The sequence below is a fragment of the Pituophis catenifer genome, unplaced genomic scaffold, assembly GCF_029215685.1.
Source record: "Pituophis catenifer annectens isolate HBS135680 unplaced genomic scaffold, rPitCat1.0.hap2 SCAF_2, whole genome shotgun sequence".
Lineage (NCBI taxonomy): Eukaryota > Metazoa > Chordata > Lepidosauria > Squamata > Colubridae > Pituophis > Pituophis catenifer.
The window spans coordinates 112350077-112422165 of NW_027256882.1; the positions used below are offsets into that span (position 1 = coordinate 112350077).

Sequence of the window (72089 nt, forward strand, 5' to 3'; positions counted from 1 at the left end):
AGGTGGGTTCTACTTATCTTTACTACCGGTTTGCAGTGGGGCTGCCCGCGTGTGTGAGTGAAGCAAGCATGTGCGCCGCTCTTCTGCACAAGCGAAGCGTTTTGATGATGTCGAGGTCGGTGAGTGGAGGCTCCCGCCGGTTTTACTACTGGTTCTATAGAACCGGTGAAAACCGGGGGCAACCCACCACTGACTCAAGAGCTACAAATATTCTCTTCTCTTGGTACATCACTAAATAGATAGTACAGTAATATGTGGGGGATTCCTTCACATTTGCATAAGAATTATAGAGCTCCACTGTTTAGCACAGGGGCTGATTCTCTGGCAACTTTGCTTTAGCCATGTACAAACCTTTCCCTAACACAAGAACATGACTTCCTGTAGCACATTTACATTGACAGCCTGTTAATGTAATCAACCATTTATCACAATTACACAACAGCGCTAGACTGCCCTACTGTGAACATTTTAACCCTATGGCCAGGATGGGTTCTACTTACCTTTACTACTGGTTTGCAATGGGAGCACGCTTCTGCGCATGCGCAGATCATCCATTATGATGTCCGGGTGGATGGGCAGCACCTCTCACAGCTTTTACTTCCGGTTCATAGGAACCAGATAGAACCAAGAGCAACCCACCACTGCCTATGGCCCGTATTGGAATAGAGTTAGACTAATGCTGAATGAGAGTGGAATGAAGAGACCAATCCCTGCCTGGTCCATTTATTTTCCAAGAAGAACCCAAGATGGTGGTATTTATTGGATAACAAAGGAAAGGATAGAGGGAACCCTAAATACACAAACTGTTTATTGGTCAGCTCCTTTGTGATTTTTTTCCCTTTTAACTATTTCCAGCCTGAATTACAACAGAATGGAGGAGAGGAGGAAAGGCACACAGAGAGGAACGCGAGCTTGTCCATAAGCAAGTTTAACCATAGGTTAAACAAATGGGAAAGATATCCACCAATCACATACTGCCTATGCATACTTGGACAAATAAATAGAAGGAAGAGGGAATGGCAGTGAGGAGAGCACATTTCATCCACATTCAGTTTTCTAAAGGAGAGTGTGCGTGAATTTAAGATTGCAAAGACCAGTAGTTGCTCTCCCCTACCATATTACCCTTGCAACAGTCTTAAATTAGATTCACATTACGGACTGTTCCCAATTTTCAGCAAGATTTTTAAATTTGTACCATCCCATTCTCAGTCCAAGGCTTAGGTTAGTCACATGGCCAGATAATCATAGTTTATACTTAAGTAGGAGTACACCAGATGGATTCTTTGCTCAACCTGTGTGGCCTGAATATTGCCATAACTAGGTTAAGGTTTAGCATACCATCTTCATATAGATCTGACCGCTGTTGCCAGAGGAACAAACATAAAGCAGCCCATATGTTATTTTCTAATTTTGTCTCCTGTAGTTAGTGATGGCAAATGTTGTGGGCAGGTGATATGCCATGTGTCACGCAACTCAGCAGGGTCTGTTTTGAGTTCTACAGATAGGAAAAAAAGCCAGTTGCAATATGTTTATACTTAATTGTAAATTATGGGTAATTCAATTCTCCCAATTTCCTTCAATAATTAAAAAAATTATAATATCCAGTTGAAGTACTAAACCAGATGAGGGTTTTTTTTTTTTTTTTGGTAATTCAATAAGTCATGTTGCTAATTGTTGAAATTAGCAACTTTGCTCATCAGCATGAATGAAACCACAGTCTCTTAACAATAAAACAGCAAACTTAATAAGCATCTCAAATCTTTTCTGGTCAGCATTTTATTAGACTGTTCTTGACTAATCACACTAAACATAGAAAGAAAATTGCTAGCAAATCTGGAACTTAGAAGGGGATGTACCATATTAAACAGTTTACATGTTTTCCAAACTTAATTTGTATATAGACTGAAACTGAAGGCACCCTTCAGTTCCTGTACACTTCCAATATTAAATCAACCTTTAAATTATTAAAAGAACCATCTTGAAAAATAGTTAATAAAGCAACTGAAACATTGATTTCCTTTCTTTAGAACGAGAGCTTTACGTTCAGGTTTATGACATGCCCCACATCTGTTTCTGGATTACTACTCACTGGATGGAACATAAAAGAAAATGACTGCTTATATTCATGAAATTATATACCATAGTATATTTGCAAAATTACTTCATCCATGCAGGCTACAGTTCCATCTGTCTTGCCAGCAACAGATAGTAAGATGCAATTCCTAGGACATTTTCCTTTTTACACTTTTTTTCATCACATCTAAAATATTCAGAGATACGGAAACTTGCTTCCACAGTAAAAAATTTAGACACTGGAATTTCAATTGCTGTGTTTGCAGAATATGCTATAGCTAAGTAACCATAAAATGAGCAGCCCAGTTCACCTAACATGCAAAGACAATGGCTGACTTCCTACAATATCTGAAGCCACAAATTGTCTAACCCCCTTTTAGCCTACTGTGTAAATGACAGTCCTCTGCAACAGAGATTCAAGGTATTGGGGAAATTGGGGCTTGCACTTAAGGCTCAGCAGGGGTTGGAGAGAGAACAGCTGTATTAGGAAACAGGGTAATAATACAAAATGGGGGAGGAAAAATCATTGTATCCTTTTAGAATTTTTTGAGTGGATAAAGATTTCCTACTAAGAAATTTATATCTGAGACACATAGAATGTTTTTTTATTGTGGCAAGATAAACTATAAGCCAATCCCAGTAGTTCATTAGCCATCTTCAGCCTAGTACTATTTGGTTTCATTAGGACTACAACATCCCATATTGCTATGTTAGGGAAAACTGGACTAGTTTTTCTTTTTTAACAGAAGTAAGTGTATTTTTTTTAATTTGACTTTCATCCCAACTTTATTACTTTGTAAGTACATGTAGTCCTTGACTTACAACAGTCCACTTAGGGACTGTTCAAAGTTATGACCTGAAAAAAGTGACTTACGACCATTTTTCATACTTATGACTGGTGCAGCATCCCCATGGTCATGTGGTTTACATTTGGATGCTTGACAACTGACTCACATATATGACAGTTGCAGTTTCCCAGGGTCACGAGATCCTCTTTTGCAACCTTCTGACAAGCAAAGTCAATGGGGAAACCAGATTCACTTAAACCATGACCCATAACACAGACCCCTCACATCCTGGACATAGACTGTTTCAACTCCTATCCTCAAAACAATGCTATAGAGCACTCACTGCACACTAGAACAACTAGATGCAAGAACAGTTTTTTCCCGAACACTATCACTCTGCTAAACAATTCCCTCAACACTGTCAAACTATTTACTAATTCTGCACTACTATTAATCTTCTCATCGTTCCCATCACCCATCTCCTTCCACTTATGACTTATGTCTGTAACTTTGTTGCTTGTATCATTACGATTTATATTGATATTGTTTCCTGATTGCTTATTTGTACCCTATGACTATCATTAAGTGTTGTACCTTATGATTCTTGACGAACGTATCTTTTCTTTTATGTACACTGAGAGCATATGCACCGAGACAAATTCCTTGTGTGTCCAATCACACTTGGCCAATAAAAAAAATCTATTCTATTGTGTTACTAATTAAACTACTGCAGTGATTCACTTAACAAATTTGGCAAGAAGTCGTAAAATGGGTCAAAACTTACTTAACTAATTTCTCACCTAGCAACATAAATTTTGGCCTCAATTGTGGTTATAAGTTGAGAACTATCTGTAACTCAAAGCAGCAAACATACTTGATACTCCTTGCTCCTCGTTTTCCCCATAACCACCACCCTGTGAAGCGAATTGGGCCGAGTGAGTGACTGGTCTAGTCACTCAGCTGACTTTGATGCCTAAGGTGGGACTAGAACTCAGTCTCTTGGTTTCCAGGACATCACCTTCACTACTACACCAAACCAACTGCTATGATACAGTTTATTATTTTTTTTTTTATATAATATATATATTATGACTCCTCCCTGTAAAGGTCAAATATTTATTCTTTTTAATTCATAGGTTCAAATGAACAAACAACACAAAATGTCTGACAAGCCTGAAAGTGATGATTTGAGATATCATCCCACTATGGCCATTTAACAACTTGATCTACATAGGAAAAAACCCTGACTACAAAAATATCATACATTTGAACCTATGAATTAAAAAGAATAAATATTTGACTTTTACAGGGAGGAGTCATAAAATATGGGTGTGGCTGGCCGATGAAGTCCAAAAAGACAGAAATAGTGCTATCCCAGTCTCCCATAAGTCTCAGAACAAACAACACAAAATGTCTGACAAGCCTGAAAGTGATGATTTGAGATATCATCCCACTATGGCCATTTAACAACTTGATCTACATAGGAAAAAACCCTGACTACAAAAATATCACACACACACACACACACACACACACACACACACACACACACACACATATATATATTAAAGCCGAGGTGAAGGAAAGAGGACAACCAGCAGAAAAAGGATAGATTCAATTACAGTTACACTCCTTTTGCACAACCAGATAAGTATCCTGAATGAATCTCCATCAAGCTGTTAACATTTCCTTTAGTGGGTCAATTGGGGAATACACACACACATACACATACACAAACCACCAGTTGGTAGTTGGTTCTCTACCTTGGTCACATTTGCTGTCTACTACAACCAAGCAAAATAAAAATTACAGCCAAAAAAAAAGGTGGGGAGAAAGTAGACTGTTTATATGGGGGAAGTGGCTAAGTCATCACTCAAAGAAGTCAGAAACACCCCAGAACACTACTATTGCTAGATTGAAGATGAGCATCCTGGGGTTCAGAACAGGAGTTCCATACAAGGGAAATGATTGCTCTACAAATCTAAGGAAGTGTTTTCTCTTGAGTAGAAATTGAGCTGTTTGATTTGCAGAAGTAGTTCAGTTTCTATTAGGACCTTCATGACGTTGAGAGACATGCTAGGGCAATGCCAAAGACGTATCAGCATGACTCTTGCACATGGAAGAGCTTCTCTCCAATTTTTGGAGATTCCTAGTAGCCCAACTAGTGTAATGGAGAAATAGAGTAATAAAGCATGCACTTTAGGGAATACCAGAAAAGGAAGTCAATATTCACATAATGTTGACATACTGCAAAATAAGGATTATTTCTTGGGTAAACTGGACTTGGAAAGCAGAAAAGGGTCCCAAATGCAGAAGATCCTGTTCAGTCACCAAAGTAAGATAAGATCGTTATATAAACAATCTCCCTTATGACTATTAAATTGAGAGCATGAGTTGTTTGAATTCACTATTTCTAGTGCTGTATTAAAATCTTGATATGAAATTACAGTATAAGGCTTATTGCAGAGGGACCCAGTTTAACTCTGAAAGAGCCTAGGTTTAGTGAACCCTTTCTCTTTCCACTTCCCAAGTATTAGGATGAATGCATGAAGGTGAAACAGCTGAACATTGAAAGCAGGAAAAGTTTGACATCATCTCCTCACTCCCCAAGTTATTCATTACTCTGTTGACTAGTTTCTAGGCAACCCTGAGAAAGGGATACTGAGCTCCATTTTTTATAAGCTGGCCAGCTGCTGAATCCCATTCTCCCGTTAAAGATTTAATGGGCAGTATATTCTGGAGCCAGCTAATGCAGATTTCCTGTCATTTATTTGGTAACAGATACGTCCGTCCCCCCCTTAACTTCTTTAAAAAGAATGATGGAAGGAGGCCAGCAAGAGTAGACATCTTCATCGTTGCTTTGAAATATAAGCTTGTTCATGTGACTTTAAAAATGCATAGCCACACCTCACCTTTGCTGCTGAGACCTAATGAAATGCCAAATCTAACCATAATTTAGGAGAAAGTAATAGAATGCTATTTATGTTTTAAATTCTGGGTTGTTTATAAAGTGAAGGCAGAAATTCCAGTCTAGAAGCACGCTTTGCAGCTTCTCACATCTAGTACCTAGATGAGAAAAGGAGTCACTCAGAGCTTTATCTTCAACACAAGAACTTTTGCAGAATTTTAGGAGAAGCATGGTCACTCTTAAATTCTGTGCAGGAAATCTGTGGAAAAAAGATATCAAAGTTGGGAGTGAAATTTTATAAGGTCACCCTTATAGGTTTGATGTAAGTTGGTGGCTACATAAAGTTCGTAGCTGAAACCACATTTGGAATTAGGAATTTATGGTCTACAATTGGGTTTGCTTATAATTCTCATGAGAATTAAACTCAAGTTTCCTGTAATGCAGAGAGGGACAAACCCTTACTAATAATTCAAGATTACTATACACAGGAGAGCACAATCTGTGGTCCTATAGTCAAATATCCCTTGCTAGAAGTTTTCTGATAAATATTAACCATACCAAAACCTGTTCAATACAAAGACATTAGAAAACATTTCTTAAAAGCCATATGCTTTTGAGAGCCATAGCTTTCTCAGAAACATAGGATGAGGTTTAACTCAAGAATGCTTACAGTGTTTGATTTTTGTCTGAAAATCACTTGACTCATTGTTTTGTTATTAACATGATTCTCCTCTTATAATGTCCACTTCTATAAGTCTATAGGGGTTTTTTTCTACTTAGGTGAAGAGAGAATATACCCATTGCATGCAGAAGATCTTAGTCAACTCTTGGCACCTAGGATGACTTGATAAAACTGCATGAAACCTGGGAGATACTGTTACTTGAATTTCACATTATGGACAGCAAGGCCCAAAGTCTAGCCTAGTAGGTAACACTAAAGGAAAAGGACATTTTTAAAGATTGGAATATGGAATCCAATATGGAATCCAATGAAGGTATTCCAGAACAATTTATTGCAGCAAAACAATGTATTATGCTTACATACTGAATCAGATAATAGATTTGGGTTAGAGCCTTGCAGCAATTATATCTATCCTATGTAGATTCATTTTGAAAGTCCTAAATTGTCTGGAACAGATTTAGTCAAAAGCAGTACTGATCTCAATTGCTCTGCCCAAATGTCTTTCCTGGAAGGAGACAATTTCCTAACTAGTTATCATGTTAGTAAAGTGCTCAACTCCTGGTAATTGCACAGAGAAACTCAGTTTGAGAAGGGTGCTTAGTTCTTTTTTTATTCATTTAGCTGTTTGTATGGTGCTTTAATCTTGGAATCACTTATCAATGTAAAGTTGTTGGATAATCAGCCAGAGAAGCATTTTAGAACTTGTAAATGCCTTTCTGGAATTTTAAGGAAAAAGCTTTCTTAAGGATGATTATGTTAGAATTGGCACATAAATCTCCATGCTATAAAAGCAACCCCGTGAAGAGTAATACATTATCCAATTTATTGGGACTTTATCCAGTCTGGGACCTGTTAGTTCCGAGAAAGTAATAAAGCTCAGTGAAAAAGCATGTTCTTAATTCAAAGGGATTTATGTAGAACATCTCTGGGCAGGGCTAGAGAATCACTGTCAACACAAATATTTTGCTAATGGGCCTACCGATAATAGCCCGACTTCTTAGCATCCTTTTCCTATATAAAAGGCGTGTTTTTTTATTAGAAAACATACCATACTCCATACCTTGACTCTATCTTCTAAAGTACAGGAATCTATATTTATTTTATAAAATGCAGATTAGCCATTAGCAGCAGCTGCCTTGGAGACTAGACTTCAGTATACAGGCAGTTCCCAAATTAAGAACATCCAATTTAAGGACAATCCCTAAATACAAATGGGCTGCCTATAACTAAAAGTTCAACCACTGAGACTGTGCAATTCTTTTAGGAATTGCTGAAGCCATGTTTTTAATGTACAGATGGTTTTCAGTGGTTCCTGAAAACATTGTGTGGCTTCAGTAGTAAGTCAGCTCAATAACACCATTGGCCATTTTTAGTAATATGCAGTCTGTCTGTGAGCTATGAGTTCCAACTTACATGCAAAATTGAGTTAAAGATATAATTAGCAACTGAATTATTTCTTAACTAGGGGATGCTTGCTTTCTATTAACCTTTATAATGCCATCCCTGTTCTGACCTAGGCTTCCTGAGTCACGATTAGTCCCCAAAACCTCTTTTATTGCAATAGCTGTGAAGAACAGATGAGTCCCAAATAGTTGTAAATAGTCCTTCGGGATAAGGCTGATAATCACCCACCTTTATTTCCCTTGATACGCTGCCAAAGACCTAATTGGCAAAGCCACATGGAGTCCAGAATCAAACAGAGCTTCAGACTTTAAACTGAACAGAATTAACAACATTGATTCCTGCAAAGGCCCAAGTGCCTTTGCTCCTCTTTTAAGTCTTATGGGAGAGGCCAATCATCTCCAAGCTCTACTCCTGAGTCGTCCCTTTTGTTTTAACTGTTCTTGCCTTCTGGCAGGTCTGCGCACGTACACACTGGGAACAGGCTTCCTCTGTTCCTCTGCTTCGCTGAGGTCCGACTCTGGAGGCAGCATGTACCTCCCAGATAGCCCTATCTCTGTCTCCGACGCAGAGCCCTCGTCCGAGCCTTCTCCAGACTCCAGGATTGGCCCATGTTCCTCCCCAACCTCCTCACTGTCCAACTGCTGACAGCTCCGCAGGCCGCAGGCAGACCACAATCCCTGCATCCAACATGCATTACCACTCAAGACTGAATTTGTCGATTGCACACAAATAAAAAAAAATACAGAAGAAGTGAACTTCAAGGATAAAGTTTTGAGTTCCAGGACTTCCTTTTCTCTCCAAATCTTTTCAGAGAGATTCAACAAAACTAAACATGGTGAATGTATGATTCCAGGCTTCTACTGAAAATCAGAAGCCTATTAATGTAAAATGAAAGGCACATAATCACAGTCAATGCACTTTTTAAGAAATTATCTCAGCTTTTTTCCTAAAATCCAGCAACATTACTTGCTCTAAGTTTGAAAATGCCCGTAATGCTGGAATGCAAGTTAGCTAGAATTAAAATAACCAATTATTTTAAAAGTAGATATTTTAGCTAACTATGAACAAATAAATCTATCAATTTTTGCATAAAATATGTTTGATACAGATTTAAACTAATTGTTTTAATAAGATGTTACTTATTTTTTGAAAGTAGTAGAATAAACCATGTTCTATAATCATCTGTACAAACTGGCAAAACAAACAGAACACAGCAACCCAGGTTCTTCAAAGAACATCTAGAGCAGGGCTGTCAAACTCCCGGCCCAAGGGCTGGATGCGTCACACACTGGCCACACCCACGCCCAGTTTAGTGGAGAAAAAAGTTCCGATACATCACGTGACACCGCCGTGACGTGAGTTGGACACCCCTGATCTAGAGATACCACCTTTTTGCTAAAACCTTTTACAATCCTGTAATATAAGCAATCTTTCACCACCCTGATTTTAGTGAACATATAAGTATGAAACCCTTCCAAGTAGTATTATACAGTCTATACAAACACATTTTCCCCAAATATACTTACTTTAAATCTCTCTGTGATGACTGGCAATTATTTATTTATTTATTGGTTCGATTTATACGCCGCCCTTCTCTGGAGATTCAGGGCGGCTTACAATGCGTTAAGCAATAGCCTTCATACTTTTGTATATACCTGCTTAGTAGGGCTTTCGCCCCCCCCTAAGCGGTTTTCTTTTTTATATAGTCAGCTTATTGCCCCCACAATCGGGGTCCTCATTTTACCTACCTCGAAAGGATGGAAGGCTGAGTCAACCTTGAGCCTGGTGAGATTTGAACTTGCAGTAATTGCAGGCAGCTGGTGCTACTTAACAGCACTTTAGTCTGCTGCGCCACCAAGGCTCTTCCAATTAAGAACCATTATGTTATTATTTTGTTAATATTTATTTTTAGGTGCTACTGCTTCTCTTATCTCTAATCCTTAACAATACCAAAGAAACATACTTAAAATCTGCAATACCATTGTACATCCCGGGAGCAGGTAAATTTACAAATCAAACACACAAGGATAGTAACTGATTAATAACATTTTACTGAGACCTGTGATTTCTACATTATTTTCACTTGGGATATTATACATTGATTATCATATGCCTGCTTTTAAAACAGTTTTCTACAGAAATATGATAGAAAGCTCATTACTTCAGTGTATTTGAACAAAAATAATCTAAACCCATACAATAGTACTGTCTCAAGAATGAAAACAATATATTATTTCTGGCGAGGAATTATATTAAGTGTGCAGTTCTAAACAAATCCTTCCAAAGTAATTTGTGCAGCTGTTCTGCAAGCAACTTCTTGCTATGGCATTGCTACTTACCTTTTCAAGAGTCAACTTCCTCAGCAGTGGATGTTGAAATTTCAAGCACTACTGCAAAGAAATCAGAGTCCAACATTTTGTAACATTGGTCAAATGTAGCTTTGCTACAATCCACTAAAGGTTAAACATTCTTATGATTTTTACTAGAATGATACATTAGTAAATAAGTAGTAGTAGTAGTAGTAGTAGTAGTACAGTAACAGTAGTGAATCTGGGATGTGAGGTTTTTATTTAAAACTTTCTCTCCAATTTCAGCAAAAGCAGTTATAGAATGGGTTGTGTGTAACACTTCTTTCAGATAGAATGGTAGTCATTTTCACCTTTTAAAAAAGCCTGAATGAATTATAATAGTTTTACTCTCCCACTTTCAATGATTCTCCAGACCAATAATTATTTTGCATGCATGTTACATTCAAGTCAAATTTTGCTCTTTGTAAAGAGATAGTTATATCTTTGTAATCATAATTTTGGAAATTATGATTTTTAGCTGCCCAGAATTACCGAGTGGTAACATGAGTGGGTAATAAATTTTATAAATAAATAAATAAATAAATAATCCTCAACCCCCCCCCCCACAAAAACATGAAACTTCCATGAGAAGTTGATCGACAGATAGTCAATTAAGAGAGTTATACAAAAGAAAGAAAAATAAGTTTTCTGTTGATACTCTTTTTTTTTCTCTTGACATGTATGTGCTGCACAATCTCTTGTGTTTTGAGAGTCTTGAAACTGGACATTTCACTTATCTGATACTTTAATCCAGGATTTATATCCAATATTGGGATTCTCACAAGGATTTTAGTTTCCTTGTCCTATGATTATTTTTCACTATGTTCTATGGCCCAAGGCCTAATCCAACTCATTGGAGTTCTAGTAATAGTTCTTGACATGAGAAATATGAGTTAATCTTGCATTGACCAAACATACCCCTCTAAATTCAATCTGGAATACTAATACATTTTTCTAGAGACCAGGGGATCCCATGAGATGCAGGGGAGAGCAAAGAGAAATTCTGCTGCATGAAAAATGTACTCTGTCCATTTGTAGTATGTAATCTGTAACTAAAACCCAACCATTATTTTGAATGTTAATCTGTACATTCAGTATTTACCGGTCATGATTAAAGACAACTACTGTAGCCACTTGATAACAATTAGAGAACCAGCATTAGCTCTCTGAATCAAGTTTTATTAGCACATTTAACTGTTCAGTATATTCAGTAAAAGGAAAAAAAGCAAAGCTACATTGAGCCAATTAAATCAGCCGTCCCTTTCAAATATTAACTTTTAATTAACTATTATCATCAGTCTAGTTATTAATCCTGATATTGAGAAGGAATGACTAAGAAATAGCCTGCCAAAAAATCAGCACTTTTTTTCAGCTAGATAACTCTTTGCCCCTCCTCCTCATTCTTTTGCAACGATTGTTTTGGTCAATATAAAAGTTCCTTAATATCAAACTACTAATCCATCTGATCATTTTCAAGTTAGGAATTCATCAGTGCAAAATCCACAAGCAGGAAGCATTTTGTCTAGTTTTGTGTGCATTTTGCTATTTCATACTGTATTGACAATGAAATGTTTATACAGCATCTTAATAAACTAAGTATATTCTCCCTGAAAGGAACTTAGCTACTATAAAAATGTGAAGTTCTGCTTTTATATAGCTGGATATATTTACATGTACCTCATCTTCCATTAGCAGGATTGAACTACATATATAAGCAACGTATTATTTCCATCCTTCGCCATCATTTCAATTGTTAAAGAAAATGAAACTTACATTCATAAGAATTATAAAACCTGAATGATTTTGGGGAAATTTCTAACTTTGTTTTCAAGAAAAAAAAAACCCACCTGAGCAAAACTGCACAAAGCATATCCAAAAATTTGCACACTCTATATCTTAATGATGTCCTCCAAGTATCCATGCTCAAATGACAATAGTATAAAATATAAGTATTCACTTTGTGGAAAAGGAGTTGTTTAAGGGAGCTTCAATGTCTCATATTGAAATATGAACTGGGACATTATCTGATAAACACAGAAGAGGTGTGCAAGTCATAAAAAAACCATGTACACAATAGGCATCTGGCAGCATTTTCAGACAACTTTTAAAATTTATTCTGACATGCTATAAAGGAATAAGTTACACTGTTATATGAATCACCAGCAGTAAGAATATTTTTCAGCTGGGTTGGAGTGAAAAGATAGCCTAAGGCAGTAACCAGTAACCAATGTGAGAGGCTGCCTGAGACCAAGAGTAAACCTGTCATATTTGTGTCACAAGAACTTGAAAGAAAGTTCTTCCTTTTTAATACCCTTCATACCCTTTCATTTTAAATCTGCAAAAAATAAACAGTCTAGCCAATGCAGAGTTATGGCAGGATTTTTAAGCTGTTGCAATGGGTCTGAAAAGATTCCTTTATTTTCATCTGATCTCTTGTTACAGCAGACTGGGTATCAATGCAACAGATTATAAAAATGCAAGAGTGCCCCTCCCCATCAGGAAAACAAATACAAAATTTATTTAAAAACAAAAGTGAGGAAGTGTTACAACACTAGATCTAAAATGATTTAAGAAACAGGACTGTTGCTTTAACAAACGGTATTGTAACTGCCATTTTAAAAAAAGGTGGTGTCTAATTTAGTTTGCAAATTATCAAGGCAAATTAAAAAAAGATTCCTAATAGGAACAGTTTAGTTTTTAATGAACTTGTAAACAAAAATGCTCCCATTTCAAAATAAAAACAAAATCCCAGATCTTCTAGATGTTTACAGTGATTACATTTATCTAAGCAACTTTTACATAGTTTCAATTGGAGGATGTTAACTAAATTTGTGACAAATATGCTGTTTCTCCTTTTATACCAATAACATTATAGAGTTAATGCAAAGTCCTAAAGATAATCTAGTAGTCGCTAAATTTCTCTTAAGTCTTCACTTTAGATGCTGTTATTTCTATGCACAGGTAAGCAGGCAGAGTCTTTCATATGCTTAAAACTGGAATCTTTGGTTACTACCACAATAGCTGGCTTGTTACATCACTCAAGTTACCAGCAATTTTATGAATGTTTTAAGTGTACAACTTTCAGAACCAGGGAGGAATACCCAGAAGGAGTGCACAATTGTGAGCATTTACAATTATCGCAACTGTTCTGAAGACTTGTTCATGCCATTCTTCCAAAATAATGAGATCTCATAAGCAGTGTAGTTCAAAGTAAAAAGGTTACAAAAATTGGCATATGCACAATTCTCTCCACCACTTGTGTGTCAACCACTCGGTTAATTTTTCCACTTGAAAAAATGCAATAGAAAACTGGACACCATGTTCAACTATCTCAGTAATATTCACAATTACAGCTGCTACAACTCGAGATGCAGCATCAATGGTGCTGCCCAGAGCCAGTTTATACTGAAAGCAAGTTCTTTACATCAAGTAGATGGTTGCCCACAACCACTGGTATGTGTATTTATGAACTAAGATTTCTAGGATTTGGGAGGTGATACATCCTGCTCCATTCAGCTCTGCCTCATCTGTTCTCTTCTTCATGCTCAAAAACCTGGAAAACAAACAAAACACTTTGATATTTGGAAAGAGCCAACCAACCGAGTGGAAAATCTTAAAAGAGATTATGATTTCAATAGGAAAGAAATCTATTCCATTCGAAATTAGACTGACCTTCCACTTGATAAATGCTTTATTCAGTTACTGACATCAGTGCCCCAAGGTTGAGTGTCCCATTTATGCACCAAGAGAAAAACATGCAAGAACCCTACTTTTCAGAGAAAACCGCACCCAGCCACCAGCTTTTTTGACAGGTCAACAATTTTAATTTGGCAGCCGTATCAAATTCCATGGAAGATCAATTATGCTTAGGCTGCCAATCATTAATTATTTTTAGTTGAGGATCCTTTTGAATTAATTAAGTATACTTAAACAATTTTGCATATTGCCAGTTTCAAATACTGAATCACAAGTTGATCAAGTCATGGTTTAAATATTTAAAAACAGACTTTTCACATGTCTTCTATGTGTACAGAAGAGAATCATACTCCTAATATATTTAACTAAAGGGGATATCTTTTTATAAACTACTTCAGATACACTATATAGATAATGTACAGCAGAAAAGTGATAAACTAAACCAGTTTACACTGCATATTAGTTCATCTGAAGTTGCCCTCATGAAATTAACATTTACAGTCCAAAATCAAATATATGTAAGTTGATAGTATAAGACAGGCACTAAGATTCACAGATAACAGTACAAAGTTGCCCCATAGGGTGTTTGTTTGTATGTATGTTTATTTTCAATATACAGTCTGTACATGGAAATACATCTTCTATATATCCGAAATTGTAAAAGCATAGATCTTGTCATTCCAAAATGGCACATATAGGAGATCTACAGCATTATCCAGCTATTCCTAGAAAGAAGATTGATAAGCATGACAATTTTGTTACTTACAGAAGTTCTAGCCTGTTCGAATAACAACCCATTTTACTGGAACACAATTCTTCATCTAGTACATGATCCAATTACATTTCAAGTTATATATAACTGAGATGAGTTACTTCACCTGCTTAATTAGTTCCAAAATAACAGCCTTAAAAATAATTGAAACAAATCCTATTGCCATTTAATGCTGTTGCTTAAAAATTACAAGAAAGTTACTGTTACATGGTTCAAGTTACTGTATCAAACAAATGAACCTAAAATTAACCAAATGTATAATTGTTTCAAATTTCTAAAAAAGAATGTAGTCATTCAAAAAATCTATTCTGTTAAGACTGCCAAGAGTAATATGTAGATGAAAACTGCCTAAAAACAGTTGACATCTAGTAACTACATTCTCTGCAAGTGTACAGTTTGTTACTTTCCACCCAAAAGCCTCCAATCAACACTGAACTGCACTGCTGTGATATTACAGGAAATCTTTCATTTCTACTATTGAGGGAGAAATCTTAAAAGCATGAATAATGCAAGAAAGAAATGGAAAGCTAGGATAAATTAAGAAAATTACATGGAAAAAATGGTTACTTTTGCTTCCAGAGTATGGTGTAAAATGCTTGTACTATCTTTTGTTAAAGAGCTGCAATCTCAATGGCTAAAGTACCAGACAGGATGAAAATATCTTCTGACCATTCACTGGAATTATAGGAGCAAGTCATTATATCTATATCTTCCACTCTACAATGCTGTCTTGGACGAATGTATCTGGAAAATACATTACAACTTTTTCCATCTATTCAAAACTGTAGAGTTATCCTTTTCTATGTAACACTAACATTCAATTAAAAATGACATATCTTCTTTGCTATGTCTGTTAAACTGAATATTGACCTGCCTAGCAGAAAGTGTTTAATAAAGAAATGTTAGATGATACTTTTAAGAATGATTCTAAAGAATGTTCTGCTTTATGATACATATCAACACTGTGAAGGCTTTGAAAAAGAAAAGAAGTGAGCTCATTTTTCCCCCAAACTCATGCAGAAATAAGATACTTGACTGTCTTTTTCCATTGAGTCTAGGTCTCTAAAAATGGTATTTTTATCAGTAGAATAAAAGTAGAATCCTCTTTATAATTGGAGGATTTTTTACCTGTACAATTTATAGGTAGACTCTGGGGGTCTCATACCTTAAAAAAGTAGGGAAAGTATGAAAAAAAGAAATAAAAAATCACAAGTGGCCTCAGAGCAAATTTTTAAACACTTCACCCATCCAACCACATTGAATGAGAAGTATTTGAACTAGAGACTTCATACCAGTCCAGGATTCTCAACCCATAAACACATTTAAGGGCAGTTCGAACATGCTGCAACAATACTGACTCACTTTCCACTCTTGATCGTACTTGTAAAATACAATTCAAATGTAGGTTACATCCTTTATTAAATTCTATCTTTTCCAGATTTGAGTTAGACGCTCTCCAATAACTTAAGCTGGTTATCACCGATAGAAAAAAATAAACATAAGCACTGTATCTAGGATACCAATGTCCTAGCAAAAAAATAAAATAAAAAATAATTTGTTTGGAAAATCAGGTATGGATGTTTCCATGACCATCTTGCCCACTCAGACAGTTACATTGTCTGAGCCAAAATAAATACTAGAACAATAAAAAATCAACTACATCCTCCTCCAAAATTATACATGAGGCTGCATCTAGTACATTCAGTACCCATTGCACTGGTATTTTAGAGAAAATAATACTGTGGTCAGAACAATTATTAAGGTTCAATAAAGGGTGATGAAACCATTCCTTATAGCAAATAAATAGTCCAGGTGTTTAAAGCAAAGTTGCAAAGCAGTACAGAATGCACAAGTCTGGAAAGGTATACACAATCATAATGCTACGACTCATGCCTTACAAAATATTCAAATCAGAATAAACTTAACATTTTGATTATTCTAGCTACTATGTGCATATCAATTTCCATCTGAGTGCAGTCCTGTAAAAAAGAGTGACGTTTTGCAGACTGGCAACTAAAATTAACTTGCTTTGAAGTAGTTATCAGAATTCAGCCTTTGGAGTTTTTCTGGATATGTTGTTTATTTAATAGGTAAATCTGCATCCAATCAAGTACAGGTAGTCCTCGACTTACAACAATTCATTCAGTGACTGAAGTTACAACCACTGAAAAAAGTGGCTTCTGACCGTTTTTCACACTTACAGCCGTTATAGCATTTCCACGGTCACATGATCAAAATTCAGATGCTTGGCAACTGACTCATGATGGCTGTAGTTTCCTGATATCATGTTATCACTTTTTGTGACCTTCTGAAAAGCAAAGTCAAGAGGGAAGCCAGATTCACTTAACAACTATGTTACTAACTTAACAACTATGGGTTGTTAACTGTTGCAAGAAAGGTCGTAAAATGGGGCAAAATTCACTTAACAATTGTCTCGGTTAGCAACAGAAATTTTGGGCTCAGTTGTGGTCCTAACTTGAGGACTACCTGTACCATACCATATGAAGAGATACTGTAAAGAAAATTAAGGCTTTTAAATTAGGGCCTGGTGGCTCAGTAGAGTGATAGTATTATGATTAACACCAGCTGTCTGCAATTACTGTAAGTTCGAATCTCACCAGGCTCAAGGTTGACTCAGCCTTCCATCGTTTCTAAGGTAGGTAAATTGAGGACCCAGTTTGTGGGGGAAATAAGCTGACTTTGTATAAATATACAAAAGTATGAAGGCTATTGCTTAACGCATTGTAAGCCGCCCTGAGTCTCCGGAGAAGGGCGGCATATAAATCAAATTAAAAAAAAAAAGAAAACGATTTCAAGTGGATTATAGTATTAGTGTTGTTCCAACATTTTTAGTTAGCAATTCTTATTCATATAGTGTACAAACAGCCTTTTTCATCTCCCATCTGATTTCTCATGCTTGGATGAACAATTTCTAAATGAGCAAAAAGTCTGACTTACCCACTGAAGTAGCAATTGTAAATTAATGTTTTGTATTTAAAAAGCGTTTAATATAACTCTTATTATTCCCATTATCAGAATTCCTTTATATTGTCGTATTAATCTGCCCTAATTCAAAATTCCAATGGGGTTTTTCTATAGTCTTCGTGCCTCTTCCATAACAGAAGTCTAACTGTATGCATAACATTATAGAATAAGAAATATAATTTGTCTTTTCTTTTAACATATAGATATCAAGCAAGATGATCTACTGGAGCACCATATTTTCTGGTGTATTACTGACATTCTGTTCACTAAAACAAAAAGCCAACCAACCAACCAAAAACCCCAATGAAACATCTGAAAAGTGGACCCAGAAGTGGTGGTACAGGGAGAAGGGTCCGCATTCTGCTGGGCCTAGCCGATTGATGCTTCTAGTCTTGTGGCAAGTTTCTGCATGCAGGGGGAACTGGGCTTCCTGCATGCTGAGGCAGAACCGCAATGACAAGAGCTCAGAGCAAGGCAAACACATGGGTGCCTTGCTTAAATGACTGCAGCGATTTATGACCGAAATTCCAAGCTCAATTGTGGCTGTAAGTCAAGGACTACATGCACTTTTACCCTTTCTACCATCACCTCCTTCCCCAAGATATAAATATTGTACTATTTGTTTTATGTAACATTTTCTCCTGCCTAATACAATCTCAATTAAGTCTCCAACTCCAGCCCTTTTCCTTCTTCTCCAATATAATCCTTCCATTTGCAACTCCACTGGTGGAAATACCTTTCTTCCTTCTCTTCACCTCTATCCAATTAAGCCCTCTCGTTCCCTATTCCTACAAGATAGATGTTTCTTTCAAATTTGTGCCATTTGAGAGGATTTTTTGGCATAGTTACTAGGAAAATATCTACTACCACTACTATTTACAATTTAGGTGATATTAACTTGTTTTAGCCTGATTTTCAATAAATTCAGACATTATTTAAGTAACGTATCTCTGAACAGTTAATTATACACATAAAATGCTGCTTTAAACAAGTAGAACAGGAATTTCAACCAAGTGAAAATACTCTGATTCGTAAACTGGAAAAAAAAACAATTTCCTCTTTTCAAATCCCAAATTACTTCTGAATTTAAAATGAATGCAAAGAAAGAAAAGACTTTTCTTTAAAAGTTCAGAGAAAGAGGATACTGTTGTTAGATAACTGGATTATCATTTCAGTAGTCTGAAATCGAATGCAGGAGTATTGCTTTTAAATTTTTTAAAGAAAAAATGTTTCTTAAATAGATCTGACTAGGTATGAAATTAATTATAATTGGTATATTTTAGCAATAGCAATAGCACTTAGACTTATATACCGCTTCAGTGCTTTACAGCCATTTTGATGGGTTATTGCTGGCTATCCCTGTCATAAACAATTCTTTGTTAAAAATATTTCTCCTATATTGAATACTGAAAATAATGACAAGAAAATGAGCTGGAAATACGTCATGTCAATGTCTGCATTTAACTCTGCCTTTGGAAAATTTAATTTAAAATCTTTGTCAATTCCTTTCACACTTCGACAAAACAGCCAAAATGAAACAATAATTTCCTTGCACTTAGTTCAAAGAGCTATGGGAATAGGCCCAAGGGAGACTGCATATGTTTGTAGGTTTGCTTTAGCCCCATCTTTTTAAAAAACTGGATACAATTTTTCAATCTCTACTTTTGTATACTTCAATATTTACTAATTAGAATTACTGAACGGCTTGTGGTAGAATCAAGTCCTCTTGCTTTCAGAATAGCTGTTGCCAGATTGTAATTGTATAGCAGATGTTTTGCAGATTTCAGCATTATTATCCTTACTTCTGGAACAGTTGAAGGATATTCCAAAAAGCAGCTTGAAGGATATTCCACAAAGTGGTATTTTATTGGTTTTGGTCTTCTTGATTTCTTTATCTCTTCTCATCCTGATATCTTCGTATCATTATGACAAAAATGCATATTAACCTTTTAATAAAAACATTTTTACAGTTTGGAATTCTTGCTAGCATCCAATAATATATACATTTATGCCTCAATAATTTAAGTAAGGAAACAATCCTCTTTTTCTGTTGATTCAAAAACATACACAACTGGATTATTGTGAATATGGTCACATAGTTCAACCAATAGTGGTTCCTTCTAGATTTGCACTTTTCTATTTTCTTCTTATACGTTTTATCCAATAATTTCCTTATGATCTTTGTTTTGCTCTAATGGGCTGCATCCTGGCAGAGACTATATTGTATCAACGATGTGTTCTCATCCGTACTTTGCTGCATAAAGAGACACTGTTTTCATCAATTACCTCTTGCTGTAATCTGTTATCATAAATTTATCTCTGCCTATTTGTGGATAGCAGAATTTTATTCTTCTTTTTCCAGCTTTTCTTTTTTCAAATATTTTTTCTGACATATTTGATGTAATTGAAACATTTTTAATCAGGTAATTCTAAAATGGTAGGCACTGATGTTATGATTGAAAATGGTATGTGCAGTCAGTTATCAGAGTCCTGTATAGATTCTCCTAAATAAAAAAAAAAGCATCATTAGTACTGTGGTCTTTTAAATCATATTCTTTGTTATATGCACTAATAATGTGTACTTACTGTATAAAAGGAATGTGCATATTTTTATTTCAATTAAATAAAAATGGAAGTACTGATTGGTTTTATTTATACACAATTCAAAAATTTAAACCAACCTCAAAACAGAGAAAAGTAAACAGTCCCAATTTTGAAAAATTACGACAACAGTATTTACTGACCTGAAGATCTTGCATATGCAGACTTGACTCGTTTTGCTTTCCAGTTATCTTCAAAGAGAACCAAGCCTCGTGGCGTTTCATTTGGATACTCAGGGCTTGCATTTCTTTGTTACACTGTTTGCATTTTGTGTGCGTGCCCATCTTATTTACAGATATAGAAACATAATTAACATATTCCCAAATGTGATCCATTTACTGCCTGCTGCTATAGAAAGTTGCTTCTTTTATTATTTTGTCAATAAATCTCAAATAAATCTATAATTAAAATTAGAAACAGATCCCCCAGGAACCTAGAAGTAATTTCAGTTGAATTTGTTTACTTTGTTTCTCTTCCCTATCCCTTATATATACATATATATTTGATAGATTCTGCCTAAATTCAACCCACCCTCCGAAATCCTCTGATCACTGCCTTTCTTGTCTTTTACTGAGGGAGAGGGGTGAGAAAGATTTGATATGTTTGTGCATGAACATGGGAATTCGTCTCCCTGTAGCATTGTTAGCTATGCTATTCAGAGAATATAGAGTATCATCATGCTGAAGCTATCTATGTCCTAATTTTTTTTAAAAAAAGTACCCTAATTTTACTTATTTATATAATAATGTACATGCTGCCTCCTAAGATTGTCTGTAGTAAAATTGATGTCATTTACCGGGGTGGGGAGGAGGAATATATTCAAAGAAAACGTTTACTTCTTGGGTTTTTTTCCCTCCAAAGAAACCCATACCAAAGCCACATCTATACCGGCCCAATACAAAAAGTAATAGAACATTTCTTCCTTAAAATGTTAGGTCCAGGATTTTGGTTCATACTATGTTCCCAACACCAAGCCAGCTTATTTTGAAGAGGGGTTAATGAGGGAGTAGAAGATGCAGTGGTTAAAATGACCCAACATACCCAAAGAAATGATATGAAAACAAGGACACTTGGTTTAAAGTTAGTAGTCAAATTTTCCAAGGACGTCCGTTTTTTAAATACTAAATAGCCAAATAAGTGTTTTTAATGACCTCCTTGAGCTAACCCGTATTACCAACAGGATCCAAATTAGTGTTTATCATTTTTGGTCTGTAACGTCACTTGGTTCTTGGCTACTAACCTTTCATGTTATTCTTGGATTTGTCAGTTTGCTTGCCTGTGGGGGTTTGGGTTTGCTGCCCCTGCCCACTGGAAGAGGCTGCCTGCTGTGCGGCTTTCTGCTTTAACATTGTCCAGTCAAATGTGTAGTCGTATTGATGATTCAGGGTCCTACAGAGGGTACAATTTAAAAAGTAAGAAAACCATCACAGAGATATAATACTTGAATTGCTGTTGCATAAGCAGGTTTAACTGGCATTCAAAATGTAGCATTTTGTAAAACAATGAACATGAGGCAGGGTGGTGGTTAATAATTAAAATCTGCTTGCAGCAACTTTCAAGGTCCTCTGTACTTCTAAAAAAGTACAGCTTTGGCTCAAGTGGAAAGAGTCCCATGCATAAAGTCTATAAAGCCCTTCCAACTGGTTAATAGGGGAAAGGGAAATACCAATCGTCATCCCCATTTCTCTTTTTTTGAGTTGAACCCTGCACTAAGTCCACGGATAAACTTCTGCAATTCTGCAAATGACCACGTATGACTATTGCGATCTTAATCAGTCACTTTAACCTCCTCTGCAGTCAACATTAATTTTGAGCAAATTCAGCACTGCAAAAAAAAAAATAGATTCACTAACAGTTACAGCACAGTACTAATTTCAAGTGTAGTTTATGTTGAATTGACTAAATTATGATATAACCAACCTTTGTAGACCAAAGAAAATACTTCCTAAAAATGGTTGTTGCAGAGTATAGCTTGCTTAGTTCCAAAATGGCTGACATATACCAATATAGCCAATCATGAAACAGACATCACAGCAGAATAAGAGGTAGGCTATCCAGACAGAAAATCATTTTGATACAGTATCAGGAAAGGATCTCTTCCCAATGAAGTCTATTTCTAGTATATCCAAATTTCTTTTACGTATTTTTATATTTTCAGCCAAACTTCTAGAATGATAAGAATGTTATCTAGCCAAGCTAACCATGTGAACAACCATTGTTGTTAAAACTGTTCTATTTGAATATTCAAGAAGTATCCTACAAGACCAACCTGAAAAGGATACGGAATAGCTGCCTCAGATACATATAATCAGGAGCTTCTTCAAAGCGCAGGCCACGGCAGTAGTTCAGGTACATTGCAAATTCTGCAGGAAATCCCTGTAAACAGAAGAAATCAACGCAAGAGTTGGAGGCAGAATCCCCACAATTTTTATACTCAGAAATTCAGTTCTATATTATTATTTTTTAGAAAATGGTAAGTAACGGACAAAAGAAAAAGTGACACTAAAATTAAAGATAGATCAATTATAACTACTGTAAAGACAGTTCCACTAATACATGCAGTTAAACATCTATATAATATTAATTTTACCTTCCAAAATTATTGGCTTATTTACAAAAGAAAATATGATTCATTATCAGAGAATTAAAATTTTAAAAACAGTTTGTACCTTACACAAAACTTCAACAGGAGTAGACATCTTCTTTTCACTAATCTTTTCATATTTCTGCTTCTTTGTTGCAGCCTGCAGAAAATATGTATATATATAAATCAACTTGATTTCATTTAGGGCCGTTTCAGGGTTGTTTGACCTGGGGGGGGGAGAGTGGCCAGGGTGGGCGTGGCCAGCTCGACATCACTCATGTTGGGGGTGCCTGTGGCGGCCCAAGCGTTCTGCCAGTGAAAATGGAGCTCAGGAGGGCCACATGCGACTCTCCCAAGCTCTGTTTTTGCTGGCAGAGGGTTGCAGGAGGCTGTTGCAGCCGAAAACGGAGCTCGGGTGGACAATATGCAGTCCTCTTGAGCTCCATTTTTGCTGGCAGGCTGTCCTTCACTGTTTCCAGGGCTGCCCCACGGGCCAAATCTAAACACCCCATGGGCTGGATCCGGCCCTTGAGTTTGACATCCCTGATATAAATGGAACAATACTACCCTATTTTTTGCACCATAAAACGCACCTAGGTTTAGAGAAGGAAAACAAGAGAAAAATATATCAGGCGGAGCCTGAGAGGACACAGATAGGTGTCCTCTCATATGCCAGCTCTGCCTATTGACTCCTGCATTGCGGAAAAGAGACAGAAGAGATGGGCAATGACAAAGACAGAAGAGGCAGAGTTCAGCACTGTAAAAGGACTACCCTGTCATAGCCCACTGCTATTCACCAAAGGATCAGCAGTTTCCACCCACTTTGGGGGGAGGAGGAGTACATCTTATGGAGTGAAAAATACAGTATTTTTTTATCATCATAGATCTAAAGGAAATTACCAAGTTTCAGAATTCACTGGAAAAGGAATAAAAATCTTTTATTACATGCTTTACTCCAACTTAATTAGTTCATGATAGGATTATATGGCTGTTTCTAGTATTTTTCCTATATAGTCAGATTATGAGTAAATATAGATATCTCATAATGCTCTTGGTATTAGATTGCACCTGATAGTTTAACACTGCCAGCACAAATTGCTTACTACCATCAATATACTCAAAATCATCATATGAATTATATAATCTCTTGAGAAAGTACCAACAGATTTCTATCTCTCTCACACATACTTGTACATTATCTCAATGAATGTGTGTCTGTGCATGCATATCTCTCATTTTTTAAATCATAATACACCATCTTGAAGATGGAAAGGCTGCAGTACTTTGAGCAAGGCCTGAGGATAACCAAAGTTCTCTGGACAGGGCACACTTTTCCAGAACTTCTCCAAATCAATATTCAAACTGCACATTGCCCTTTAAGGCTATCTCACCCCTAATGTCTTTCTCTGAGCATTTTCTAAGGTATTTGTCAGAAATAAGCAAATAAAGAAGCAGCCTAGACCATACTCAGTTTATACCTATGTGTAGGGTGCCATATCATGCCAGAGATTCTATCTATTCCATAGTATCTGAATTACAAATAAACAATATTGTGCTTCTTCATCCAATATTTTAGTATGGTCTTTTACAACTCTGTATGAAGTTTTTAACATACCTTTAATCCTTGCCACGGCAGGCTGGTTCTGTTAAAGTACATCAATACATATCCTAATGACTCCATATCATCACGACGACTGAGGAAAAAAGTTTTATGTGCTTACTCATAAATTGCATAGCATCACTTCTCAGGTCGCAACAAGTAATGAAAATGAACTGTCAGTAAAATGTGCAACACACTAATATGCAACAGTAATAAATAAGATTTACCAAATTTATTTGGAGAACTGTAAAATGATGCATATCTTATTCCTTCTAATTCTTGTTTTTCTTAAAGATGGTATACCCTGTTTCCCCCAAAATAAGACATCCCCTGATAATAAGACCAATTGGGCTTTTGAGCACATGGCAATAAGGTCAAATGCTTATTTCAGGGTTCAAAAAAAATATAAGACAGGGTCTTATTTTCAGGGAAACATGGTAGCAATACACTTCAAATTTTAGCAAATTGCTTAACTATTACAGAAAACTGCATACCAGTTTTCCTGGCATATCCAATTTTCTATTTTGCTATTTTTCTCCTTATCAAATGCTAACTTCTAAATTTTGGTTTATCTTGGAGTGTTATCAACTTCCTGACTCGATCCTGCCGGATTAGGAGCAGTTAACCCTTTCCTGACCACTGTTCCCTCGCTTCCCTAGAATAAAATAATAATCAAGCAATTTTTTATAATATATATATTTTATGCAAAAATAACTATTAACTTTAGACTTCAATGATTGCTGAAATTGTTTTCCCTTATTTTCCAATCATTTTCTACTTTGGTCAACAACTGTGTGTAAAACAAGCTACAAGAGCTCCATTCAGCCCCATATCTATCTTGATAATAGTACAACAGTGAGATCATGAAAGCATGAAAATTGGGTAGGCATAATAGGAAAGCACATAACAGCAAAACTGTTATGAACAATTCTGATTCTTATTCTACATAAAATATAATTGAAAATATTCAAAAGCTAAATTTAACCATATGAATTTTGAAAATTTATGATAAAAATACTGATTCCAGAAATAATCCAATTTTTATGCTTGATGACTGACACTATAACGCCAACAAAGGCATCAGAAAACATGCTAAGTCCAAAAGTACTATGTTAGAAGAAGTTGAACACAATTTAAAAATTACAAACTATCACCAGAATGAAGGAAAAGGTATTGATTCACAAATTATGAAATGTGTATGAAAACTCTTGGTCTGTTAAAGAAAAAGTTAACTTCACCTGAAGTACTGTATTTCAGAGCTGAGAATCTTATTAGATATAAATTAATACCATATACATAAAAAATAAATTATTTTAAAAACAGCAATCTCTCCAGAGGATAAGAACAAAGAAATCTTAAATTTTAAGTCTTTTAAGAAATAATTTTAACTTTGAGAACATATGCTATTTGTGATGCAAAGTTTTTCCACTTTTATTTAACATTGGCATTTTGTAGGAACCATATAAGGATGGTTTTATGTTGGCTATCCACTCTGCTGTTAACTAGTTATATCAAATGACTTTATTTGTTAAGGCAACATGTATAAAAATGTATCTGTCATGGATATTTTGGTGTCTATAAGCTACACAATATTTGCTCTATTGTAAGAACATTTAAATTAATTTTCCTTTTTTTGTCATAAAATAAGTATTTAAGTTCCCAAATATTATGGCACTGGTAGAAAATGTGTGGTCTTCCCAAAGTTACTAAACTATAATTTCAGCCTCTTAATCTGATAATTGATAAGGGGCATTAGCAGCAATTCAGAAATTTCTGGAGTTTAACTTTTTACAGTTCCTAATCTAATTACAGAAATTGCTTGGATACTTACCTCTGTTCAATGCCAAGATGTGCATTAATGCTTGCATATCTAGCTGTACCAGTGAGATTTTTGTCTTCTCTATAAGGTATGTGTTGCCTTGTTCTGTTGTCCCGATACTTTTTGGCCAACCCAAAGTCAATAAGGAATAACTTTAAAATAGATAAAATAGATTCAAATTTCCAGATGGCATTTGGAAATATCATCAGAACTTTTAAATATATGCCTAATAGATAATTCAGACCAACAAAATTAAATTAAATTATAATTTAAAGGCAAGGGAAACAAAATCACAACTCTTACTTATTACTTGAAAAATAAAATATAAAATGGACCTATAATTTCTCATCTATTAGGAAAAAACAAATAAAATTATTCAAAGTGAGTTTTACTGCAAAAATTGTGGATTGTATTACTCTTTTATGAATGTTCTATATGTTGGCATGCCATTAAAGAGACTGTAAGGACTGGAGAGAAATAAAATATGGTAAAATAAATAATTAAATAAAGCTAGGCCACATAAATGTTAACATTTTAACATTTTCTTATTATATACAATTTTATGAAACTGTTTTCAGTTAATTTCTCAAGTAATTTTGCTTTTCTGCCACTTACTGCTATAATTTGTTTCTACTACACTGAAGCATTCTTTTATATTATCAAAAAATATCTGAATATGTGAATCCAAGACCAAAGTGTCACAGAATAATTTTATATTTTACTAATTAAAGGACTATCAAATTTAACTAAAATGTTCAATTATAAATAAACTGAAAGTTGTTAGATGTTGCAGATTAAAAGTATAAATCAGTTGTCTAATTAAAAAAAATATCTATTTTGTTCTGTAGAAAACTAAGACTAGACTAATGGAGTAAGACAATTTTTAAGAGTTCAGTCTAGTCCATTTTAGGAAGTGTACTAAAACTCCTAGTAATTCCTGTACATTTTTTGCAAAGTATCTAAAGCTAATACAGAAAAAGAGATTTTTAAAAAAGGAGAAAAAGTGTTTCCTAAAGTAAAAGCACCAAATAATTGACAAAACTAAAATTTAGAAAACAACTGAAAACAATAATTTAACAGATGTTCAGGTTACAAGTGTCTTTAAGGAACATTTTATTATAAGCTTGTTTAATAAACAAGCAAGTAAATAAAATAGTTGTTGGACCTTTATAATTTGCCATAGTGAAGAAGTTTAGACGCAATGAGAGGAAGAAAGACAGCATTTAAAGCAGGGTCAACAGGCATCATTACACACCAACATTTCTCTAATAGAACTTATTTTTAAAAATACATCTTAAAAGTTAAAAAATGATTAACATTTACTGAGTTCTCAAGCACAAAAACTGATTTGGATATCCCATGAGATTTTGCTCTTAAAAGTATTAATTTTGAAGATCAATGAGTGTTATCCTAGTGTGTCGCAGGCATAATACTGTTGACTCCTGATTTAAATTTAACTGAACTCTTGTGTTTATGTTATAGGTGAATGCGGATGGATAACACTTAACCATGATAGATGACCTGAAAACAGTACAAAACACAGAATACCTAGTTGATTCAAATAAGTAAACCTTATAAAGTTGAAATATTAGTAGGCCAATTAGTATTTTATGAGATCCTTCTCTTTATTAGCACAAAGCAGGAAAGACATTATGATTTTTAAAAAAGTATTATAAAAGAAGTTGACAATATAATTTTCAGATATCTATTTTCTCTTTCCCATCTCTGATTTGGACAAATGCAAGGTATAGAAAGACCACACTCTTATAAAGCACTGGATAGATTATGGCAAGGAAATAACTCTGCCATGTAACTTTTCCATGATAATATATTCTTACAATCTCAAGACACCAAAGCCATGCTTCATTAAAGGGAAAATAATACTAGGGAGCAAAGTTACCTAGCAACAAAGTAACACTCCCTCTTAAATTGCTTTGGTTGACAAGTGAGGATATTACTTTTGAAATTAGATATAATACTATTCCACCCAATAAACCACACTAAGGAAACCCAGTCAGAACTGGAATGATAGACAGAGAAGGGAAACTCAATGGTTCCAGTCTGAATCTGGCAAAGTGCTTCTGCTGTTTACACTGGGATAAGGGCTCTTATATGTACTATTCTATTCTCCAAGATAAAGCACATTAACACAAAAAGGATATTGTTATTTATAGTACAAAATATATCTATTTTACATTTAGCTAAATCAATTTTAGAACAAGAAGTATCACTTCCTTGTTTATTAGCATAGGACACAGTCTTCACACTGGCTCAATTATTATGTGATACTAAAACATTTCTGGCATGACCTGATCAAGCCAAATGTTTCTTAATAACTCAATGAGTCTCCATGTTTACCCTTCTGCCTTCTACCTCACCCCCATACAATAAAGAAAAGGACTTCAGCCAACTTTATTTTTTAAGGTTTTTTTTAACTTCAGGTTCAGTTTTTCAAAAAACTTTTGTTAAATACAAACTGATGAACGTGCATGTAAACCATGATTAAACAATCCAGTTTAAACAGCTGACTTGTTAATCTCTTATTCTTCTGCAAGTAGCCTATAACAATTGATATCAGTCTTCTAACATTCTCCTTCTCTGCAGAAAGATATATTATAAAATCCTAAAATCCAGCCTGGGGCTATATTGAAGTTTGAATAAGTTCCAATGTTATAAATTAGATAGGTACTTTAATTTGAGCCACAATACAGCGTAAAAGGACGCTGCATATAATGAAAACTATTCCAACTGCCACATTTCTAAATTCATGGGCCCAAAGTATCTTAATAAAATTAATGTTTAATAAACAGCTGTTTAAGGAGCTAAGAAACCACTAACTAAAATTTGGTAAAATTTTAATACGATACAATTACTTTAGTTTTTTTTATTTATTTTTGATCAAAATTTTGTTTGGGGCGACTCCCAGCCTGGCAGCACCCCAAAAACAAGTCTAGCACCTGTGGGGATTGGGGAGGGTGAGGGGCGCCGAAAGGGGCCACCCTCCAGCTCAAATCCGTGGCCACGGAGAGCTCTCCCTCGCTGCAAGCAAAATAAATCCAAACAAGCCAGAAATTGAAAAGGCAAAGAAAAAAGGAAAATAATAATAATAAAAAAACTATCCAGGATTCTAAAGCTCTGGAGCTAAGAAATTACGTCCATAGCTGAGACTGAGTTGAAAAAACTGAAGGTCACCAGGGAGGCGGACCTTCAGAAGTTTCAACTCAGTCCATAGAGCTCGATTCTCCCCATCTAAAATGCATTTTTCCCAAACATACTGATTGCATTAATGAAGAGGGAGAGAAATCTCATCAAGACCTATTAACAGACCATGCACTCACAGGCATCTCTAATTCTTCACAATACATTCTATATTCTCCTTGTCATATTTCAGAACACAGAGCTACTCTTCAAGGGTTAATACAAAGTTTGGGCCATTATCCTTAATCATATTAACATGGATAAAAGAAGATCCTTTTATCTTATGACAGTCACTTAGTAATGTTACATGTTTGCCAAGTATGTCTGAATAATGCCAACATAAGGTGCTTTTTGCAAATCTACATGTTTTCCGAAATAAAATAAAATGCATATGAGTTGGGATTGAGGTTGGAATAGAGACAGTTTCAGACCTGGTTTAATCCTGAGAAAGATGGGTCCTGAGAAGTACTAACAGTCATGCTTCTTTTCCTCTTCCCCACTGGAGATTCTAAACACTGAACAAACAATAGAGGGTGGCAGTGCATCAAACAGTATTGCTTACATTGCAACAATGGCTGGCGCAGACAGGCAACACCGAGGCGTTAGAGAAAGAATAGGGTAGCCAAATGCCATCCTTCTTCCACCAAGCACTACAGTTTTCCAAAGGAGAATCGTATGATACAGAAAAAATTTAGATGTGGCAAGATAAATTTGAGCATGCCACTTTAAAATGACACTGCCTTGAACAGGGATAGCAATGGCAATATTTGGCTTAATAAAAAGTAATTTTGGCTTTTACATATGTACTGCCCTTCCCCCAAACAACATGTGGGAAATAAATCTTCAGTAAGGAAGAGGTAGAAGGCATTTAGTCACCTTAAGTTCACTTTCGTAAGCATGCAGGGCTTATTGTAGGAGAGGCTCAAAGAAGATCATATTAGGAATAAGACAATTCCTAACACATAACATTTAAAAATAAATTTTAGAAATACAGCATTCCAAATTTATTGCCTATATTTTAGTTTATTATGAACATAATTTATTGGAACATGATTAACAAAACAGCCTCACCAACCATACCATGGTACAATGGACATGTGATACAAAATTCATCTGTATTTTTGGTAAAAGGATGAAAACCATATTAATGTTTAAAGAAACTGCTGATTTCACACTTTTAAAGCTTTAAATTCTGTGTGGATTAAACAAAGGGGGTTATAATCTTATGTATAGGATTATTTGTAACATCGAATGAGTATCTAAAATTTAATGCTTGTCACTCTTTATCTAAATGGCTGATAGGACTGAAAAATGTGGTTCTTTTTTTCATCATCCAACGTGACTCTAATAAAGTCACCTAACAAAGCACAACATTTTTTCAGACCAGATTTCCACATCAGAAGAAAACAAAGTGTTGCAATGCCAGCTCACTATAACTATCAAAGTATATGGAGAAATGGCCCAAAAAGAGAAGAAATATCAAATCAAGACTGGTTTAATTTTTTTCTAGTTATACTTCCAGTTCTTGTCAGAAAATTAAAGGACTGCATTAAAGAAACAAGAATGTGAAATTTAGAGATAAGGTTCAATAGAAATAGGACTGACAGTGTCTTTTAAATTTGACGTTTGCAATTTCTTCTCACCCCAACTCCCCAAAGTTGTTTAATGCTTCACTGAACGCCTTTAAAGCAGAATTCAACAGGTTGTTTGTTGTTGGTTTGATTTTGCTCTCAAGTAATGGCTCCAAGTTGGCATTCATACAGGCAAACAAAGGTAACATTTTGTAGCTAAAAATATTGAAAAGGTAAACGCTGATGGCTTATGAAGAACCAATCTGTATGGGAATATTGCTGCCAATATATTCAGTTCACATACATTTCCCCAAACTTCAGAATTTCTATTTAACAGCATGCTTTAAATGCATTGCCAATGCTGCCTGTCTGCTCGAGCTCAATGTAAAGTATCACAAAGTTTACTCTCGCAAGCTAGCCAAGAATATTTCCAACCAAGTTTCAAAAGAAAACATGCATTTCCAACTCAATTTCTATCATCCCCTTCTACCCCCATTTAAAATCCAATAAAATATTAAAATTCAGTAAGCAAATGTTAACTATACCTACCCATTAACTGCATTCTGAACTTACACAGGCTTGTGATTGCACAGAACGCAGTTGCATAAACAAAGCTCTGTAGTATTACAAACCAATATTTCTTTATAAGTTGATTCTACTCAATTAAAATCTAGATAACTGGAAGTCAAGAATCCACCATGCTAGTAAATACAGCAAACAATACAAAATCCCAGTTTATGGCAAGCTGTGCTACTAATTCATTAATTTTGAATAATAGGATATTTATATAGAAGGAACTTGAGTATGCAAAGAAATATAGGTTATGTAAAATACCGATTTGCTAAATTAAGGTCTGAACAAAGGCAGAGTTCATATGATTTGCGTGCAGTAATATGACTGAAAATATCATCTCTTGATGAATACTATTAACCAATAGCTAACTCAAGCAGCACAACTTTTCAATAAACTGTATTTTATGATAACTTTTTTCATGCAAAAAAAGTATTAGACTGACCTTATTACAGTGACGTCCGATACCCATTAGAAAGTTATCTGGTTTAATGTCTCTGTGTATAAAATTCTTTGTATGCACATATTCAATTCTACTGATCATCTGTAAACAAGAAGAAAATTGGTCAAATGTAAAAGCATTACAGGTATGATTTCAATAATAATCTGCCCTATAATTCAAAAATGTTTGCATCAATCCTATTACCTGAAAATAATTTAAACCAGTTAATAAACAGACTCAATGTTTTGTAAATGAATGCTTTTCAATATCAGATAATGAGAAAAGGAACACTATCTTATGGAGCTATCATTAACACCCCTAAAAGTGGCGATACAGCCTAAGTAAAGGACCAGTCCACCTCAACATCTGGCTGAGTGTCTATATGCTAGTCTAATACCTTTCTGTGGAAAACAGCCTTCCCACAAAATCAGTTACTTTCACTCTGGGCACCTTGCAAAAATCATGTCTAGTTTCATCCAGCAGATGTCTGAGCCTGATGCTACAAAGGAATATTGCTGTAGAGGAAGGTTACTTCAGTGTGAAAGTTATGTTGGAACTAGGATGGAGCAGAGCTGTTAATGTGGGTAATTAGACTGCTAGTTCTATCACCCGCTATGTGTGATTAGGCAGCAATATAATAAATGAATGAATGAATGAATATACAGGAAAAATTAAGATTGGGAAATGGCTTGGATGCATGCACACTCAAAGTAATAGGTAGTAGGAAAAGATACAGGAACAACTCCAATTTTATTACATGTATTGGACTAGAGGCTTCTTTTCAAATTATCATCTACCCAAAGATATCAAGGTGACAATGAAGACGATTCCTCTAAAGAAAATATCCAGCTCTTAAGTGTCACATATCTGTTGTTGCTTAAGCATTTATTATCCAGAACTGAATTTTATTGAAAGCACTGATTTGGCATGTATTATTGAGACTTAGCTGACAGAAAAGGTATTCATGGGATAGGACTGGTGGGCATAGTCTGTAGCAAGGATAAACAACACATGACTTTTTTGCCCTCTCTCATCATGACTGCAACTAATAGTGCAGCTTCCTACCATTTTGAAATGAAAGATTCAAGATTCCAAATTCCTCTCAAAATTTTGCCTCATGAATACAAGCAAGGTAACCCATCCATTTCATGGCCCTCAACTGTCCCAAATGTTTTGTATTATGGATTCTCTGTGGTTTGTAAATATCACAATGTAAACAAAGTATATCTAAATCTTGCCTCTCTTGGTTTAGCAGATCAATCAGGGCAGACCCTAATGCCAAATTTCAAGAGACACTTATTCTTGCCTAAAACATGGCGTTACTGGACTATCCTTTTGTAGGTTTTGGCTTTGGCAATAGTTTCTGGATTGTTTTAATTGGAAATTGAATGGAGTTCTATCATTGCTTCTTAACCATTCAACTCCAAGAACCATTCAACTTCAAGTACTCTTGAAGCACACCCAATTCCATATAATGTGGTAGATGAGAACAAGCTGGAATTAAATTAATACAAGATAGAGATAACGTTGATAAACAGGAAACACTATGATTAAAATTTAGCCTATTTAGGATGGAATTGCACTCCCACTTGAAGTCCACAATCTAAGAACTCTTCCTTGATCCTTAGTTGTCACTGGATGCAGAATTGGAGGTGAAGAGCTGTCAGTTTTTCTTTTCTTTTTTTAATTTTTTTAAATTTTCTTTTAATACAAAACATTCCATCATTCATTAAACAGTGTGATGTCTGGGTACAATTTTTTTGTGTCGTAACAGTTAAAGCTTACCACCATATTCATTATTTATATCTACTCTTAAGTTTACTATTAATTAATATATCTATTATCATAACATTTCAAATGGTCAGCTCTTCAAGGTACTTCAGACAAGAAACACAAATCAAGAGTATCAGCATCACCTTTTCTGTAAGGTTATAACAGAACCTTAAATTTGGAAAGCACTTCTCCCCTCTTATTTTTATTTCCTAGGGAGAGTCCATTCTGAGAGTGCCCTCTTTCCTTCTGTGGGGTGAGACATCTTTTCTGCTCTCTTTCCTTCTGTGGGCTGAGACATCTTTTTCATGACCATTGTTATGGCTGTGCCTTTTTCTCGTCTCTCAAGGTTATTCTCACCGACCATGACAAGAGTGCATTTACACAATTACAGTTGTTGGACTAACTGTAGTCCCTCTTGATTTTTTTTTTTATTTTTTTTTTTTTTTTGCGGATATCCATGTTACTTCCTATCATGACCGCTGATTTTTTTTCCACTATGACTATTTTTGAAAACTGCCCAGAAATTGTAATTAATACAATGCTGCAAAGTACAGGGATCACATGATGTTGGATTGAAAGATTTTATTGGTTGCTGTTTTCTTACTAAATGCAGTTTAAGCTATTATTATTAATCAGATATGTATAAAATCTAAATGGAATATTCAGGCAGCTCTGAACTCTGCTGTTCCTCTGGATCACACCAATCTCAATTTAGTCCAACAGTTTTCCTGAAGTAAAACTGATGAACTGGAAGTAGTTTATGCTGTTCTTAACAAACTAAAATTGGATTATATCTAGATCTAGTGTGATCCAAAGAAAGAGAAAAATTCCACAGTTCTCTCCAGAGATGTCTATTATTCATATTCTTGACATTAATCTTTAAAGTCCTGAAAGAGCTGATGATTATCCTGTCTTCCAATAAAATCTGCTGAACAGGCTCTTCTGAAGAAGCTCTTAAATATCTTAACTATTTGATGTGTGAAAGAGTGTCTTCTATATTGCTTCATGGCCTACATTTAAAAGATCCACTTAAACATTTTGCTAGGTTTTAACAGTTAATTTATTAATTTTCATATGTTTTAACTTTCTGGATTGCAAAATTTGTTTCTTGTTAGCATTCTTGGATATCTGCTCGAGTAGAAAAGCAGAATATAAAACAAATATATAATATTAAGAGCTATTTGTTTATTCTATAGAACTAAAACATACTGTTTCTCTCATAAAATTCTTTAATCACTTTGAGCCTTTATTATGTACAAAATGAATTCATATTATTGACCATAGAAAAACAAGTTGTTATTCATGTCAAGTCTACGTACTGCTCTATATTAAAAGAACTTAAATTTCTGTTATTAACCATGTCATGTTAAATGATCAATACCCTCCTATAGACCTATTGCAGAATTTTTAAAATAGGGGCATCTGTGGCCTGCATGCATCCTCCCATTCTCAACTCTGCAACTATACTTCCAATTCCCATCCTCAAAATAATGTAGTTAAACTTGGTAACATAGTAGCAAATTTGTCTTCCCACAGAAAATGAGTTTTTTAAAAGCAAAGTATACCTCTGATTGGAAAATTTCATTCAGAAAGAATGTAATAGTAACAGCAGAAATAAATTGCTATTCAACAGGTATTCTTCCGTAATTGCAAGCAGCAGTATCTTTGAAATGTTTGCATTATATTCTCGTAGTTGAATCTTTATACAAATATGCTTCATTGAAGGACTGAATGAAAATCGTGGTTAATTTTTCTTCTTTAACATTGCTTCAATTTACCATCTTTTATTTGGCAGTTACAATCACAAAAGCATTTTGGCACAGCATGGTATACAATATATGTTAATGGAGTTCTAACAAACCAAGTGAAATACAAAAAGGACAAAGCAAGGCTATCCCTCTCTGTTTATTTATTGCTGCCTGGAAACCACTTATATCCATTTGCACAAAGCAGGAAAAAAAATGAACTTATGATTTATGGTTTTGACATTAGAAAAAATAGACAACAGAAAAAACCAGCTTTTTTTTTGTAACCACTGAGTAAGAGGTAATTTTGTAATTGTACTTATATTTACTGTAAGGAAAATCAGAATCTACTACTTTTTCTTTTTATTCTTTTTGCATGTGTCTCTTTTTCTTTAATTTATATTAGTTTTTATTAAATTTTCTTTTTAAAACCCTTAAAGCTTTTATAAATACAAGAGATATAGCGTAGTATTATTGCAGCTATTCTTTTGAATTTAAGATTTAATACAACAAATAATGTTAAATATGAAATAATACACTCTGTATTTCATGATTTGGTCTACAAATCTTGTGCTATTCAGTAAATAATCTCCCATTCATAATATTATTTTTTCAGTCTATCTGACTCAAATGTTCATTGGCGCACAAATATTATAAAGTCAGTAAACTTTATATGTATTTGAAAACACAAAGCAAACTATATTTCAGGGAACTTCTAGTACTCCTTACCCAAGCAGAGTATTTGCACAATTTACCTACCTGGTCTGCTAACATAAGTACTGTTTTCATTGTGAACCTCCGAGAACAGAAGTTGAAGAGATCTTCAAGACTAGGTCCAAGAAGATCCATGACTAGAACATTGTAATCTTTTTCTTGACCGTACCACCTGGAAAGAGACAGAAATCATTATTAGTGTTAACCTAGATACAATTGAATAGCATTAATTTGTTAAAGGTGACTTCAATAATAAAATACAGTGTAGTTTTCTTAAAATTGTGAAGAATCTCTTTAAAACCATGCTGCTAATTTATAGTGTAGAATATGGTTCCCAATAGCATTCGGTGCAACAGACCAGCATTAACGTTCCACACTGTCTAGCATTTAATCATTAATACACAGTGTCTAATAGTTTTCCTTATTCCTTGTTTGGTTCTGCCTTTGCATTTGCCCCTATAAGCAGTGAAAAAGCCAAGAATTATGCATATGCTAAAATATATATACACAGTAGCATGACGATATTGCAACTTGCATCAATGTTATAATCTCAATCATCTGGATAATTCAATTATTTTATAGATAATCTAATTTTGAATTAGATTAAATTACTTTAAAAACAATGTCAAAATAGGCAAAAGGGTATTTTGTAGTCAGTAGGCTAATTTATTTCATTATCATGAAAAGCAACAATATATGTATAATGACTTAAATAATTCCTCATCCTGCACTGCAAATCACATACTGAATATAAAACCTGCTTATATGTCTCCAAAATCCTTTTCCATTTTATGTTTGTATTTTCAAGTTGAGAAACAATACATCTTCAAAAGTGAAGTCCATACTGCTCCACTCCGCTACAAAAAGCATAGACAATATAAGGTGCTGTATATACTGGAGGATTACAACTACAATTGTCCATTACTGTAGGACAGCAGAGGTCCCGCTACCCTACTACTTTAAAATAAATTCTGAAAAAAGGCAAATAGTAGTAGTGGTAGAATCTGCACAATAGGTATTAAGCAGTTGGTTAACGATCAAAAGTGAAATCTTTTTTAGAGGTGAAATATTTTAATTTAGTGCTGTGAAAAATAACCCCAAGCCCTTAAATGGCCTAGCAGGAAGTAAAACAAGGTTTCTTAGCTCAAGTCCATCCAGGGTGGATAAAAATCAATGATTTTTTTTAAAAAAATCAAAACAATCAGATTTTTTTGATTGAAATCGGATTTTTTTTTAATTTTTATCAAATTTATTTTAATAAAAAACTTTTGGGGTAAAAATCTATCGTAAGATAGTTTTCTATTTAAGATACATAAATAATTTAGTTTATTCAGCATGAAATGGAGCTTAGTTATGTAGCATGAGGCTGTATATTCTGCAACACTGGGACTATCGGTGAGTCAACAGTGGTTCAAAGGAGTAGCAGAGATGACAGTTGCTCTTTAAAAATTATGATTTAAATCGAGTTGATTTAAATCAAGCCTTTTTACTAGTGATTTAAATCATGATTTAAATTGTGATTTAAATCAACTCGATTTAAATTGTGATTTAAATCAACTCGATTTAAATCAAATCCACCCTGAGTCCATCATTAAATACTATACTATCAAGGTAGCATAAAAGCAATAATTGGACTGTAAGCTTTGAACATCAGAAGTTCTTTGAGGAATCCTTGGTGCTCTCTGAACCTGGTTGTTTTCTTGCAGACATTTCATTACCCAACCCATGCAACATCAGGACTCAATCCAAACTTCTTTTGCATATGAAATTATTTAGCCAAAAATGATCAGGCTCAAATCATTGTATTTTGGACATGTTATACAAAGCTTTATTGAAGTCTATAGTTCTAGGAAAAATGGAAGAGAAAAGAGCAGCCCAGCAGCAAAGTGGATGGATTTAGAGTCAGTGGCAATGGGTACATGATTGGAAGCTCTGAAGAACCAAGTTGGAGATAGATTGTCCTGGAGAGAAAAACTATTCATTGTGATGAATATAGGGATATGTATATACATATTCATCTTTAGGATAAGAAACTTGATGCAGAAAAGAGACATAATAAGTCAAATCAATCAGAGGCATGAAATAAAGCAAAATAATTAATTATACTTCTCCATACTTTTCTAGCCTTACCAATTATTCTTGCTACCATATACTCATATATCATTTCATAGAAATAAAAATAAATTCTTAAAAAAATGGCATGCTACTGCCAACCTGAATGGAATACTGGAAAAAAAATGTGATGATTAAAAAAAAAATGTGGAAAAGTTCTCCCAATGGAACTTGCCTCTAATGGGAAAAAAAAATGCAAATTTGGGGAAATATAATAAATCTTTAAAATTGAAGCTCAGACGAGCAAAGGGGCGTGCCTGAAGAAATTTAAAGACACATACACTCAGTGCTGACTGCTAGACTGTTGAATAACCCTCGCTTTGGATTCTCCAAGCAGCGCGCTGGAGAATACATTTTCTCATTTAGAATGAACTCGTTATTTTAAAGTACTACTTTATCTATTGTTTTTTCCTTCCCCAAATGTTTTCAAATAAACCATGAATAAACAGTATTAGGCAATTGCCATTTACACTGTAAAGAAATCTATATTTCTTTATATAATTATATAGATCCATTACAGAAATCTATATAAACTGTACATACTGTTGAACAGAAATGGTATCCTCAAAAAGAATGGATGCAAAATTAACCAATGGTATGAAAATGCTGAAAATGTTAAAGGTGCAATTTCTAGTATAACTTAACGCACTGTAAGCCGCCCTGAGTCTCCGGAGAAGGGCGGCATATAAATCAAATTTTAAAAAAAAATGTTATAGCATGCATGTGATTTGCTTTTAGAATAAGACCATTGCAGTTTATTCAACATACGTGCATCTACGTCTGATAAAAGAAAGAGATGTTGTTCCCATAGAAAAAGACAGACAAAAATAGAAAAGATTGAATGAGATTAGCTTATTTAGTATGCCTGGGAAAATATTTGGGCAGTATTTTAATTGAAAAGTATAAGAAAGAGTGATAAACACAACTTGTGAAATGCAGTAAGGCTTCGTCTCAGGCATATATTTGCTCTTCAGCAGATCACAAGAAATATATAAATTGAGATAGTTTATACATCTGTGGATTTAGAGAAGGAATACAGTAAAATGAATATATAATCTTTGTGCAAACATGGGATTGAAGATTGGCTTTTGAACAGTAAAAAACCGGTTCACTATGAAATGCTTAGCAAATGGTTCAACGCTGGTTGTTTAATGAAGTATTTCTCCATCTTTTTTCACCCATGACTTTGTTTTTCTCTTGTGGCTAGTCCAGTCGTATCAATGGAAAAGATTGCCACTTATACAACTGACTTTTATTATTGCCCCTGCTACATATATTTCACTTGTGATCCACTTGAAATATTCTAGCCTTCTCGCCCCCAGCTACCTATCAGAATAGAGTAACAGAATTGGAAGGGACCTTGGAGTCTTTTAATCCAACCTGCTGCTCAAGCAGGAAACCCTATACCAGGGCTCAGCAACCTTTTGGACCTCAGGGACCACTAAATTCATAATTTTAAATCCCACAGACCACTAATATGATCTGCCTAATGACCAGCTGGGTGGGCGTTGCTAGGTGGTCTTGTGACTGGGTGGGCATGGTCAACTCGATGTCACTCATGTCGAGGGATGTCTCACTGGCCTCTACTTGCCCTTCCTTTCCCAGCCACTCCTCACCTCCCCACCCAGGCTCCTTAGAGCCCCAACAGGAAGCAGTTGTTGGAGCTAAGCAGCCACCACGAGAAAGAGTTGGCAAAACAGCTCAATTCAAATTGGATTTGACCGAGAAGGAGGCTCAGCAGAAGCACCTCACTGAGGACTATGAGAATAGGCTTTCCAAGCAGAGGGAAGACCTGCGGGAGGTAGGTATGGCACCTGGAGGCTCAGCAAGCTGAGGTGGTCAGTCAGTTCCAGGCCATGATGCAGTCCCACTGGAACAAGGCCCTCTGGCTCTTCGCCACCAGCAGCACTTCCCTCTAGCCTTCACCCAAAGCTCCAGGAGGCTGAAGCAGATCCCAAGTTGTAATTTCTTACCTCCTCCAACCAACACAAGAAGACCCCAAAGGGGGAGACTCTGCAGCAACACAAACAAATGTTCATTGCATGTATCCATCCCAGGGGCCGTAGTTTGAGGACCTCTGATTTAGTGCTATATAAAAAATGCAAATACTTTTTCTACAAACAACCAAAATTTTCTTGCGGACCACCAGCAGCCCATGGCCGCTGGTGACCGCTACCCTATACCATTTCTGAGAAATGGCTGTCCAACGCCTTTTTAAAAACCTCCAAAAATGGGAGAACCCCACAACTTCTGGAAGCAAGTTGTTCCACTGATTAATTGTTCTAATTAATTGTTCTAACTGTCAGGACATGTCTCCTTAGTTCTAGGTTGGATTTCTCTTTGATTAAATTTCCATTCATTGCTTCTTGTCCCACTTTCATTATTAACAATAGCAAATAGTATCCTTCTTTAAGCAGATGAAGTGCTGAAGGCTTCCAGGAACTGCGAAAAGCACCTAAAACAGGGCTTTGAGAGTTAAAACAGATTTAGTGTGAACTGCTTGCCAAATTTTGTTCACATGATTACAGGGATGCTTTAACAGCTGGAACTTTGAAGACCAGTCCCTTTGTTCAGTGCCATCATATCTCTGAACTGTTGTTGAACAAGTAGTTGTAACTCAAGGAACATCTATACAGAAAAACTGATCACAATAACATTTTGTGTTGATGAATAAAAACTGCATGAAGGCTGTAATTTTTGATTAATTACTGCTTCTGTTGTTTGCTCTCGATTGTTTTTAAAAAATATGGCTAAGATATAAAAACACTGGGGACATATAGGTTCAACTCTATCCACAGCCACAGATACTCAGGAGAGTCAGGATGATTTCAGGCCAATTAATCTTTCAGACCAACCTATATATAAGATTACTATTATGAAGAAAAAATGGAAGAGAAAACAGGATATAAAATGACTAAATATTTAGATCAACAGGCTTAGAAATTCCCAAGATTTGCAGTAATATGAAATATTCCCAGAATGAAGATCAGTATAGTTTCCTCTTGTCACTCCAAGACGATAAAAATAAAAGAATATGCTAAATAAATAAAAAAAAAAAAAAAAAAAAAAAGAATATGCTCCAAGACGATAAAAATAAAGAATATAACAGAATAACAGAATATCTGAACAGAAATATTCTATAACCTTTTGATCAAAAGACTCAGAATTGGACTTTTTCAGCACTAGTACTTACTTAACCAAATGATCTTGTTTATTTTTATTTATTTTTATTTTATTTATTTTATTAAATTTCTATACCGCCCTACTCCCGAAGGACTCAGGGCGGTGAACAGCCACAGAATAAAACACATAAATACAAAAATTTAAAATAGAATTTTAAAGTTTATAAAAATAGAACTTAAAAATAGAATTTTAAGTTTATAAAAATACAACAACATTTTCCTGATTTAAAGAATGGGATGTAAAGTGGAGAACAAGGCTCCCATCACCTAGCCCTCTACTAGTATTTAAAAGCCTGCAAGTAGGCTCCACATTAGGGTAAAATGTGGCTCGAGCCCAGCATAAGTGAATATATATGGATATATATGGAAAAATGTTTCCTTTTTGGGAAATAAGAGTTTTTGTTTTCAGAGATTTTGAGTGCTTTTATTGTTGGCGATTTGGCACATGAAATGGACAGCCATGTATGTCTTTTAAATAATTCAGAAGTTCAAAGTTATAAATGCAATTTTATAGTTGTTATAGCTGTTATAGCTCTGTTATTGTCAGATTTTGTAAGGTCCAACTTTTCCAAGTGCATCCTAAAAATGTGACATAAATAATGGTATTTTCCAATTCATTTACTATATAATCCTCTTCCCCCAACTATGCATTATTACACATGCATCTACAAAAATGGATTAATTAAAGGGGTTTTAGAATAAAGAGATTAAATTCTGAATTCTTTAAACATACAAACTATGAGAAGTGTTCCACCTATCAGCTGTGAAAAGCAGAAGAGGCAAGCTGGATTGAAGGAGGAGATTGTTAAAAATGTGGACACAATACACTGTTATTTTGATTGGTTGAATTATATCTTATGATACTAACAGAATTTACTGCTGATTTGGTGGAATTGTTCTGGATTATCAATGAAAAATCCTGGAAAATGAATGAAATAAATCCTGTTCTACGAAGTGTGAATTTGACTCAAAAGAAAGGGGACAAAAAGGTTTGATTGTTGCAGAAAATATATTTGAGTCTTAGGAAAGTAGAAAACATGAATTAGGGCCAGTGCAGTGACTATATTGACTATTAGGTAGAGATGTGATTACTTTAGGTAGAGATATGAATTTTGTTATTTGAATTTGTATGGCTTCAATTGATTTATTGTTTTACTGTTTTATATTTTTAAAATAAAAGCCATCTGGATGTAAGCCATCCAGAGTCTTTATTGGGATGGACAGCTATGTAAATTTGATTGATAGATGATACACAGGCAATAGACAGGAAGACAGGTAGCTCTCTAGGCAAAATGAGTGGCATATAAATTTACTAAATAATAGATAAATAGATACTGTGATCCTGGTTAGATATTTCAATTGGCTTGGAAAATCAGCTCCTAACTCTTTTGGACATTGGGACAATTTCCAATTTCATCGATATTGATAAAGCAAATACACAGTAATGCCCTAGTATTTATTTAACTGTTCTGTCTTCTTCAGATTTGTCAATGAAATTTCACAGATATGTTGGCCAAGGATTTGTAGTTTGTATGGATGATATTGTTTTTTTCAGAAGACCATTCTCTACATTCTAAGTATGTCAGGCATGTGTCATAGCATCCATGCAAAACTAATGTTATATGGTACTAAATTTCAACAAACTGCTAACTCAAACTCTGAAAAAAGATTGCCAATATAAGTGGTCTATTCAAAAGCTTTGGTGAAGCGTGAAGATTTATCTTGCAACTTTTTACTTGAAACTCCTGGTTGAGTGGAACTATATTTTCAACAGAGCTACTGGCAATAAAGCAATGTTTCAATAAAGGAGACATTTCTCTGAGGCGGCTACCCATCCAGAATAGGTGCAAACAGGTCACAAGAAATTGGATCATCTACAGCAGGGGTCCCTAATCCCTGGGGCGTGGCCCACTATCAGACTATGGCCTGTTTGGAACCTGGCCATGTGATTGTGCAGCTCAACTTGCGTGAGCAGCAGGCCGGTATGCTGATCAACTTGGGAAAGGGAACTCCACAGAAGCTAAGGACAGGGTGGCAGGCAGAAGAGCTTTTGAACCAGATTCACTTACAAGATCCACTTGTCAGGTTTCAGATGTATTTCTTCTAAGCCCTACAAACTGATTCCTCTCCTTCCTCTGTGACTTAAAATTTTATAGTGCTTATTTTTATGTTCCTTTTCCCTTCAGGGAGATGTACTGCAATTTTATCATGAAAGTGAGACTACAGGATATGGTGGGAGATGGGAACTGTTCAGAAGATTACATCTTCTACTAGAAAGTTTTAGTGGCCAAGGGTGAGGGTACATTTTAAAGACATGATCACTGTGATGTCTGTTACCAGACCAAGTACACTACTGCCAAACTGACCAGTTAGTTTCAACCACTCCACTCATTTGCAGGACCACAGCCTGAATTATATTACTGGATATTCCAGAAGTGAAAAATTTGGTGGTAATGGATCTGCTTAGTAATATAAGCTTAGTAATATAGTAATATATTTTGTTCCATGTACACAGTACCAACTTCTCTAGACATTGCAAAAGACTTTCTAAACATTTTTGGTATGCAGGTAGTCCTGGCTTAACATCCCTATAATAGCAATACAAAGACAATTTTGGAAGCCTTCCAATATTCAATCAAATTTGCTTATTTCTAGTTATGGAAAAGATTGTCACTTATGATAATTTTATTTCAGCAGTTTTCAATTTAAAACTTTATTTACATCCCAAATATATAGTTATAAAAATACAGAAATAGTTATAAAATTTATTAATCTATAATGACAAATAAACAATTCTACACTACAGTATATAATGGCAACCAAAACAAAGTTAGACTTCACATTTCATTTTTATTTAGGTATAAAACATGCCATTTTGTTACAAAAGTATTAGTTACCAGGTACTGGATGGATCTCTCTTACTTTTTGCCAAAATTACCATGTTACAATCTTGTTTTTAGATTTAATTGTGATGTTTTTCTTATTAGCTTAACTCCTAATGTTGACATGTCAACTTAATCTTTTTGGCAACATGAAAATGCCAATGTCATCTTTGGGATGGGGGGTTACTTCTGTTTTAGCCTACAGCACTAGTATTTCTTTTTGCCAAAATGCTAGTCCCTGAATTAGGACATAAACAACGTTCAGGGTATCAGAATAATATTTCAAGAACAAGGTTTCAGAAAAAGTTTTCATAGATATGACTTCATGTGTTGTTTTCTGAATTCTAGTTTTTGACATACAAAATGCACAAACTATTTCTGTGCTAATTAGGGATCAGAACATTAAGCTCTGCAAAAAAAAAAAAATGTTGCATCATGGAGAGAAGTTCTATTCAGAATTCCAGCTACCCATTCCAGGATGTTCCAGTTTATATCCCATTCATTCTATTTTATATTTTCTTTGTGCCAACTCTTAACATCCTGTGGTCACCAAAAATGTTCAGTTCTCATTAACTTAAATAACAAATGTTCTGGTAGAAAATGTTGGTGCTTAAAAAGCAATGACAATGCAGTTTTATCCTGATACTATATTGCCACACAATTTCAATAACTGCAGTTTAGTGAACTCTCTTATTCACAATTCATATGTGGAAGGAATCACGTGTGGTACAATTTATTTTCAGGTTTTCACTGGAATACAGGTTTAGATAATATACTTTGCATTGCTCATAAACAAGTTTGCAATTTCCAAATTATGGTGCATAACATTCTGGAAAAACTGTTAGTGTTATAGAACAGATTCTGCTGTTTCATTTCAAGTAACTGACAATGCAAAATTATTAGCATCACTGAAGAAGCAAAGTTTTGCTATTCTATGTTAAGTATATTCTCTTCGATAACATTATCAACAACCAAAAATAAATACTTACCTATCTATATTTAATTACAGCTGATTACATAAAGCCCCCCAAATCATCTTACAAAAATGTAAACAATATATAGTCAAAACACAGAAATATCAAACAGAATTAAAAACTAACCAATAATGGTTAAAATATTTTAAGAATTTAGTATCTGTATAACAATGATTTGTGCATATTCATCCAATAATTATCTGCACAACTATGAATTATAATTATTTTTTAAGCTGTCAACACCTATAAACTGAGAATCTCTAGAAAATGTTATATAGGGTACACAAGGAAAAAAAGCACAAATTCATTGTATAAACTACAATCTTGAGTTTCCCAATGTACCAATAGTATGCTTTTGATTTATTCAACATTTAGAACATAGGCAAAATTATACAATATTCAAATTTAGTTTTGGGTAATTCAAAGCTAAGTATTTCTCTAAGCAACTGGATATTCTTCAGTTATGATATAAATATTAAGGCAAAATCTCACCTGCATTTAGCAAGGCTAGACATACTTAAGACAATATCTCATCTTTATAGATCAATTGATCTGACAAAATTAAACAAAGACTACTTTAAGAACCATACTTCATCAAAGCATCCCATATTCTATTGTGACTGTTTCAGCCACATAAAATAGAAAGGAAAAAGTCCCCAGCACCCTTTTTTTTCACGTTAGAATTGCAAAACCAGAAAAAGTAGTAGTTCTATGTCAAGTGCTACAAATAAGCCAGAAACCTCCCCCCCCCAAAAAAAAAACCCAGAGAAAGTATTTAACAGTTTTTAGAAAACTCCCATTATGGAAATATATGTTTCATCTTCCTCCTATACTGTCTACCAGTATAGGAGGAATTCAAGTACAATGCATCCTTTTTTTCTCTTTAGAAGATGCTTAAAGAAAGGATTGTAAAATAAATCATCAGATTCTCTCTTTAAAATAAAAGCGCCACAAACCTTACTCTGAGAGCCGGTATATTATGGTGGTTAAGATCTGGATTAGGCATGGAGATCCAAATTCTAGTCTTCCTTTAGGCACAAAAGCTAGTGGATGACCTTGGCCAATCACTTTCTCCTAGTCCCCAAAGAGCATCAGCTCTGTGACAAGCTGGCTTAAAAGCAAACCCTTCATCAACTCATGCACTGATGGCTTTGTTGTGGGAACATACACAAAGCATCCAAGCAGACCCAGCAATCAAGCACAACAAATGCTAAAAACCACCACCATTATCATAGACTGCAATCTCTCATATATCTCTTTTCAAATCAATTATCACCAACAAGGCAGGAGATATTTCACATGGAAATGAAGGCCATTCCAAGAACTCAAATTGGATTTGTTTCAAAGCAAACCCCTTCTTAATCTAAATTGTGTAAGCCTATATCTATTCATGCCCCAAAGTCAGCAACGTTCTTCCAAGATTCAATATTTAAAGATTTACCTACAGATTACCCCCTTTTAGTTCCTAGCACCTGGCAAGATGATAAAAGCAAAGAAGAAAAACATGCAATTTCTACCTACGTAGTAGAACATTAAAGGCAGGGAGGGAACTGTTGGTCAGAAAAGGCGCCATCCTGAGAAACACACATACAAGAAAACTGCTGTCCCTGATTGCCAGCATTTGTACCTTACAAGTAAACTGCATTTTACATCAGAAGCAATAAAATATATAAATAATCATGAAGTCATATTCACATACTTGCTGAACAAAGAATTTTTGTTTTTACACTTAAAGGGCTAAAGAGGACAGAATAACAGCAAAATGCAAAATTCACAAGTTTGAACATCCCTTTACAGCAAAATGCACTTACTAAATCAATACTATACAAAAATATAAACAGAATACACATCATGTCAGTCTGCCTAGCAAGCTAATTAGCATAGTATTTTGAATTTTAAATATATCTGAAGTCACCACAAAGACGCACAAGAGACTACTGAGTGCAATTAAGATAACAGATCAACAAGCCAATCAGAACTTCCGTTTTGCCCTTTCAAAATGATCACAAACAAAAACTATGTTTTTGAGTTTATGTTCAAACAACCAAGCAAATAAGCAGGCCAATAAAACATATATTATACTGATACTTTTTAATTTACATTTCATCTTGTTTTTCTAAGAAAGTTATACATGTAACAAACATGAACTCCAACTTCCTACAGGAATCTTTAATCAAAAGAAACCCCAAAAAACAGTGGTTCACTTTCTTGACAGTTGAGGAAATAAGTTCCTTAAAATGCTTCCTGATTTATCCCAAAACTTCACCTCCAGATTACCCTACCCAGTCTAAATCAATAGCAATAGGGGCACAACAGGTCCTTCCAGCTCTACCAGCCTAGAAAGGAAAATTCAAAGTATAACATTCCATGCTGAAAGACAAAACACTCTTCCACTCAAAACAGTCATGTTTTGTTTTGTATTTGAACCAAAATTTAGTGAAGAAATGTGTTTTATTCTGAGTCTAAAAATGTTCATTGTTTCAAAAGTAAATATTTTGTTCCATTCCAAACGTATCTATTAACAAAGACTGGCATGAAGTCTTTGTAAATAGATACATTTATCAAATCATATGTTGTATATACCTTTTAAAACTTATATAAGCATTTAAATATCAATTTCCTTAAAGTATATACCACAAAAAATTCAAGGGAACCCAATGGTTTACATGCCTCTGCAATTTTTCTTCCAAACTCTGTACTGTTAAATCCAAACTGATTTTTAAGCGAAACCACCTAGCTACAGAATGATTATAATTATACTTAACATAGGTCGGGCCTGAACAGAGCATTTTAACAAAGTTAATAAAAGACAGAACATAAAAATCTGTTTCACAATACACAAAATTTTATCATCCCAATTAAGTAGTGTAATTACAGCTGAGTTAAAGGAGGGAGTAGTTGCTTCATATGAATGTGTCATCAAATAATCCCATATTCATTCTGTAAAAGACAGAGCTTTATGTCATAATACTTCCTTGCAGTTTATGAATTTCACAACTATACAGCCTCCTCTAAAGGCAAAGATATCAACATTTCCTACTGTAGTTTAAAATGAAAGGTTATACATAGAAAATTCAGAATAAATCTAAGTAGCAACTTTTTAAAGTCAAGATTTGCCAACATAACACATAAATGACACATAACACAGTATGTATCATATACAAGAAATAAAAACTCTTCCACGAAGGTTTTAGAAAAAAAACGTAGTTTCTTTAGCAATCTACATATTTCCATGTTGTAATATACTAGCAATATTCAATATTAAACCCCAAATATTTCTCTTCAGATATCTATGGCACAGATCAACAGTTGTAAAAGTTTCAGACACTATAAAGTATTTTAATGAAAATATTATTTGAATCGTTAATGCATTTCCCTTATCTAGATATTAAATTCTTTCCATTTCCAAAATCAAGCATTCAAATATATCTCAGAATAAGATTCTAGAAAAGTATTGATCTTCAAAGAGCAAAAAAGAAAACAGCTGTTTCAACAAGAGTATATAATTAGTTCAGTGATGTATGGTCTTCTCAGTAACAGAAAGGGGCTTCCACGTATCTCCATTCCCTCATCTCCACAAGCCCATTTTTCTGAATATCTCATTAATATTATTAAAAGGGAATAGAAAGAAATAACATGCCCTACTTCTCAGGAATGTTAAAGTACTGACATCCGCCATTTTCTCAGCAAAGGAGGAAGACATGTTGGAACAAAAACACAAAAGAGAGCAGCCATTTCTATTGGTACATCCCAGGAGTTGCCAGCTACCCCCCTGTATTTCAGAAAATGATCAGAGAATTTAGTTGGGGGGTATGAAGCAGCCGAAAGAAAAGAAGCTCTCAATATCTTTTATACATGTAGTTTAGCATAACACTAGGTAACAAAGTAAACACTTCCTCTAACACAGAACAAAGTAAACTGATCCTTTAAGAGAAAAGTAGTAAATATTCCACCTGCCTAAAGCTATAGTTCTTACCTTATATGAGGGATGCCAACTCCCCCTTGCAGAATCTTGTATAGTTTGCTTTCATATAGCAGCTGGGGATGCCTGGCCTTCTGTGATTCTAACTTCACAGCTACTTCCTACAGTGGAAAAGGAGACATGGGGGTCAACAGTCCTACTAATCAGGAGGACTACATCTGACTGCTTCACAAAAAATGAGAATAGGGGAAATGATCTGTATCATCCCCAGGATTAGCAATCTCTGCAAATATATTCTACACAATACTTGTACTGAAATCCATTCTTAAAAAGAATGATATTGGGCACCTAAAGTTACTCTGGAATATGTTAAAATCGTGTCTTATTTTGGGGGGGGGGGGGCGGGGGAACAGACAACAAGATCAGGATGACAACATGAAAAAACAAGCACAATCTTTCTACAAGAGTGTTTTTTTTACTGGTTTCCAGAAAGCAACCAGAGTGCCTCCGCGTTATGTATTTACTTCATACATCAACTGCCCTACACAAAACGTGGGCATTTTGTGTGAAAAGGGACACTTCCCAATCCTTTGAATTAAAACACTGCAATCCTACAATCTTAGTGTTGTTGTTGTTTTTAAATCCTCTGCCCAGATAATTTTAAATTTCTATTTGGCAGAAAAGCATCCGGCGTTTTCCTTTAAACGTTACCAAAATGCCAAAATTTAAAGCAGGGGGAACGAAAGCCCAGCGGTAGGTTCTCCAAAAACCGAATCAGAGAGAGGAAGACCTCAAAATAAAAGTGCAACCTGGGACAAAGTCCACTTCGAGAGAAACAGCTTCCTTCCACCCCGCCACTCTTCCCACGCAACGGACACCCGGGGTCCGGATCCGGAGCCCAGTACGTGAGCCCCGCCTGACTGAAGGCGACCTCAAGCCTTCAGGCGAGGCATAGGAGGACATCGAAGGAAAGAAGGCAAAAAGGAAAGGCCCGGGCACCGGTCGGCCCTTACCTCCCCGTTGGTGATATTGATGGCCAAGTATATGTCCCCGAAGGAGCCCGAACCAATCTTCCGCACCAACTTGTATTTGTTCCCGACAATGAACTCGGCCTTGGAGCCGCTGCTGCTCGCCATGGCGACGGAGGGGATGGGGGGGGGGGGATAGGGGTTATTTCTCACGGTTTTGAGAGCCCGCGAGTATTTCCACGGGGAGCTCCTGCTCGACCACGGCTAGGGACGGGACAGGGGAGGACTGAAGGAGGAGAAGGGGCTTCGTTCTCGGCGGCCTGGATCGCGCTAGGCCTCTCTGGAGGGTGGACGTCCCACGCACTTTCCCGGCTGACAGCGCGCCTTTTCCCCTTCTGAGGAACAGAAGGGGGTCTCGGAGGGGAGGGAGGGAGGGAAAGAGGGAAAAGAAAAGCCCAAGCGAGTCCGTCCTCCGCCGCCACTAACTGGCGCTTCACTCGGCCGCCGCCATCTTGTCTGTCTGTCGCTCTCTCGCTCGCTCGTTTCCTCTCTCGCAGCCGATATCCAGGACACAAAATGCCTCCAGCCCGCGACCGACGCTTCTTCACCGCGCTGAGTACTCTGGGAAACTGGAAGGAACACCAGCCTTGCGCATGCGTCTCCCAAAGGGAGGAAAAGAGGACAAGCAGGAAGTATGTGTGATCTTAACGCCTTGGCAGGGCGAGGCCGGTTCAAAACATGCGCATGCGCAAAAAGGCGGCGGGCTTGTTCTTTGAAGCGGAGAAACCCCGCCCTCCGTTATAGGGAGGGGGGGGAGATTAGAATTACGCAGTTACCATCGTTCCACACATGCAAAAAAGGTTTGTTACTGTACCTTTCAAGTACAAAAGAAAAAAAAGGGGCTGGTGACGCGCATGCGCTTTCTGAAGCAAAGGTGCTTTAGGAACATGTCGTGAGAATCGTGTGACTAGTATTCTGGTAAAGTAGATTAAGCCCACTTGTACCTATTTCTGTCAGTTATATTGTTTGTGTGTGTATATGTACGTCCCCACACATACACATACATTCACACATGCATACATATAGACATAGCGACATACACATACACTGCTCTCATATCTATATATACTTATCTATATATACTTACGTATATATCAGCGTGCCTACCGTCCCTGTCCTAATGTTCCCTTTATTTGTATTCATTTTATGTATTCAATTCATGCTTATGCTTATATATATTATCTAATACGTACTTGACAAATAAGTTCATCAACACTTTTTCTCTGATAAAGAGGTAGGCAAAACCAAACCCAGAAATTGGAGAGCTGTGCTATTTCATACAGAAAGGAAAGAAACTTAGTATGAATCTTGTATATTAATTCAACAAAGATTAATCACTGTTCCTTCCCTGAGGTACATGATGTGATCATTGTTTTCTCTCCAAAGTGAGAGGTAAATGAATAATGAAATGAAAGCTCTTCAGATATTTTCAGAAGTAAAGGGATATTTATAGTGCTGTTTGGATACATCCTTTATGATTCCTGGAACAATGCAACCATTATTTATACATGTATATATAATTATCCCTAATATTTTATGTGACTAACACAAACAATAAAACATTAAAAATGGACAGGATAAAACATACAAGTAGTCCTCAATTTAAGATCGCAATTGAGCCCCAAATTTCTGTTGATAAGTCAGTGGTGGGTTGCTACCGATTCGCCTCAGATCTGGCGAACTGGTAGCGGCGGCAGGCTTTGTCCACCCGCCTGGATGCTTCTGCGCAGAAGAATGTGTTGCATGAGCACCCACGAGTGAACTGGTAGCGATGGGTTTTGAAACCCGCCCCTGTGCTATGTGAAACATTTGTTAAATGAATTGTGCCTCATTTTACAACCTTCCTTGCCACAGTTGTTAAGTGAATCTGGCTTCCCCATTGACTTCGTTTGTCAGAAGGTCGCAAGACGTGATCACATGACATCAGGAAACTACAACTGTCATGAGTCAGTTGCCAAGTATCTGAATTTTGATCACGGGACCATGGGAATGCTGAAATGGTCGTAAGTGTGAAAAATGGTCATTAGTCACTTTTCCAGTGCCTCTGAAAGTTTGAACAGTTATTAAATGAACTGTTGCAAGTCAAGGACTGCCTGTAGGTAGTCTCTGAAGGAAAATAGTTCCTGGGTCAGCCGTTCACAATTAAATTGTACTTTTAGCCTAAAGGCCTGTTGGAAAAACATTTTTATCTTTTTTCCCAGAAAAGAAGACCTCATGCAAAGGATTCCAAAATAAAGGGGCTGCCGTGAAGGAGGCCTAATTCTTTTCCCCTTAACATCTTTCAGGAGAGGATTTTTAGGCTGCATAGAGTGGAAGGATAGACAATGTTTCCAAGGTTGCCGTTCTGGGTAAAGATTGTGTTAGATTTTTGTGTCCCTGCATATCAGGGAAGATATGCATCTGTTGTTCAGAGATGTTTGCATAGCTGTTGTGTTTATATTTCTGCAAATGTTAACGTTCTGGCTAGGGGGTGCTCAAACAGCAAAGCACCAACACGAAGTCGGATGAACCAATCAGCATTCAGGATATGCACCTCCGCACAACACATACCGCTAGTTGAGATTTGGGGGTTATACACATCGCCCCATCTACAATTATTTGCAACCTATGTTTACCTATCAACCCTTCACAGCATAAGTATGTGGGTATGTGACCCTATGCGTAGATCACACAGTTGTGGATAAGTATAAATCAAACTTTAGGTTGGGGTCGGCAACCTTAAACACTCAAAGAGCCACAAAGGCCTTAATCAGAAGCCCCCCATTCAATTCTGGAACTGACCGGAAGTCCAGTTCCCACACCATAGAGTCTCCTCCTAGTGCAGCATCCTTTTTCCTCTACCAGTCCTAACCGAAAGCCCGATCAATTGTAGAGCCAATCGGCAAGAGGGAGCCCCAGCAGAGGGATGAAAGAGCCATATGCGGCTTCAGAGCCGCAGGTTGCTGACTCCTAGGCATACTAGAAGCTAGATCAGGTGAGGAAGATGTGCGAAAAAGCCACATCACTGTGGGTTTGCTGTAACTGGGACTGGAAATGAGTCTGTGACAAAGCCATGGATTGTTTAACTATAGAATGAGCCACGCATGGCTGGGCTTAGATAACATACACCACAGGTTGCAACAATAATAGCTGGTTTATGACACCCAGAATCCTTTAGGAGAGGGTGGGTTATACTGTAACATAAATACCCATGACCAATCCAAGAAGTCTTCATTATGCATATAGCATGCCGCAAGCAAGGCATGCTATACTGAGAATTACTGAGGAAAGAATGCAAATAAGAGCAACAAGCATGATGCAAAATCCTATGAAGAATAATTAAAATGCCTGAATAAATTTAGCTTAAGAAAGAGAAGGCTAAGGAGAGACATGATAGTGGTCTTCCAGTACTTTAGGGCTGTAGTGCTTATGGGTCAGACAAGAAGTAATAGGTACATTTACCAAGAGAGATTCAAAATGAGGAGGAATTTCCTGCTTCCTAGATTTGTGGGTGCTCCATTATTGGAAGTTTTCAAACAAAGGTTGAAAATATTTGTTTCAATGGTCTGAGAATTTATGCCTTTAAATTGGTTGTCCTACCAATCCTATGATTCTAAAGAAACTCAACATGTATGTGTCCCTTGTCATATAACATGCTTTAATCAAGCTTTATAGCTTACCATATTGTCTTAATCCAGTTTGGCTGCCATTTGTCCTTTCCAGAACCTGGGATTTCTGACCTCTGGAATTCAGCTATATAGGAGTAATATACTCCTCAGTATACTCAGCAAAACTGCACTACTACTCAGCAAAAGATTTTCAAAGCAGTTCTACAGAGTAAAGCTAAGCAACAACAAAATTAAGGATATCTTAATTTTGTGTTTTGTTTCATTTTGTTTTGTTTTTCCTCTCAATAAAACAAAATCTTACTTTCTAGATGTGCATCTTATTCCATTTTCAATTTATTTACTTCCTAATATTTTGGTAATCTATGAATAATAAGCATATTTTTGAAAACTCTGAAAGAAAAAAATGAAGCTACGGTATGTATAACTGCAAAAATTTGTCCTCCTCTTGAGATCACCAAAGAAATAATGAAAAGTCTCAGATTTTTACAACTCTGATAGGGATAGCTCAAGAAAGAGGATGTTTATCATCTCAAAAAATAAAATGGGAAATTATCCTTCTTTCTCCACAAGAAGATTCATTCTAGAGGCTGAAGTCACTTCCCAAATGTCTTCATTGCTCCAGGATTGGCTATGATTTCATACTGTAACATCATTTCCTCTTCTACAATTCAGTCAATCATTGAAACTTCTGGAAAGGTTTGTTTTTGCAACTCTGTGGTGATTCCCTACTTTTGCTTACCCCACATCCTACTAAAGTCACATTAACCAAAATTACAAGATGAAATATGGTTTGACCGCTCTTCAGCTTCCCTTCATAAGAATTGATCAGAGTATTGTGCATAGAGATATGCAATATAAAGAAAGGGTCTGTATGGACTAATTAATTTGCTTTTCTTTCCTTTAGCAAGGAATGGATATGTTTTGTTGCTGCTGCTGCAGTACCTGTAACAAATTGGGGAAGGACACTGATTTTAGTTTCTTAATAATGAAGAGTATAATAGTGATTTTGAGGATTAGGGGGTGAAACCACTTTCATAATCAAACTAGAGATGAAGAAATATTTTGTATAAAGAGCTGCTATCAATATACTCTTGTACTACAACATAACTTTGAGCTGCTTGTATCAATCAATTTCAATTTAACTTTTGAGTTTGGACTTCCAAGGATGCATGGGAAGAATAGAGACAAGAAAAGGTGGTATAAAATAGAAGAATGACAGTCGTGTAGGGTATTAAGAAAAAATAATATGCAGCATTGCTTTATGTAGAATTTTATTTTATTAATTTCCTGAGGTGGGCAGCATATAAATTTAATAAAATAAATAAACTAACAATCAGGGCAACTTCACTATTAAGAAAGTACAGAATGGGAATAAAACAATTAAAATCCTAATTATTAACAATTAAAAGCTTGATAGAAAGATGTATTGGGTCAACTACCTAAAGACTTGAAGAGTAGGATACATAGTATGGATACCACATAGGAGGTCTTTTCATATATTTTTCGAAGGGCTGCTCCTACTGATAAGAGTAGTTGGGTTGGTTCATAGTAGGAAAAGCAGTCTTACAAGTACATTGTTTAGGACTTTCTAGATAAATAATATGTTGAACAGTAGCCAATTGATAACCAGTGCAAATATTTCAGGAAAGGAACCATACCATACCTGTAGCCTGCACCAGCAGCCTAGCTGCTGCAGTTTGTATTATTTTCAAGTTATGGGCACTTCCAATTATGTCCCCATATAAGCAGATTGCAATAGTTCAGATGGGTTGTAACCAAAGTATAGGTAACTATTGCTGAGTCATCGTTGTACAAATGTGCTCCTTGTCACAGTGGCATTTCCACATGCAAGTAAGGTATCAGAAAACACATTAAATTGCAAATTTCATCTCTGCTTCTCAGTCCAGGTTTTTCCTTATTAAGATCACCTCCATTTTATCTTGATTTAATTTCAGCTTGTTCTCTCTGATCCAGCCCATTATTGAGATTAGGCAGCTTTGTACTGTACTGATTGCTTCCTTGGAGTTAGAGGGTAAGGATCAGTAGCACTGAATGCCACCAGTTTACTAATGGTACCTAACTCTTAAGCTCCAGATGGCCTCTCCCACGCATTTTCATTTATATGTTAAAAACTGTAGAGATAAAAGAGACCAAGGGAAAGCATAAGTCACTGACATAGAAATTGTAATTCTCTAGCATGACTTTTTGAATATGACTTTACAGAAAGGATTAGAACCACATCAAAACAGTGCCTCCAAGGATACCATGATTGATGGTATTGAAAGGTACTGAGTGGTCCAAGAGAACTGGCAGGATTGCATTCCCTCTTCCAATTTCCAGCATATGGCAGACCAAATCAGCCTCAGTACCATATCCCAGGTGAATTGTGGCTCCAGAAAAATCAGTTTAATCCAATTACAGTCTATAGCTGTGAGGCCATTGCATTTTCAATCTCCTTGCCTCAAAATAGAATATTTGAGATTGAACTATAATTAGGTTTTCTGGGTCAAAAATGGCTTTTAAAATAAAGGATGTTGAGGGGTTTTTTATGACTAGTAGTTTATAGGAATATATCCTGTGCTTCCTTAACTATGGGCCAATCTCAGCTGGGCTGATTTAATCATCCAATAAGGCAAAGATCAAATAAATAAGTAGTGGCTCTTATTTCTCCACCTGTCTACATTCTGTCTACTTCAAACTCTACAAGTTGAAAGGAAACCACTTGAACCTGACAAGCACCTTACCAAGCTTACTTCCCTAAAGGTTGCCTCAGTACAGGGGTCCAAATTAAGGTGAATCAGATCAACTTTGTGCACAAAGAATGATAGAAAATTCTCATAGTTACCACTCTTAACCTCTTGACAGAAAATAGACTAATGTGGCATAGCATCACTGGCCTATTGTGTATAGGTGCAGAGGAAGAAGAAATCTCTTGGTTATACTCAACTACCACAAAACAACCTCAAGCCAGCCTGAAGAAGGAACTTATTCCATGTTCAAACCAATTCATTGTGAAAGTTCCTCCATTTGCATTCCAACCTACTCATGCACTTCATTGCTTTTGTTTTCTTGGTAAACCAAGAAGCTAATGATTGAGCTCTACTGGAAGGAAGAGGGTATTTAGAAATTATAGTGCCAAATGATCAGTCCATTTCAACATTCTACAGATTAACCAGAGCTTCAGCAGTATGAACTGCTGAAGCTCTCCAAATGCATTAAAAAATGTCCAGACTTCAGATCCATCAGATACCTAGGTTAACTAACTCATCATTTCTGCAGGAGTTAATTGCAACTGCAGTCTAAAACTGGCCAGAAAGCAATCTGGCGATTACAACATAGAGCTTTGCTATCTCAAAACACCATCATCAGCCAGAATACCAAATTCAGCAGATGTCTTGTTGCATGCATGGAGCCAAATACAGATTATATAGCTCTATGGCCATCATAGAAGATGAACTTCTGAACCACTCCTGATTCAGTAACTGTGGTATGGAAAATGAAATCTTCCAGGACAAAAGCTCTAGAATTGTGAGACATTACAGCTGTAGAGTTGTGAGGCATTATGGCTAGCTAAGGACTAGTGTTGTTGAGTAAGGTGACAGTACACTAACAGAATCCATATATATTCTGGCCACCAAAATACAGCAAGAAGCATTCTGCATTGGCAGATTTTGGGCAGAGCTTCTGGTCAGTCAGATGGAATTCCTAGAAACCACAGCTTACCAAGCTTGACCTGCTGTGTATCCCAGCAGACAGAAAAAAATATTAAATAATACTTAGTGGAATAATATCCTAAGGATCTCTCAAAGCAGGGGTGTCAAACTCATGGCGTCATGTTATCGTCATGTGACGTATCGCAACTTTTTCCCCCTTCGTTAAACTGTGGGTGGGTGTGGCCAGCACATGACGCATCTGGCCCGTGGGCCACGAGTTTAACACCCCTGTCTCAAAGGGACAAATATCTTATATAGGAATTGATCCTACTATCTCAAAGTGGCAATTGTTTTATCTCAGAGAAAAGGGTGATACAACATCTCCAACGGGGTAAATTTAGAAATCTAATCATGAAAACATTCTCATAGCTTCTTTCTTCCAAATGGATACTGAAAAATAGCCATATTTAAACACATCAATTTGAATTATAGAAATGTAAATCTCCCGAGTCAAACAGACTTCCTTATCAGAAATAGAGGTGAGAAATATACATGTTGTTCTTTCCTACTCATAAACTTTGAAATATATGATCTTTATTTCTTTGTGTCCATGCTGACATTTATACCAACAACCTAGATAAATTAAACATCTGCAGTTGTTTTTAACAACCTTCTTTAAGCAAGTAAATAACATTTTATTTTTATTTATTTATTTTAAATTTGTATACCGCCCTTCTCCATGAGGACTCAGGGCAGTGAACAGCCAAGTAAAAACATAAACTACAAACATTAAAATACAATTAAAAAGATATAAATCTGGCCCCATGATTAAAAACAATAACAGACAAAAACATTTTAAAAAGTGTTAGGCCAGCCCGGCTTGCTGGAAAAAGAAGGTTTTAAGGGCACGGCGGAAGGCACCCAAGTCTTGGATTCTCCTTATCTCTGGGGGCAGCTGATTCCAGAGGGTAGGTGCCCCCACAGAGAAGGCCCTCCCTCTGGGAGTCACCAGCCTACATTGTTTGGCTGATGGCACCCCGAGGAGACCCTCTCTGTGGGAGCGCACAGGTCAATGGGAGGCCGTCGTAGCAGCAGGCGGTCTCGAAGATAACTAGGTCCTATGCCATGGAGCGCTTTAAAGGTGATAACCAACACCTTGAAGCACACCCGGAAGACCACTGGGAGCCAATGCAGCTCACGCAGGAGAGGTGTTATATGGGAGCGCCATGCGGCTCCCGTGACTACCCGCGCAGCCGCATTCTGGACCAGTTGGAGCCTCCGGGTGCTCTTCAAGGGGAGTCCCATGTAGAGAGCGTTGCAGTAGTCCAGGTGAGAAATGATGAGGGCATGAGTGATTGTGCACAGGGAATCCCGATCAAGAAAGGGCCGCAACTGGCGAATCAGGAGAACCTGACAGAAGGTCCCCCTGGCTACAGCCGTCAGATGTTCCTCCAAAGACTGCTGCGTATCCAGGAGGACTCCCAGATTGCGCGCCCCCTCCGCGGGGGCCAAAGACTCGCCCCCGATAGTCAGTGATGGAGTCAACTGACTATATCGGGATGCCGGGAACCACAGCCACTCAGTCTTGGAAGGGTTGAGCTTGAGCCTGTTCCTTCCCATCCAGATCCGCACAGCCTCCAGGCACTGGGACATCATTTCAAGGGCATCATTGGGGTGGCCTGGGGTGGATATGTACAGCTGAACATGAAATCAATGTAAAAATGCAAGTTTATGGATGGGGCTGAGTGAAGCGTTTTTTGAGTTCACATATTTTATAGTAACGAATGCCTCAGCAAAATATACTGTATATTTTGTTTTACTTTACTAACTCATGATTTATCTGTTTGTACTCTCAGCTTTTTGTTTTGCATTGTAGGTAAAGAAAATTATGTTCAATTCATTGTAGTGCTCTATTTTTTCCTCACATTTATTGTGTTTCTAGACTAAAAAAAAAAGCGCTCCTGGTTTTGTTTTCTTGTCCTGCTTTTCTCTGTCACTCATAACACAAGAAATAGGAAGCATCTGGTTAACAAAGCAGTCCATAATTGAACAATATACATACAAAAACAATTTACATCAACTGCATGTTCTTAAAAGTGACCGGCTTCAATCTAGTTTTTCACTTGTATCAAAAATGCCCTACTCAGTTTTAAGTAACATTAAAATCTCCTGACATTTAGAAGACAAAAGGTAGGTACTAGGCATTATAAATTTGATTTGAGAATAGAATAGAATAGAATAGAATAGAATAGAATAGAATAGAATAGAATAGAATAGAATAGAATAGAAGAATAGAATAGAATAGAATTCTTTATTGGCCAAGTGTGATTGGACACACAAGGAATTTGTCTTGATGCATATGCTCTCAGTGTACATAAAAGAAAAGATACGTTCCTCAAGAATCATAAGGTACAACACTTAATGATAGTCATAGGGTACAAATAAACAATCAGGAAACAATATCAATATAAATCGTAAGGATACAAGCAACAAAGTTACAGTCATACACTCATAAGTGGAAGGAGATGGGTGGTGGGAACGATGAGAAGATTAATAGTAGTGCAGAATTAGTAAATAGTTTGACAGTGTTGAGGAATTATTTGTTTAGCAGAGGGATGGCATTCAGGAAAAAAATTGTTCTTGTGTCTAGTTGTTCTGGTGTGCAGTGCTCTATTGCATCGTTTTGAGAGTAGAAGTTGAAACAGTCTATATCCAGGATGCGAGGGGTCTGAATGTGAAGAATGGTAAAACAAGGAATCTATTTAATCTTTTCTTGTGAAGTTTTTGTTGTTCTTGTAGTGGTCATTATCTGAAGTTTTTGATCTGAAGGTTATTATCTAAAGACTTGGTGGCAAGGACATCCATGCATCTAGACCCAGTGACCTCATAGCAGACCCCCCCAAAAGGTGGATGGATAATATCAAGGAGGACATGAAATAGATGGGTGTTGCCCCGAAAATGTCCTGGAGTGACCCAAATGGAGGTGGCTTTGTCGACAACTGGACCCTGTCATAGTGCAGGAATAACACTAGGAAGAAGAAAAAGTTCATTCTCTGAAATTTTCTATTTTTTCCTTTGATGTTTTGGGTTAAAGAAATATACACACTAATATTGCAAGACTTAAAAAAAAACTTCCTAAAACTGATATGTATGATTTGTGGTGCCGAGTCTATATTTTTTCCCACTAAACCAAGATTTGATGACCTACCCTGAGATCTTCCCAAAGACATCCAGATATAACTCTCTGTTATATGTGGATATATGTTAGTAAATGGGTATTTACTAAAACTTTGAACTCTCTACAAGCTTCTTGGAAAGATGAATATATATTCAGATATCTAGATTGACATCTCTATCCCATCTTATACTTCCCAGAGAATACAGTAGTTTATGAAAAGGTTTTTAAAATAATATCTCTCTAAAATAATAGTAAAGCAGAAACTATGGTGTTTATATGGATTCAGCATTATTCAGGAAAGATTTCCTGCCCTGGTCCTTATTTTTTCCTAGTGTTGTTCCAGACAGCAGCACACAAGAAATGAAATCTAAGTTTGGGGAAACCTGTCCTATACAATTAAACCATTTGTTAAGACATAGCAGGAAATCCAGGAGGAATTTATCAAACAATAAGATCACATTTACTTGGAAGTTCTTTATTTCGAGTGACATTTTTGTTTTTGTTTTTTGGCAATCGAAAAGATGAGAATGTGAGCATTTGCTGCTTTTCAGCAGCAAATGCAAAATAGAGAAGAATTCTTCCAGGCATGTTGATCATGTTACTTCCCCATGGTCACTTTGTGCCCATCCCCATTCAGATGAATAAAGTTGTTCTACTGAGAGTTGCTAACAAATTATGTTTGCCAAAGTCAATAATATTTCTTAATCATCTAACTGTGTGAAGTAGGAACAAGTTTGAATTTAACCTGCAAGTGAAAAGTGACTGTTTAAAAAAATCATTTAAATTAAGCACTAACTACCATAAAACCCCAAAATGATATTTTAATTTGCCATATCTTTTTGCCAGCAATTGTCCTGTTTCAAAGTTGCTGAAGGGACACACATTGTCAGATTCCAGATTAGTGCTAGACCCTGAATCATGGCTTATAACAGTAATCTAAGCACAATCCTTTTAATAAATTGGTTTTTCTTCCCCCAGAATTTTGTTTACCAATATAGGTATGCAGGGCAACATTCAGAGAGATGAATATGTATGTAATAAAGCACATCTGTTTGCAGAAGAGGCTACTTTTGTTTTTGTTTGTTGTCAAATATAGTGACTTGATTAAGTCAAATACTTAATCAAGGAACCTGTTTGGCATTGCCTGCACATTTATCTGGAAACGTGACCCTTCGAATTCAGAGCCTGCTTGTAAAAAGAGGTGCATAGGATTGTACAGATAATTCATTAGAAAATGAATTATCTTTCTTTACAGGTAGTCCTTGAGTTACGATCACAATTGGGCCCAACATTTCTGTTGCTAAGCAAGATGCTTGTTAAGTGAATTTTGCCTCACCTTTTCCTGCCACAATTAAGTGAATCACTGCAGTTAAGTTAGCGACATAGTTGTTAAGTGAATGTGGCTTCCCCATTGACTCTGCTCCAGTGGTGGGTTTCAATTTTTTTTACTACCGGTTCTGTGGGCGTGGCTTGGTGGGCATGGCATAGCTTGGTGGGCGTGGCAGGGGAAGGATATTGTAAAATCTCCATTCCCTCCCCACTCCTGGGGGAAGGATATTGCAAAATTCCCATTTCCTCCCAATCAGCTGGGACTTGGGAGGCAGAGAATAGATGGGGGCGGGGCCAGGCAGAATTTTTATTACCGGTTCTCTGAACAACTCAAAATTTCCGCTACCAGTTCTCCAGAACTGGACAGAACCTGCTGAAACCCATCTCTGCTCTGCTCGTCAGAAAGTTGCAAAAGTTGATCACATGACCTTGGGACACTGCAACCGTCATAAATATGAGTCAGTTGCCAGGCAACAGAATTCTGATCACGTGACCATGGGGATGCTGCAATGGTTGTAAGTGTGAAAAACGGTCATAAGTCCCTTCTTTCAGTGACATTGTAACTTGGATCAGTCACTAAATGAATTGTTGAAAGTCGAAGCCCAGCTGTAGTTGCACTTAAAACACACCCACATCAAGTTACATTTAGCCCCTCTAATTCACTACTATTTTTGAACTCTGTGAGTGATATTTTCCCCTCTGGGTTTTCTTAGCACTTTGTATTAAAATAGCATTATACGTTTGGGTCCATCCAGGCCAGTGGTGGGCTGCTGCTGGTTCGGACCAGTTCAGGCGAACTGGTAATTGCGACCTGCGGGTGGCTGCCCACCCGCCCTGGTGCTATGTCGTCCTATGTAGCTGCGTTTTTTAAGCCGTGCGTATGTGTACAAGCCGTGCAAGAGAGCAAAGCCCACACTCACATTTTCAGTGCTGGGCGAACCGGTTGTTAATTCATGTGCCTCCCACCTCTGATCCAGGCCAGTGTAATTAAATCCCCCTCCTCTTCTTGATCAACTCCTGGCTGTTTTAAATTCCCCTTGCAATATGTAGGCAGCATTTTTTTTTTCTGGAGACATTTTTTCATGCATTCCTATTGGATGACTGTAAACTGCTCTAATTTAGCAGTGCTTTGTTGAACCTGATGCGTTCACACCATGTTGCTTATTTTCTTTTTGAAAAGTTTCCTGTTATTTTTCCAAAGCTTTTTTCTTGCAGCGTTCAGAAAATTGCCTGCTTTTTAGTTTTTTTAGTTTTTTCCCCTCTGTATGTTTGAGCCTCCTTTTGCTTCACACCTCTACTAAATTTCCCTTAAGTTGCAAAATACTGCTGACACAAGAATCAATTATATCTGTGAATCGCTATCTGAAAAAGGTTCCAGGGATAGTTGATGTTTCTAATAATAAAAAAAAAAGGAGTCATGATTAAGTCAAAAGATATTTTGTGTTAGTTTGTTTATTCCTTGGATTATTATGTACAGGTCTCCAATAACTAAAAAAAAAGCAAAGAAAGCACTTCCTATCTCTCTTTATGAATGCTCTTTATGAGATTTGGGCTGTTTGGGAGCTGTTTTAACTTGACTCATATCTGCTTGCAGAATCAGGAAAAACTGGTCTCCATCTCTTGGGTTGCAGGTAGACCATATATGGTGTGAAAGAGCAAAGGCCCACATTCTGGCTTTAAATTTACAATGTTATATAATAATACTGCCACCTAATGGATACCTGCATTATTGTTTAAAATCTTAATGTTGGTAGATAGTTGCTATTACAAATAAAAAGCAAAACAAAACAGATAATAACAGAATAACAGAATAACAGAGTTGGAAGCGACCTTGCAAGTCTTATAGTCCAACCCCCTGCTCAAGCAGGAGACTCTGTATCATTGCTGTCTAGTCTCTTCTTAAAAGCCTCCAGTGATAGACCTTTCTATCCCTATTACAAAGCTGCTGAAACCTCAAAGAAAAAATTGCGTAGCTTTACTTATTTCTTAAGACAATATTATTTCAGAGTTGGAAATGTGTTTTGATTCAAAATGAGGTATCGTTTCTAAATAAGCTAAGAATTTCCAACCTTTACATATATTGAGACTTTGACTTGCGGATCATATTCATCTCAAAGAGTTATTGCTTTTTCATAATGTTTTTATTCAATTTTTAAGGAAAAGGGAAAATAAAGAAGCAAGAGAGGAAAAGGGGAAAATAGAATACAAATTTGAAATTTGCAAACATGAAATTAGGCTAAAATGATCAATCTTTCATTGATATTTTTTAAAGTAAGTGAATATACTATATTGTTTTTAAAACTACAAATGTTAAAATCTAATATCTGAATATGATCTGATATATAAATGTTAGATATGCTATGTATGTAGAGTTAATCCACATCTCAGAAAAACCAAGATGGGGAAAGTTTGAAGATACCATAAGACCTGAGAAAATGTGGAATATATTTCTCTTTTCACTGCTTTTCATTTACAGCTGTTTTGCCTTGATTACATAACTTTTGTGGACTGGTTCAGATGGTATGTCTCAATTTATGCATCTCACTAAACAGTTTTAGTAGACTTTGGTTTAGAGCATTGTTTGAATCTAGACATTTTGGTTTGTCAGTTGTAGTTTAACACAGTGTTTCCCAAATTCATATGAATTAACCAAACTTGGTTAAAAGCGTTTTTTTTTCCTTTGGGTAATAATGTTTACAAGAAAATGAGTCACGAGGAGAGCTAAATTGTTCTTGAGAGTTTCAGAATGAATATCCAAATTATAGTTCTGAACTATAGGAATACTTCTATTAAACAAATGTATGGCTAGAGAAAAAGCAAGAAAGCAAAATCAAACATGCAAAAGGAAACAACACAACACTTCTATATACAGCATTAGAATAAGTACAGATTCACATTGCTGTAGAACAGTGGTCTCAAACTCAAGGTCCAGGGGCTGGATCCAGCCCATGGGGTGCTTAGATCTGCCCCGTGGGGCTGCCCTAGAACCAGCAAAGGACCGGCCTGCAGTGCTTCCATGGGCGGCCCTCCCAAGCTCCGTTTTTGCTGACAAAGGGTTGCAGGAGGCTAGCACAGCCAAAAATGGAGCTCAAGAGCCCGTTTTCTCTGGCAGAGCGCTCGGGTACATTTAAAAAAATGTACGTATATTGAAAAGTCAGTAGAAACCATTAATGTAGTTGATTTGGAAAAATTATTCAGGAGTTTTGAATCTAATAATTATTGAGACCTATTTCTAATTTTAATTTATATTTTCTATTTAATAAATTAAAATTAGAAATAGGTCTCAATAATTATCATTAGATTCAAAACTCCTAAATAATTTTTTCAAATCAACTACATTAATGGTTTCTACTGACTTTTCAATATACGTACATTTTTTTTAAAAAAGCAAGCTATACTGTTTACAAGCTGAAATCTATCTGTTGTCTATTATCCTTAATATATTTCAAGACAGAAAGAATGATAATTTTATACTTGAATTCTTAATATTGTATCTAATTAGACATCATAGTTGTTCCCATTTTAGCTCTGTTATTTGCTGTTGTGCATCTCTCTGGCTGCAATCCCACCCAGTTCTGATGAATATAGGATTGTATTGTCTTTAGCTGTAGAATTATATTTCCATCAAGTCAGAAATCTGATTGCCGCACATAATCATATAACCAGTGAAATACAGGTATCCATTCTTTACTCTCTTTCTTGGAGATGTTCAGTAAAACCATTTGATACAGAAGTAAACACCATTGACTTTAATAAAATGTATGCCCAGTAAGTTTGCTGAAAACTGGAGAAGTTCAAATCTATTTAATGTTCCATGAATATAGTTGTTGTCACTTCTAGATAAAAATGCTAGAAATAGATTGTATGTTTGGTTTTTAGATATAAGATTTCCTATTCACAGATATACATAGTAAAGCAACAAATCAACATGAAAGCTCAACATGAAAACATGAAGAAAGCAAGTGTTTCTTAAAATTCTATTTTTCTACTATTTCTCAATGAAAGAAAAAAAAACCTGCATAAGAAACAATGGCAAATAACAGATATAAATATTTGTACAGGTAATCTCGACTTAGAACAGTTCATTTAGTGACCGTTCGAAGTTACACCACCACTGAAAAAAGTGGCTTATGACAGTTTTTCACTTTTCACAATTATGACCGTTGCAGCATCCCCACAGTCACATGATCAAAATTTGGATGCTTGGCGATTGACTCATATTTATGACGGTTGCAATGGCTCCGGGTCATGAGATCCCCTTTAGTGACCTTCTGACAAGCAAAGTCAATGCCAGATTCCTTTAACAACCGTGTGTCTAACTTAACAACTGCAGTGACTCACTTAATAACTGTGACAAGAAGGGTCATAAAATGGGGCAAAATTCACTTAACAAAATGTTCTGCTTAGCAACAGAAATTTTAGGCTGAATTGTGGTCAGAAGTCGAGGACTACCTATAACGATAATTTGTAAAGACATGTGTTGATTAAGCATCCTGTAGCTATTCTTTATGAGGATCGGAGTCTTTATGGAATTTCATCAGGAACAAACCCAGCCAAAACAGGATTTTCATCCTCTTTTCCATCTCCTGTTTTCATAGCCATATTGAGCTTGTGCCAAAACAATGGAATTTCCTGCTCATCTTCCGGCCATTTGAGGTAAGTTTTTGTCTTTAGCAATTTCCTCATTCTGTGATAGGGGGAAAGATATTCAGTAGGAATGTCTTCCAGGAAGATAAGAACCAGGACATCCTTATGGTCATCAAAGATACGAAAGCTTGCTACTTGTATCTCTTTGGAGCACCACTCGCTCTCCAGATAGTGGCGACTTATTATACAAATTGTCTTCCTGCTTGCGTAGATATTATCTACAATGTTTTCAAGGATGGACCGTCCTGGCTCGAAGTCCCGGTGATGCAAACAAACTTTCCAGCTATATTGGTTTTCCAGTACTGGAAGTAGGTCATCTTCTACCCATTTTTCATCATGGGTGTTGTAGGAAAGAAAGGCATCATAATTGTATCCAGTACCTTGCCCCTTCCTTTTTTGTTTCTTGTCAATATAATAAGCAAGCAATAGATGAAACATATAGATTATGTGCAATTTCCATTGATAAAAGAAACAGGCAAGCATAAGTGAAAGAACTGCTGTTGTGTTTACAATAAACAGGATAAATTCATAATCAATAAAGCAAGATGATGTGTTAAAAGTCCATAGTGGGTAACTCTTATGTCCTTGAGGGAAAGTGCAAGTGTACTGATAGAAATGGAGCACCTGAGTTTTAGGATTCTGCAGTGACCACTGCATAAACATTTGGTTGCTACATGTACAGATGAAATAGTTTTGCCTGAGATCTAAGAAAAGAAGGGAAGGTAAAGTGCTTAATTGCTCTTCAGTGATAACGCCTATTTCATTTCCAGTTGCTCTGAAGAGAGTCAGTCTTGACAGGTTGGCATTGAGAAAAAAATTGAGAGAATTCAGCCTATTTCTTTTCAGGTGCAATTCTTTCAGCTTTGATATGGGGTGGAATAAAGTATTGCTCAGCGAACTAAGTTCATTGTTGCTCAAATCAAGCTCTTGAAGAGTAGGAGTAAAAGTGAAGGTCTCTGGCTCTAAAGAAGAGATGGCTAGATTGCCTGCGTGGAGCTGCACAATGGACTCCAAACCGTCTAAAAAGTTCACTGGAAAATACTTAAGTCCATTGCCACCCTGGCTGTTTATCTTTAGTTTCTTTAAAGACCTCAAAAGTTTAAAGGGTGGACTGGCAAGCATTTTTGAGGATTCATAGCTGATATAATTATTAAAAAGATCAAGGTCTGCTAAAGAGCTTGCCCCTTGAAAAAAGTCTCCCCGAAAAGGTTTTTTACCAATCCTGTTCTGTCCAAGAATAAGAATCTGTAGGTTGCTCAGACCTTCAAAGGTTCCTGGTACTATTGTGTCAATCCTATTGTCTGCCAGATTAAGAAACCGAAGAGAAGAAAGATTCTTAAAAACACCCTTCTCTATGGTTTCCAAATCATTTTGCCTGAGCACCAACACTTCCAGTTTAGTTAGACTTCCTGAGAAAGGTTGTGTGATTGTTCTTAAAAAATTTTGCGCTAGATTTAATTCTTGCAAATTGTTCAGATGATCAAAGTCATGTGAAGAGACAAAAGCAATCTGGTTTCCGGTGATGTAGAAGGCCTTTAAATTATTTAAATATGTGAAGTCATCAGAAGTAATTTTACTGATTTCATTAAAGCTGAGATCTAGACTTTCTAATAATGATACATTAGGAGTCATAATTGGAACAAGAGTGGATATGTTGTTTGTCCAAGAAATGGAATGCAACAAATTCAGTGATTGAAAAGATGCCATTGGTAGCCTTTTCAGCTGATTAAATGACATATTCAAAAACTTTAAATGTGTGCAATTTTCAAAAGCCCCCTCCTTAATGCTTGTGAACTTATTGCCTTGAAAGTTAAGAATTTGCACTTGTTGGTGCCATTGGCATATCTTTTCTATAAGATTATCTGATTCGGTTATATTTAACTGGTTTAGGTGGATAATCTCTAACTGAGAACAATTCAGCATTTGGATCACTTTTGAGATTTCAGATGGCTTCATTGCTATCCCTCCTAAGTATAATGCCTTTAAGCCTTCCAGAAAGCAAGAATCTTCTATTTCCCATAAAATAGAGTCGTTGGCAATGGCAAAAGATAAATCAAGCGAAAAAAGTCTTTGCAGAACTGGAGTTGTAATATTAATGAGGGAAATTGGATTATGGGATGCATCTAGCTCTATCAATGGAGATGCACTAATAATTTCTTTGGTTGACAAGTTCTGCAAGCCATTGTCTTTGATGTGCAACTTTCTTAAAGATCCCATATTAAAGACAGCATGCATAGCACTCAGGGTATATAGTTTGTTTGAAGATAAATCAATTACCTTTAAATTCTCCAAGCTGGCAAAGGCAGAAGGCTTGATTCTGTATATTTTATTGCTGGCAAGTAGTAAGGTGGTAAGATTTATGAGTCCATCAAACATAGAACTGGAGAGAAGTTGCAGCTGATTTGCACTAAGATTCAAAAATTCCAAGTGGCTTGTATGAATGAAAGCACCATCTTCAATTTTAGTTATGTTATTCTGGGAAATGTTGAGAGCTTGCAAATGGATGAAGTTCTTGAAGTCATTCTTCTCCAGACTTTGGATACTGTTCTGAGATAAATCCAAAAACACAAGTTTAGTTGGTAGATAGGTTGGGACTTCTAACAATTTCTGATTGTAGCATAGAACTTTTGTTTTGTTCCCAAAGTTGTTATGGATCTCACACTTGTTAAATGTGTAAGAAGTTACTGTTTGAACTTGATTAAACACAACAAGCCACATTGATAGAACTGCCTGAAAAAACATCCTCTAGACAGTTTTTACAGCTCTGTGAGTTTGAGAGTCTGAAATGGTTGTTTTGGGTGTAAAAAATTTGTATGTTGATTGTGTAACGAGAGGAATGTCCTGGATGAGGAACATCAAAAATAAAATGTGAACTTTTTTTTTTGAGCATGACTCTTTCTTATTTTGCCTTCCTTGTATTTATTAGAGAAAAAGGAAGCAAAACTGGTGGATATGCAATTTAATTTCTATATGTTCTGGGTTTGGTTTAGCAAGTGTGTAGATACTTAAAGTGGTTTTGATTGGAAATTCATTGTAACTATCTGTAAAAAAAAAGTCTTTCTTTCTTTCCTATATTTTCATTATTTGATAATACAATTATTGTATTATTTTTTGTCCAAATAGTTAATTAACTTTCTTGAGGAAATGCAGGATGATTCCTTGTTGAAAGATGACAAGTATTAGTCTGCTTCTTAAAATGCTTTTCCTGAATCTCACAGAGATGGTCAGCTTGTGATCTACCATGATTAGATGAAATGACTGAGAAAGTGCTGCTTGAAGGAGGAAGTTCTAGAAAAGAATTAATTTGAACAATCTCAGCTGGATTCTAGGATAAGTTAGAGGGCTGAGATTGCCTTAACTATCCTAAGAATTGATGGAGGCAATATGACACTATTGGTTCTTGATCTCTCTGTGACTTTTGATACTCTTCAGCTGAATACAGTTCTGGAACAACACAGAGATTCAAAAATAGGGCTACAACTTTGAAGGAATTCCATTCTTATCTGTCTGGTAGAATTCCAATGATATTACTTGGAAACTTTTTTTTTTAAATGGAAACAATTATTCTATGCCTAAAGTGTTTCATCATCTGCATGAAATCACTGAGAGGAATCAGGAGATTTGGGAACTGGAAGCTTTTAGTATGCTAATGATACCCAGATCTATTTTTCTGTGCAGAAATGTGGCTCCCTGAATATTTGCCTGCAGCCAGTGATGGACTGGATGGAGAGCATAAATAAAAACTGAACCAGATAAGATGAAGGTGCTTGTTAAGGCCCTAATTACAAAGCTGATAGGCCTTGAGAAGTGTCAGCTAACTAGTGCCCTAATAGAAGCAGGTTACCTGGAGCCCCTTCAGTCAGAGTTCAGACCTCACTGAAGGATTGATTATTTTTGTGATTGATTTTTGGGTGATTGACCTGGATAGAAGGGGTGGAACACTCTTTGATCTTATTTAACTTCACAGTACCATTCTATATTATTTACTTACTGCCTACTACAATTAATAAAAGGGTGGTACTGCAGAGTCCAGAATCTGTTTTTTTGGGTTTTTTTTAATTGAAAAGACAATGCCATGTCAGGGTAACAATGCAAATATTTATTTATTTATTTATTTATTTGTTTAAATTTCTATACCGCCCTTCTCCAATGTAGGACTCAGGGCGGTGAACAGCCAAAGTAAAAACAAGACATACATACAAAACATACAAAATCTAAAAAAGAACTGTTTAAAATAATTAAATAATTTTGGCCGTAATTAAAACATTCCAATTTAAAATCCGTTTAAAATTTGACTCAAGCCAGCCCAGCTAGTTGAAATAAATGGGTTTTCAGGGCCCGACGAAAATAAAGCACAACCAGAGAGAGGTCAATGACAAATAACATACATGCTAATAACTATAACTGTACTATGTTAACAGTAATTGCAACAATACACATTTTTCCTTATTATATCCATAGTTTTATATATGTCACAAGTAAATGCCTTATTCTCCATTATGTAAATAGTACATGAACAGGGTATCAGGGGTTAACTTATTCTTCACTTCTTAATGTATTCATACTTCACCACTCCCATATCTAGCTCCACCCATTGTATATATAAGGAGCTGCATACATCTCTTCTTTGCTTCTATCTGTGAATATTCAGTGAATATAGAATGCCTTATGTAAATAAAGAGAAATATATTTGAACTCTTAATTCTCAAATTATTTATTGAGTCTGATCCTGAAAATATCGCAACAATTTGGTAGCAGAGGATGGTTTAATTGACTCAATAAAAACTTAAATATGTCTAAAAGAGATAGGCCCAACACCAGGGCATACAGCAAAGAAATGGAAACGGATCAAGAAATAATCGATGAGTCCACGAACGCAATTTTGAGAGAATCTGAAGAATACACCACAGAAGACGAAGAAATAATAAATGAAAATGATGACCAAGAGGAAAACGAAATAGAAAACAATGAACTCAGGTCAGAGATACTAAAACTTTTAAAAAGCCAAAAGAGCGATGAAAGTCTCATCGCGAACCTCCAAGATATACTAAAAAACAACGGAGCAGCGAGAGAGAAGCACATCGCTACTGAAAAGCCAAAAGACTCAAAAATAGTGAGTGATATGCTTACAGACAAAAACGCAGTGAAGAAGAAAAACAACGATCCCGCGCAAAATTTTGAATGGCAGCCATCTTGGTTTCAACAGACCCCCAAGGTGAGCGAAGCAGAGCCAATCAGAAAGCTTGATTCAAAATTTCTGGCACGAAAGGCATTACTCGATAAAGAAAATGAAAAAGAAAA

General features: G+C 36.0%; 2 protein-coding genes across 5 annotated transcripts; both read right to left on the reverse strand.

Annotated features, from left to right (window-relative positions):
• Positions 1-12698: 12698 nt before the first annotated feature.
• On the reverse strand, positions 12699-50964 carry CSNK1A1 (casein kinase 1 alpha 1). 4 transcript variants are annotated; one of them, XM_070937368.1, is made up of 11 exons: positions 50359-50964; positions 49400-49506; positions 36319-36445; positions 32045-32143; positions 29890-29973; positions 26273-26412; positions 24457-24535; positions 22927-23001; positions 22527-22633; positions 21534-21646; positions 12699-13756 (listed from the first exon to the last, which is right to left on the reverse strand). In XM_070937368.1, the coding sequence occupies exons 1-11, from the start codon at positions 50479-50481 to the stop codon at positions 13749-13751; spliced, it is 1062 nt and encodes a 353-aa protein (XP_070793469.1). In that variant the 5' UTR covers positions 50482-50964; the 3' UTR covers positions 12699-13748. The 4 variants fall into 4 exon arrangements, with proteins under 4 accessions (XP_070793469.1, XP_070793467.1, XP_070793470.1 ...); XM_070937366.1 differs by having other exon boundaries at positions 21498-21646; XM_070937369.1 differs by lacking the exon at positions 29890-29973 and having other exon boundaries at positions 21498-21646; positions 50359-50963.
• A 15701-nt stretch (positions 50965-66665) lies between these two features.
• On the reverse strand, positions 66666-69530 carry LOC139309768 (toll-like receptor 13). The gene has a single exon (XM_070933975.1). The coding sequence runs from the start codon at positions 69528-69530 to the stop codon at positions 66666-66668; it is 2865 nt and encodes a 954-aa protein (XP_070790076.1).
• Positions 69531-72089: the final 2559 nt, after the last annotated feature.

Bases quoted from the DNA above. Each gene is read 5' to 3' on its own strand.
- CSNK1A1 (XM_070937366.1), bottom strand. From the start codon at position 50,481: ATGGCGAGCAGCAGCGGCTCCAAGGCCGAGTTCATTGTCGGGAACAAA. The intron at 49,507-50,358 runs GTAAGGGCCGAC...TTTCCACTGTAG, and splicing joins TCAATATCACCAACGGGGAG to GAAGTAGCTGTGAAGTTAGA. The intron at 32,144-36,318 runs GTAGGTAAATTG...TCTTGTTTACAG, and splicing joins TACTTATGTTAGCAGACCAG to ATGATCAGTAGAATTGAATA.
- LOC139309768 (XM_070933975.1), bottom strand. From the start codon at position 69,530: ATGTTTTTTCAGGCAGTTCTATCAATGTGGCTTGTTGTGTTTAATCAA.